Source organism: Panthera tigris, chromosome A1, assembly GCF_018350195.1.
Source record: "Panthera tigris isolate Pti1 chromosome A1, P.tigris_Pti1_mat1.1, whole genome shotgun sequence".
Classification (NCBI taxonomy): domain Eukaryota; kingdom Metazoa; phylum Chordata; class Mammalia; order Carnivora; family Felidae; genus Panthera; species Panthera tigris.
The window spans coordinates 59,287,380-59,359,468 of record NC_056660.1 but is presented as its reverse complement, the minus strand read 5'-3'; the positions used below and the strand labels follow the sequence as shown (position 1 = coordinate 59,359,468).

Here is a 72,089-nt window from a genome sequence, read left to right as displayed (position 1 = left end):
TTAGGGCTATGGTCATGTGTCTTTCTTAAGCAGGCTTTCTTAAGCTGTACTAATTCACATGGTATGTCTGGAGCCTTCCAAAGAAAAACAAAAAAGACAAGTTCTCATGTGAATATATTTCTCAAGCATCAGCCTGGACCACATTTATAAATGCCCCATTGGCAAAAGCAAGTATCATGTCCAAGAAGATATTGAAGGGATGGAGAAATTAATAAATGCATGCATCAGTTTCATTTATTCATGAATGCATTCATTAGTTTTGCTACCTAGAGAGAAGTGTCAGCATGTCTGAGAGTCAGATGATCATATATCCTAGGGATTTAGATATGAAGGGTACAGTATGCATGGATCAAAGAACAGAGAACATCGAGTATCCAGACACCTCAGCAGGTGCCACCTGGAGGCATATCTATCTTTGGCAGAACAATGCACAGATAAGTCAATGTCAGCATATCCTGGTGCCAATAACAAAATGTGAGCATACAGTCTTCCCGGGAACTTAGATGCTGCCCTGCAGAAATGACTTTTTATTTTGATAATGAGTTCTGGCTAAATTTGTGCAAAACATTACAGTTAATTCACACCAGGTACATTTGCATATATACATACACACACATGTGTACACACACAAAACAACTACTCTTGACTATAGTTGTTAACAAAAAAACTGTTAAGTAAATGTTGGATTCATTCTCATAGGAGATGTTCTTGTTCTTCTTCCCAGATTTTTTTTTCAGATCAGAAGTGGATATGACCAACTCCTCTTATATACAACTCAGGTTTGCATGAAAGCCTCCAAGTGCCTGAGATACACATTTATACTCCTGTTTCTAAAGAGATAGAATGTCATGTAAATAAGATTGACACAACTCAGTGCACATTTATTTAAGAGAAATTCACCTACTAAAGTGTCTTCTATATCAGGCATATGAACAATAGCCAGAATTAGCACTGTAATTTATTTTATCTTCTGTCTTAAAAAAAAATTGGGAGGGTGGGGCACCTGGGTGACTCAGTCAGTTAAGCGTCTAACTTCGGCTCAGGTCATGAACTCACAGTTCGTGAGTTTGAGCCCCGTGTTGGGCTCTGTGCTGACAACTCAGAGCCTGGAGCCTGCTTCAGATCCTGTTTCCCTCTCTGTCTCTGCCCCTCCCCCGCTCATAGTCTGTCTGTCTCTCTTTCAAAAAATAAATAAATATTAAAAAATTAAAAAAAATTAGACACATAGTCTCTAAAAATGATTATCAAGTGTTTCGTTTTTGTGCACCTAGAAACTATACTATTAACAGTACTTTAAAAGACTCATCCACGCTTTATTATTCTAATTTCAAATAAAATAAAAATTAGGGACTGTTTTACCAATACATAAATCATTAAAATAGTGCGTTTCTTTGTCCTTAATTACTGGCAAAGCTTTTATTCAAAAATAAGCTATTAATTCAATACTTTTGTAGTGTCTATACAGTGAAAATATACACAATCTCATAAATATGTTCATGCATTGATATAGCATCTTGATTTATGGAATAATGCAATGGCATTATTCAATTTTTTGTGATGTTTCTTTTTTACTTTTTAAAATGTTTGTTTATTTTTGAGAGAAAGAGAGTGCAAGTAGGGGAGGGGCAGAGAGAGACAGAGGCACAGAATCCCAAGCAGGCTCCAGGCTCTGAACTTTCAGCACAGAGTCCCATGTGGGGCTCCACCTCCCAGGGCCTGAGATCATGACCTGAGCTGAAGTCAGACATTCCAGTGCCCCTAACATTTCTTTATTCAGTTGTACTATTACAGAAAGCTCTTTAATGCAACTTCGTGTGTGTATATGTGTGTGTATACAAAAATATATATATTCCGAAAAGTATATGTATGTGTTAAGATATATGTAAAACCATTTATGAGTCTTTAATCTGCAATCTACTTCTAAAGTAATATTGGTTTTTTTTCCTGTTTTTCAAAATAATGCATGTCCCGATAGTGGTCTCCACCCCAGATTTTTTTCTACTATACAGTATGGTAGATTATCCATCTTCAAGAGAAACTTTGTGATGCCACAAATATATCTAGGGTCTATGAAGGCTGGGAGAATCTCACTTGGATTAGAAGTTATCGGATAGCATCCATTAATGTGCTCTTCATATTTGACATTTATTTGTCTTAAGTCAAGCTTGAATGTCACATATAATATATGGATATTCTGACGGATAAATTTGACACTTCAGTTCAATTCTATTTTAGTTTAGTGTTATAAATGCTATTAAAAAATAATTCCTCCAATTTCACCCAGATTATGGGCAAATTTCTTTGCCATTGTGGGACTGAAGGCACCATTTTCCTACTTACTGTGTGCTGAGATCACACTCAACTTCTAAAGGGCATCCCTCTCAATGGGCAGTTCACAGCAAGGATGTTTGCTTTCTTCCAGGCCAGCTGGAGTTTGTCTATCTGATGTCCATTTTTTCCTTTAACCAGAGAAAACACTCTGCTTTTAAAGGACTTATGTGACTTGATGAGGCCCGCATGGATAATCTTCCTATCTTCAGACCAACTGTGCCCTATAACATAACCTAATCATGGAGTGAAATTCATCATCTTCACAGCTCTGAGGAGTAGGCAGGACATAGACACCAGGAGGAGGGGAATCTTCAGGGACGTCTCAGTCTGCTACCAAGCGTTAATGACGGAATGTCAATGTAGGTATGAGACGTGTGCTTGTAAAAGTTTTATCTCTAAAATTTGCAACATTTTTGAAGAAGTTTGAAAGGACGTGGCTAACTGTACAACTGAAAATTGAAAATGTGAGTGCTAATAGGAATATGAAATGTGAGGATCTTAATACCTGCCCTCAGTGTTTGACTCAGTGGTGGCTTTGAAATACCTTAGTCAATGTCAGATATTTTATCAAAGCATTGACGATACCTATTTTTAATAAAGGGTTTTCATTTGTGATGTAAACTGTTACTGTATTACACAGGCCTTTCAGATTAAATCAATATTTGTCCCTTAAAGGCTTTCTCAATTTTGTCTTTTGCTAAATGCAATTAGCATTTGTAACTCTACAAGGCACACACTCTCGAATATATTTCATGTCTTCTTACAGACTAGTCAGTTCTTTCATGACCCCTTTGCTGTCCTGTAACATCTTGCCAAGTATATCCGATAACAACCCCAACAAACTATTAACCTTACTTTTTAGCCACAATCTTCCCCTATAGTTAAAAGTTCATTGGGATTTTGATTAGCATGTCAAGGTAATTAGAAGCAAGGTGACCAAATATTTTCTACTCAACCTCTTATATCAGTTTTTCACCATCCACAAGCCAATTACTAAGTCACTATCACACATATCAGATTTTTGCTTTTGTCACAACCACTACATGAAGTGACTTCCATATGCACTCTACAGGCTCATTGTGGGTGGTGTCCTCTTCCCTACACAGGGCCTTAGGCTTCTGGAGGTCCAGAACATGTGTTCGTCAAGGACATCATAGAAGAAAGAGCAAGCAGTGAGGTACAGTGCCATAGTAAGGCCCTAATCTGATTAAAACTATCTAGAACAAGAAATAAACCTCACATGGCCATTAAATGTCTCTGCCACAGCCCTCCACTAAACAAATTGCAAAGGAACTAAACTGATGAAAGCAGAAGAAAGTAAAGACTTTAGATAAAATCATAATCAGAGATGAGCCTTTGAGGTGTTTGTTCTTTGATTTAGCCAATGACACACACCAAGTTGAAGGGTTATTTGTTTTTGTTGTTGTTTGTTTGTTTGTTTTAGATTTATTTACTTTGAGAGGGGGGCAGAGAGGGAGAGAGAGGGAGAGAGAGAATCCCAAGCAGTCTCTGCGTTGTCAGCGTAGAGCCCGATGCAGGGCTCAACTCACAAACCATAAAATCATGACCTGAGCCGAAATCCAGAGTGAGCCACCCAAACACCCCAGGGTCATTTCTGAAAGAATAACAGTGAGGTTCTAGATTCCTATATTTCTGGGTGAATCCATAAATTTCTTTTTTTCCATTGTACAATCTCTTCTTGACCAAAGAGACTCACTAAATTATGAAAATAGCTCCATAGTAATAACCTAAATTTTATAGTGTTGGGAAAAATTGAGAGATTACACCTATATTAAAATATCTATATTTCATATTCTAGCCTTCTGATTTAGGACACTGATGTCAAAACTTTTTAGTTCAGTGTTTTTGCACATGTGTTCCTCAAATCATCTTCATCACAACCCGATGAATTTTGTATTAAAAGTCCAGTTTATTTGATACTTCTTGAAAAAATTGAATTGAATTTGTTGGTAGATTCCTGGGACACAGAATTTTAAAAGTATTGATTAATTACACACATGAATTAATTCACACACGTACTTTATTTTTTATTTACTTTTTTAACATTTATTCATTTTTGAGAGGCAGAGAGAGACAGAGCATGAGCAGGGAAGCGGCAGAAAGAGAGAGAGAGAGAGGGAGACACAGAATCAGAAGCAGGCTCCAGTCTCTGAGCTGTCAGCACAGAGCCCGATGCAGGGCTCCAACTCATGGACTGTGAGATCATGACCTGAGCTGAAGTTAGATATTCAACCAACTGAGCCACCCAGGCACCCCTCACACGCACACTTTAGAACAACTGTTCTGATTCACTGCATCAAGTGTACGTAAACTATGACTAGGGGTAGTGAGAGTGTACATTTTTACAAGCACTTTGTAAATTGGTTCAGAATTCTTTATTAAAACGTCATATACATAAAGTTATGACATGGGTGGGTATTCCTCTCCTAGGCATATTCTCAACAGAAATATATACATGTATTTAATGAAAGGAAAGCACAACATTTTCTTTTATTTATACTTGTGTAGGTTTAAATAACATAATTTTCAATCAGCAGATGAATAAATTAATTGTATTATATTCTGTAATTGAATACTCTGCAGGAGCGAAAATTAATAAAGTATAGGTATAAGCAACAGCAGGGCTACATTTTACATTTTATTTATTTTTGAGAGAGAGAGACAGAGACAGAGCACAAGTGGGGGAGGGGCAGAGAGAGAGGGAGACACAGAATCTGAAGCAGGCTCCAGGCTCTGAGCTGTCACCATAGAGCCCAGAACCGGGCTCAAACTCACAAACCATGATATCATGACCTGGGCCAAAGTCAGACGCCCAACTGACTGAGACACTCAGGCACCCCTACATTTTAGAATTATAACCCGAGAGGGGTGCCTGGGTGGTTCAATTGGTTTAAGAGTCCGACTTCGGCTCAGGTCATGATCTCACTGCTCATGGGTTCAGTCCCTGCGTCAGGCTCTGTGCTGATAGTTCAGAGCCTGAAGCCTGCTTCGGATTCTGTATCTCCCTCTCTCTCTCCCTCTGCCCCTCCCCTCTTGCACTCTGTCTCTCAAACATAAATAAATGGTAAAAATTTTTAAATTATAACATGAGAAAAAGTGCTCATAAATGAATCAAGATTGTATCTTTCTCACTTATATAATGTTCAAGAGAAGAGTGATCTGACCTATGGCTCTATAAATCCAGATAGTGGTTACCTCTGGGGAGAGGTGTTTGGTTGATAAAAGAAGACACCAGGATGGCTGAGTCTAAGTAGTTCTACATTTTTTTTAACATTTATTTATTTTTGAGAGAAGGGGGATGGGCAGAGGGAGAGGGAGACAGAACCCAAAGCAGGATACAGGCTGAGCTGTCAGCACAGAGCCTAACGCGGAGCTCAAACGCGTGGAACAAACCGTGAGATCATGACCAGAGCTGAAGTCAGATGCTTGACCGACTGAGCCACCCAGGAGCCCCTAAGTGGTTCTACTTAATATTGCTGTGGTTCATGTCCTGAAAGATCATTGAGCTTTTATGCTTTTATTTATGCAACACTTTTTCAGTATGCATTTTGTGTTTCAATATAATTGTAATGAAAGAATATAAAACAAAGTGAAGACTTGAAACTAGAAAATTTTCATAAAATTATTGATTTTCCCAGTCTGAGATTAAAACTTATTCTAAATCCACTTTTATTATGAAATTTAAGCAAGCTGTTTAGGTACCATGCCTCAGTCTCTCACCTTTAAAATATGATTTATAATCCTTACCTTGCAGATACAGTAAAATAAAAATTAAATTACATAATCTATGAGGCAGTGTTTTGCATATTCATTATATGCTTTTAGAGGATTCCACAAATTTTCACTGTCCTAGCCTCACCCCAATGTCACTCCCAACACGAAGAAGTACTACTACAGTAGATAACATTCAAGGCATTAATTGGATCAATATGAATTGGGGTTTGAACTTTAGGTGTGATATTTTAGGAGTCCTTATTGAAGTGTTAGTCCCTTTTACTTGTTCCCAAATGGATACACTATTAAAAAGGATCATGACTAGTACTTCTTGGAAGCGATCTTTATTTCAGAAACGCTTACCATGGAGAGATTAGGTCAACCATGAGTTGAAAGTGAATTTCCAATTCCTCTTTTGATTTCCTTTAGAGATGTCATCGGGCACATGTGCGTTTGTACCTAATGTGCAGTTAGTGTCACGTTGATCTGGTGCCACTAGCAAAGGGAGAGTAAACTGCTAATATTGGCCTTGATCCTAAGCAAAAGAAACCTTGAGCTCAGCCCAGTCTCACATACCAGGGATGAAGGATATTGCTCCCATGTTCGCAGTCTGTGATTGTGTATGTTTTTTGGAGAACTGTACTCACAGGATAACTTTGGTAGGACAAAATTTTGGGTTACTATCATAACCCTGGCCAAATAAAAGGACTTAAGATACTATACTGTTATCTAGGTTTTGATAGGCATACATTTTTATGCATTTTATAATACAATAAAACAGAGAATCATAACACATATTTACAACTCTATTTAATTATATTTTAAAGTATTAGTTTTCAAATTGTTCTCAAATCCTAAATTACTAAACAATATCCTCCAAATGAGTATACGAAAAAATGAGAATACAAAAATAATGTAAAGTATTCTTTTAAAATAACAATTTTCTAAATAGCACTTTGATATAATTTAATATATTTTTGGTGCGTTTTGACTACAGCCAGGAAATGATTGCAATATATGTAATTCCAAATAGAGGTTTCTTGATTGATATTTTATGTAAGTAACATACCAGATACTTTCAATCTAATACTCTACATAATGATTCGTTAGAGTGTTCTTCATAATTTAACAAGAAGAAAAAAAATGCTGGGGTTGAAGGTATGTTTAGAGAGGTTGATGTCTCATTAAGCTGAAGTAGAAGACTCTAGGCTTGTTTATTGTAAAAAAGATTATAATTACCATTTAAAATTTTATGAAGACATTCAAGTCAAGAAAACAAAGGCAATCTTTGATCTACTAGATTACTACATCTGTCACTAAAAACAAAATTTATTGACTCCCTGTCCTTGATGATAGTGTTCCTTTCCCTAGAATGCTATCGTTCTTTTCATGTTCATACCTTAGGCAGCAAGTCCTTCCTTAAAATCCACCACTTTCTTTATTTGTTTTTTAAATCTTTTTAATGGTTATTTATTTTTGAGAAAGAGAAAGAGAGAGTATAAGGGAGGTGGGAGGTGCAGAGACAGAAAAGGGAGACACAGAATCCAAAGCAGGTGCCAGTCTCTGAGCTGTCAGCACAGAGTCCGACGTGGGGTTCGAACTCATGGACCACCAGAACATGACCTGAGCCAAAGCCGGACACTTAACCAACTGAGCCACCCAGGCGCCCCCAAATCCTTCACTTCCTAAGCATCATATTTAAACAGGGTCCATTTCATATGTACCATTAAATCAGATGCCTATCTCTTACAATGATTTTGTCAGTCCTGTATAATAATAATGGTTTTCTGTCATTTTTCCATGCTAGAAGATGAGCTTTTCCAGGAGAGGACCTTATATTTTATTATAAAACATCCAAAATGAAGTAGATAGTTATTTTAAGTATCAGTATAACTAAGCAACAGAAAATACCTGCCACTTTAATAAATCAGGGAAGATCCTGGGAAGATGGTGGTGTAGGAGGATCGCTGGGCTCACCGCGCGTCCTGCTGATCACTTAGATTCCACCTACACCTGCCTAAATAATGCAGAAAACCACCAGAAGACTAGCAGAACGGAGTCTCTGGAGCCAAGTGCAGACGAGAGGCCCACAGAAGAGGGTAGGAAGGGCAGCGAGGCAGTGCACGCTCCACGGACTGGCGGGAGGGAGCCGGGGCGGAGGGGCGGCCCCCAGGCCAAGCAGAACCCCCGAGTCTGGCTTGCAAAAGCAAAGGGGCTGGACGGAGTATATTTCCACAGCAAGTGGGACTTGACAACTGGAAGGTTATAAGCTAACAGCTCTGCTGGGAGAGCTGAAGGGCTGGAGGACAATGGGAGGGAGAGTTGTTGAGCCCTGGACGACAGAGCTCAGCTTGGCAGGGAACAAAGGCGCTCACCAGCGCCATCTCCCTCGCCCATCCCCCAGCCAAAATCCCAAAGGGAACCGGTTCCTGCCAGGGAACTTGCTTGCACAGCGCAAACACCCAATGCTGTGCTTCTGTGGATCCATCCGTCAGGCAGGGGGTCTAACTCCCTCCCAGTGCCACAAGGCCCCTCTGGAGGCAGATCTGGGAAGGAAAAGCGAGCTGAGCTTGCCCCTCCTGACCCCATGCACCTTGCCAATCCACCCCAGCTAATACGCCAGATCCCCAGCACCACAAGCCTGGCAGTGTACAAGTAGCCCAGGCGGGCCACGCCACCCCACAGTGAATCCCACCCCTAGGAGAGGGGAAGAGAAGGCACACACCAGTCTGACTGTGGCCCCAGCGGTGGGCTGGGGGCAGACATCAGGTCTGACTGCGGCCCTGCCCACCAACGCAAGTTACTCCAGACAGCACAGAGGAAGAGCCCTGCAGTTCCATGCCACTCCAGGGACTATCAGAATGACGAAATGGAAGAACTCTCCTCAAAAGAAACTCCAGGAAGTAGCAACAGCTAACGAACTGATCAAAAACAATTTAAGCGATGTAACAGAAAATTAATTTAAAATAATAGTCATAAAATTAATCGCTGGGCTTGAAAAAAGTATAGAGGACAGGAGAGAATCTATTACTACAGAGATCAAGGGACTAAGAAACAGTCAGGAGGAGCTAAAAAATGCTATAAATGAGCTGCAAAATAAAATGGAGGCGACCACAGCTCGGATTGAAGAGACAGAGGAGAGAATAGGTAAATTAGAAGATAAAATTATGGAAAAAGAGGAAGCTGGGAAAAAGAGAGATTAAAAAATCCAGGAGTATGAGGGGAGAATTAGAGAACTAAGTGACACAATTAAATGTAATGACATATACATAATTGGGATTCCAGAGGAGGAAGAGAGAGGGAAAGGTACTGAAGGTGTACTTGAAGAAATCATGGCTGAGAACTTCCCTGATCTGAGGAAGGAAAAAGGCATTGAAATCCAAGAGGCACAGAGAACTCCCTTCAGACGTAACTTGAATCCACCTTCTGCAGGACATATCATAGTCAAACTGGCAAAATACAAGGATAAAGAGAAAATTCTGAAAGCAGCTGGGGATAAACATGCTCTAACATATAAAGGGAGACCGATAAGACTAGTGATGGATTTATCCATCTGAAACTTGGCAGGCCAGAAAGGAATGGCAGGAGATCTTCAATGTGATGAACAGAAAAAATATGCAACCAAGAATCCTTTATCCAGCAAGTCTGTCATTTAGAAAAGAAAGAGAGATAAAGGTCTTCCAAAACAAACAAAAACTACAGGAATTCGTCAAATCAGCCCTACAAGAGATCCTAAGGGGATCCTGTGAGACAAGGTACCAGAGACATCACTATAAGCATGAAACCTACAGACATCACAATGACTCTAAACCCATATCTTTCTATAATAACACTCAATGTAAATGGACTAAATGCTCCAACCAAAAGACATAGGGTATCAGAATGGATAAAAAAACCAAGACCCATCTACTTGCTGTCTACAAAAGACTCATTTTAGACCTGAGGACACCTTCAGATTGAAAGTGAAGGGAGGGAGAACTATTTATCATGCTACTGGAAGTCAAAAGAAAGCAGGAGTAGCCATATTTATATCAGACAAACTAGACTTTAAATTAAAGGCTGTAAAAAGAGATGAAGAAGGGCATTATACAATAAGTACAGGGTCTATCCATCAGGAAGAGCTAACAGTTATAAATGTCTATGTGCCAAATACAGGAGCCCCCAAATATATAAAAAAACTAATCACAAACATAAGCAACCTTATTGATAAGAATGTGGTAATTGCAGGGGACTTTAATACTCCACTTACATTAATGGATAGATCATTTAGACACAGGATCAATAAAGAAACAAGGGACCTGAATGATACATTGGATCAGATGGACTTGACAGATATATTTAGAACTCTGCATCCCAAAGCAACAGAATATACTTTCTTCTCGAGTGCACATGGAACATTCTCCAAAATAGATCACATACTGGGTCACAAAACACCCCTTCATAAGTACAAAAGTACTGAGATCATACCATGCACACTTTCAGACCACAATGCTATGAAGCTTGAAATCAACCACAGGAAAAAGTCTGGAAAATTTCCAAAAGCATGGAGGTTAAAGAACACCCTACTAAAGAATGAATGGGTCAACCAGGCAATTAGAGAAGAAATTAAGAAATATATGGAAACAAATGAACATGAGAATGCAACAATCTAAATGCTTTGGGATGCAGTGAAGGCAGTCCTGAGAGGAAAATACATTGCAATCCAGGCCTATCTCAAGAAACAAGAAAAATCCCAAATACAAAATCTAACAGCTCACCTAAAGGAAATAGAAGCAGAACAGCAAAGACACCCAAACCCAGAAGATGAAGAGAAATAATAAAGATCAGAGCAGAAATAAACAATATAGAATCTAAAAAAACTGTAGAGCAGATCAATGAAACCAAGAGCTGGTTTTTTAAGAAAATAAACAAAATTGATAAACCTCTAGCCAGGCTTCTCAAAAAGAAAAGGGAGATGACCCAAATAGATAAAATCATGAATGAAAATGGAATTATTGCAACCAATCCCTCAGAAATACAAGCAATTATCAGGGAATACTATGAAATATTAAATGCCAACAAACTGTACAACCTGAAGAAATAGACAAATTCCTAAACACCCACACACTCCAAAAACTCAAACAGGAAGAAATAGAAAGCTTGAACAGACCCATAACCGGCAAAGAAATTGAACCAGTTATCAAAAATCTCCCAACAAATAAGTGTCCAGGACCAGCTGGCTTCCCAGGGGAGTTCTACCAGACACTTAAAGCAGAGATAATACCTATCCTTCTCAAGCTATTTCAAAAAATAGAAAGGGAAGGAAAACTTCCAGACTCATTCTATAAAGCCAGCATTACTTTCATTCCTAAACCAGACAAAGACCCAGCAAAAAAAAAAAAGAACTACAGGCCAATATCCCTGATGAATATGGATGCAAAAATGCTCAATAAGATACTAACAAATCTAATTCAGCAGCATATAAAAAGAATTATTCACCATGATCAAGTGGAATTCATTCCTGGGCTGCAGGGCTGGTTCAGTATTCACAAATCAATCAATCTGATACATCACATTAATAAAAGAAAAGATAAGAACCATATGATCCTGTCAAAAGCATTTGACAAAATTCAGCACACTTTCTTAATAAAAACCCTCAAGAAAGTCAGGATAGAAGGAACATACTTAAACATCATAAAAGCCATTTATGAAAAGCCCACAGCTAACACCATCCTCAATGGGGAAAAACTGAGAGCTTTCCCCCTGAGATCAGGAAAACGACAGTGATCTTCACTCTCACCTCTCTTGTTTAACATAGTGTTGGAAGTTCTAGCATCAGCAATCAGACAACAAAAGGAAATCAAAGGCATCAAAATTGGCAAAGATGAAGTCAAGCTTTCACTGTTTGCAGATGACATGATACTATACATGGAAAACCCAATGGACTCCACCAAAAGTCTGCTGGAATTGATAAATGAATTCAGCAAAGTTGCAGGATACAAAATCAATGTACAGAAATCAGTTTCATTCTTATACACTAATAATGAAGCAATGGAAAGACAAATAAAGAAACTGATCCCATTCACAATTGCACCAAGAAGCATAAAATACCTAGGAATAAACCTAACCAAAGATGTAAAAGATCTGTATGCTGAAAACTATAGAAAGCTTATGAAGGAAATTGAAGAAGATATAAAGAAATGGAAAAACATTCCGTGCTCATGGGTTGGAAGAATAAATATTGTTAAAATGTAAATACTACCCAAAGCTATCTACACATTCAATGCAATCCCAATCAAAATTGCACCAGCATTCTTCTCGAAGCTAGAACACCTAATCCTAAAATTTGTATGGATCCACAAAAGACCCGAATAGCCAAAGTAATTTTGAAGAAGACCAAAGCAGGAAGCATCACAATCCCAGACTTTAGCCTCTACTACAAAGCTGTCATCATCAAGACAGCATGGTATTGGCACAAAAACAGACACATAGACCAATGGAATAGAATAGAAACCCCAGAACTAGACCCACAAAAGTATGGCCAACTAATCTTTGACAAAGCAGGAAAGAACATCCAATGGAAAAAAGAGTCTCTTTAACAAATGGTGATGGGAGAACTGGACAGCAACATGCAGAAGGACGAAGCTAGACTACTTTCTCACACCATTCACAAAAATAAACTCAAAATGGATAAAGGACCTGAATGTGAGACAGGAAACCATCAAAACCCTAGAGGAGAAAGTAGGAAAAGACCTCTCTGACCTCAGCTGCAGCAATTTCTTACTTGACACATCCCCAAGGGCAAGGGAATTAAAAGCAAAAATGAATTATTGGGACCTCATGAAGATAAAAAGCTTCTGCACTGCAAAGGAAACAATCAACAAAACTAAAAGGCAACCAATGGTATGGGAAAAGATATTTGCAAATGACATATCAGAAAAAAGGCTAGTATCCAAAATCTATAGAGCTCACCAAACTCTACACCTGAAAAACAAATAATCCAGTGAAGAAATGGGCAGAAAACATGATTAGACACTTCTCTAAAGAAGACATCCAGATGGCCAACAGGCACATGAAAAGATGCTCAACATTGCTCCTCATCAGGGAAATAGAAATCAAAACCACACTCAGATATCACCTCACGCCAGTCAGAGTGGCTAAAAGGAACAAATCAGGAGACTATAGATGTTGGAGAGCATGTGGAGAAACGGGAACCCTCTTGCACTGTTGGTGGGAATGCAAACTGGTGCAGCCACTCTGGAAAACAGTGTGGAGGTTCTTCAAAAAATTAAAAATAGACCTACCCTATGACCCAGCAGTAGCACTGCTAGGAATTTACCCAAGGGACACAGGAGTGCTGATTCATAGGGGCACTTGTACCCCAATGTTTATAGCAGCACTTTCAACAATAGCCAAATTATGGAAAGAGCCTAAATGTCCATCAACTGATGAATGGATAAAGAAATTGTGGTTTATATACACAATGGAATACTACTTGGCAATGAGACAGAATGAAATATGGCCCTTTGTAGCAACGTGGATGGAACTGGAGAGTGTTATGTTAAGTGAAATAAGTCATACAAAGAAAGACAGATACCATATGTTTTCACTCATATGTGGATCCTGAGAAACTTAACAGAAACCCATGGGGGAGGGGAAGGAAAAAAAAAGAGGTTAGAGTGGGAGAGAGCCAAAGCATAAGAGACTCTTAAAAACTGAGAATAAACTGAGGGTTGATGGTGGTGGGAGGGAGGGAAAAGTGGTTGATGGGCATTGAGGATGGCACCTGTTGGGATGAGCACTGGGTGTTGTATGGAAACCAATTTGACAATAAATTTCATGTTAAAAAAATTTAAAATAAAAGATGTAGTAACTTACTGGAATATCTTGACCTGATAGTGTAGTATCTCAATATTAAACAGTTTCAACACATTAGGAACATATTCTTACCTATGGTGGAGAGGAACTCAATATTAAATTTTACTCTAATTATGAAAGCATGAATCTCACTTTTTCCCAAATTAATTTGTAGGCTTTATTAGTTTATTCAGCAAATATGTATTGAAGCCCTACAAGTTTCAGAGACTGGGATAGAATAGCAAGCAAATGGAGACATCACTGTGAAGGAAGAACCAGGCAGCATGAGGTCTAATAAACATACAAACAATAGCATAATAATGATTGCTAAATTTCTTGATCTTTATAAGTGCAAGAAATGCCTGAGGTAAGGTTATATATACTAAGAGCCTTAAAATTTAGTGCTTAGTCTAAGAGACCAGGTGATACTTTCCTCTTTGTTATTTTATATTATTTACATCCAGGATTAATTTTCTTATTGCATTTATATATGAAAAAAGGTAGAGCTAGGGTGAATATAAGTTAACCTATTACTTACAAGGAGTAGGTGACTCAAGGTAACAGAATACACACCAGAGGGAAAAAATTGCATGTCGAAAAATACATACTTGCAAGCACACACACATAGTCATATGTCAGTCAAGTGTTTATTGATGGAGGCATACATATAGGCAAATACATATAGGCAAATATAATAATATATATCACATATATATTTTTTAATTTATGACACTTCCTCCTATGTATTCTTATGTATAATATATTGGTATACTTCTTAATATGCTCTAAATTTATAAAATCAGATTATTCTTTTACTTGTAACTGACTACTTATTTATGCAGATGTCATAATGTTGTATGTATATTAGTAAAAATTCAGAAACAATGCAAATGTCTACCAGATGTGAAATATTTAAATCAATGTGTTGTGGTATCAGATTAGTAACTAATTTAATAAGATTTAACAATTAAAATTGTATCTTTAAAATTATGTAATAAAATACGCAGTATTTTATACCATATTTACCATATGAACTACATTTTATTTATGGAGATTGAGACAGAATGTTATGAATAAAACCATATGAAACTACATTTTATTTATGGAGATTGAGACAGAATGTTATGAATAAAATGGTTACTCAAAATTAGAAAAATTTAAAAAATGCATATTTATGGGAAAACTGATTTTTCTTCTAATCGTTGCCATGCTATTTTCTTTTTATTTATGTATGTATTTTATTTATTACTTTTTAAATGTTTATTTAGTTTTGAGAGAAAAAGAGAGACAGTGTGTGTATGTGTGAGCAGGAGAAGGGGCAGATGGAGAGAGGGAGACACAGAATCCAAAGTAGGCGCCAGGTTCTGAACTGTCAGCAAAGAACCCGACGCAGGGATTAAACCCATGAACTGCAAGATCATGACCTGAGACTACGTTGGATGCTTAACCAACTGAGCCACTCAGGCGCCCTGCCATGCTATTTTCTAGTAGCTCTAGAGTATATATATTTATTTTATAATCAGAAGACGTATTAAATGATAGAAACGTGTATATATAATTAACATACAAAACATTTATGGAGTGATAATTGTGTTTCTAGAATCATATTAAACATTGACTTGGTAAGGTCTGATTCTAAAAAGTTACATAAATAGGCCACTTCAATATATGTTGAAAGTACTACATTAAGTCAAATATGAAAAGACAATTGGGTACCTAATCTTGATTGGAATTCGAATGACATGCATTTAAGGAAGTGAAATTTGAACGCAATTTGCAGAAGAATAGGGGTTTTCTAGGCATGAACTTTCTAAGTAAATAACTTGCATCAAGTAAATAACACAAATTATATAACACATGAAAGCATACAAGAGTGATCTGGGGTTATGATGGATAGGAAGTCCATAAAATTATTGTTCAAGCACAAACAGCAGTAAGAGCAGAATGGGATCTGCCAGTCTAACAATTAATCTCTCTCTATAATAAGACAATAAGTTTGAACTTTTTCCTATAGGTTACAGAGTGCCATTTAAGTTTGTTCCATAAGGAATGACACAGAAGGAACTATTTTTATTTTGCAAAGATGACTAAGGGGGCAAAAATTAATGTAAAGAGGAAGAGATTCAAAAAGGGAGAGTGAGTTGGAAGCTATTGTGGTTTGTCTAAACGAGGAGATGATCATAGTCAAAACCAGAACAGAAATGGAACAGAGATAGCATACACTTGCAGCCATAGTAAACTAAAGGTATGGGTAAGGAGGTCAATTAAACATAAGGATATATTGATTAGTTTTGAGGTTCATGACAGTATGTTTGTTAGAAAAGAAGTGTGGAAAATTTGAAGAGGCAGTGGTAAAAGATGCATTTACCTTTAATTCATCAATCTATGAAAATATTTATTAAGCATTATCAAATAAGAAATGAATCCACATCTATGTAAGGAAAGATTTAATTCAGAGGGATGATTGCAGTAGAGAGAATATTCTGACCAAGAGTAAAGGGGCTTTTATTTTATAGGGAGGAGTGAACAGCCAGGGAGAAGCAAAAGTACTGAATGGCAAGATAGGGTAGAGAGGAAGCGAGTCTTTTCTCTTAGGTAGCCTATTCCAGGAAAGGCTATCAAGGAGGAGTTGTGTGCTGCTGAAGGTGGGTCAAATTTCACAAGCTTTGGGAAGAGAGCAACTTTAGCAAAGTTTTGTTGAGGGGCATTTTGTTCTGATTGATCAGTGAGCACAAGAGATTCAGCTAATTTTTACGAGCGAGAGATGGGAATTTGGAGGGCTGGCATAGAGAAGCAAAAGGGAAGGGCATCATTAAGTTTTATCTAAATCTTGTGGTGAAGAATGGTTGTTCCCAGTAAGCTGTTTCCAGAACACAGAAAGGTGAGGGGCTTTCTCTAACTGTAGCTCTCTTCCAGAATCACAGGATTCCGATAAAGTTCAAAAATGTCAGGAGCTACAAAGATATAGACCCAAGTGTCAAAATAAAGAAAGCAAAGCTACCATTGGAAACAATCAGGCTACCAGAGAAGAGAGATGTGTTAGTAACTCACATAATTAAATAAATGTTTTAACAGAGGTATAGAAAAGGTAAAATGTGAGTGTGTAAAAGGTTATGCATAGTTTTCAACTGCAATGTTTAAGAATTTTAAAGAGTTGATAACAGAGTGACGCCACTAAAACTGTGTAGCTCAGGGGGCACCTAGGTGGCTCAGTTGGTTGAAGGTCTGACTCCTGATTTCAGTTCAGATCATGATCTCACAGTTTGTGAGTTCAAGCCCTGCACTGGGCTCTGTGCTGATAGTGTGGAGCCTGCTTGGGATTCCCTGTCTCTCTCTCTGTACCTCCCACACTCATACTCTCTCTCTTTCAAAAATAAATAAACATTTAAAAAATGTGTAGCTCAGGCTTCCAGGAGACACAAGTGTAGAAGCGAGGGCTGAACCTCAAGCAAGTTGGGCTTCTGAAACTGGCAGGCAAATATGGGGGTGGCACATAGCAAAGAAAACCCCAACACTAGACTGGCGAATCACCAAAGCATCTGGCTGGCCCACATCATCGTGGTGGGACTACTGCACATGGCTCTATTCAGCATTTCTGTTGTCCTGATCCTGACCCTGACCAACATCATCCACTACTTGGCTATGTAGGTCTTCTTGTATATGGTGAAAGGGACACCCTTGGAGACCCTTGACAAAGGAATGGCTCTGCTACTGACACACTGGGAAGAGATGGACTATGGATTCCAAATTACCTTTTCCCGCAATTCTTCAGCATCTCTTCAATTGTACTCTGCCTCTTGGCCAGCTTCTAAACCAAGTTGATGCTGCTCACTTCCTCGTCAATATGCCTCATTGCTCAGCCTACTGCTACTTACATTGTCCCAACTTCATAGGGTCTGTCCCTTTGGCATCAACAAATACTGAGGGATGGGGCTGGGGTTGAAGCTGAAATAAGATGCTGTAACATCCTTGCCTTCTCCGTGCTGCCTTCTATATGTTGAAAGCCTGAGAACTATACAACCTTTTCCAAACTCCCTGGAAGACAGTATGTTGCAAAGTGGGGCTCCCTAGGCCCAGCCCTGGTAGGAGCAGTGTTCTTTGAATCAGGAAATGCAGATGGGATAAGGGACAAAACACTCTCCTCCATAGCAGGAAACCATATTTGGGCAGCATGTTTAGTGACATCTTTTTTCCAGATCTTCCCCCCACCCCACCACCCACCTCCTTCTCTGTCTTGCTTTGTATTTTCTTTATGATAAAGATATTTTTTTTCTGAAAAAAATGTGTAGCTCTGAGACAGGCAAATAGAAAGAACCTTCTAGGCAACGGATGCAGCATGTGCTCAGGAGATGGACAGGGCTAACTTCAGTATACTAAGATGATAAGGTGCTTATCAAGAGAACTGGGAGACATAGTTAAGAGAAATAAGCAGAGGCCAGATCAGAAGTCTTGACAAATTATTCCTACAGGCTATACAGAACCATTGAGTGTGTCCATTCCGCTCAAATTCCCTCAGCTGAGCCACTTCGCCACTTGTAAACTTAGCTGGAATTTTTGCTTCTCCTCTCGTTTTGCCCCATCGTCTGAGAAATGGAGGGACTTTTTTGCTGTTCAATATATAATAACTGAAATGTAACTTGGTAAAACACGTTTGCAGGAGGTCTGGGTAACATTAGCTAACTATGATATTTTTACCTTGATTTCACTTGACCCTAGATTTCTGGAGGAATATTTTAGTGTTTCAAGTAAATTTCCATAAATGGAGGAATAAGGTTATAGCCACTAGAGTAAGCTCATAATTTGTCCTTTTATATTCTTCATAGATAGGTGAGGTGACTTCACTTCTAAGGAGGAAAACTGGTCAGGTTTCAAGAAACTAAATTAGTCTGAATGCTAGTAAAAAATCTCATGCCAAAATTAAAAAATGTGTGTGTCTCTAGGTTTTGCCCATAGGTAAGATAACATTTCATCAATATTTGACTATGACTTTTGGGCATTTTATCTCACCAACAAAGATTTAAGATCGCCTTCCTTGCCAATTCTTCTCACCCACCCTATAACTATTTCTTTCCTACCATTTGTTCAAACACCCTTCCAATTGCTCTCTCCTAACCCCTTTACCCCATTTCAGTTTTTCCATGCTATAACATTCCATGTTGGAAGAGCTTATTTTCCTTTTAAGTAATGCTGTTTATGAGCTATAACAATGGTTCTTAAGCTTTAATGGAAGAATCTGTTAGAGAACTAACTTAAATGCAAATTGTTATACTTATCAACAAAGATTCTGAATCAATAAGTTAGTAGTCTTAGGCCACAGGCTAAAGAATGTCTGTGGTTAATAGTCATTGCAGATAACTGGAATACAGTGACTTCCACAGCATATTTAGAAAATCATTGTATGATGAGCCAGAAATTGGTTGAAAATTAGCCTAATTAGCTCTAGATATTTTATTACCAAAATCTGAGTTTGAGAACTTAGCAGGTAATAGAGTTTCATATTGCTTATATTTTATTTTATTTTTAAAATTTTTTTAACGTTTATTTATTTTTGAGACAGAGGGAGACAGAGCATGAATGGGGGAGGGTCAGAAAGAGGGAGACACAGAATCTGAACAGGCTCCAGGCTCTGAGCTGTCAGCACAGAGCCCGATGCGGGGCTCGAACTCATGAACTGCGAGATCATGACCTGAGCCGAAGTCGGCCGCTTAACCGACTGAGCCACCCAGGCGCCCCATTTATATTTTAAATATATATATAGTTTGCACATGGTATCTATGTAGGGTGTTATGTTTTAGGGAAAAATTTGACTAATCTTATTTTTCTGCTAAATACCGTCATAATGTTATCAGATCATTATTATCTCTAAGGTGGGATTGCTACTGTTGTGATCATTCCTTTTTTAAGGAACAATGAGTAAATCATTTCTTGGGTAAACCCAAGAAATTGACAGTGAAGCATTAAATGGCCCATATGGAATAAAAGAGAACCCTACATGGGACACTTCCATTGTAGAAATGACATTGAATATTTCATGTTTAACAATTTGGTAACACATCTATTTTTCAGAGCCAATAATGATAAACTTAAGACTTAACATAGTAGTAAGTTGTGTATTTTTCTTATTTATCTACATTTTTTTACCACCAGGAGTAACCACAGCAACTATCACTGTGTAAGTGTTCTATAAATATTTGCAAATGAACAATGAAATAGATGAGTAAAAGTCACAATATCATAATTCCAAATACTCCGTTGAATGAGATTATCTCTCTAGAGTTGACATTAAAAATATTTTGTTTATGATTGTATTGGATTCAATATTTTCCCCTGAAAATTCATGTCCCCTAGATCCTGTGAACAAGATGATTTTTGGAATTAGGGTCTATGCAGTTAAGATGAGGTCATACTGGATCAGAGTATGCCCTAAATCCAGTATGACTGGTACCTTTTAAAAAGAGAGAAATTTAGAAGCATGCACACACACACACAAACACATACAGAAGATGGCCATGTAAAGATGGAAATAGAAATTGGAATAACAAAAATACAAACCTAGGAATTCCAAATATTGTTGGTAGCCACCAGAATCTAGGAGAGAAGCAGGAAAAATAATATCATTAAATAGGAGAGTATGACCTTTGCTTCTACCTTGATTTTGGATTCTAGCCTCCACAACTGTGGTAGCATAAATTTCTGTTGTAATAAGCCACCCACTTTGCAGTACTTTGTACAGAAGACCTAGGAAACTAATCCAAAGATCAACAACTTTAGAAAAATATACAGAAAACAATGATTACATTCTGATCTCAATTATCTTTTTATTTGTTTTTAAGTAAACAGATATGCATTTAAAATCTATCTCCTTTCTGTATACTATTCTCTCCATCTTTGCTTCTGCTTTTTAAAATCTTTGTTGCATATAATATTGCCACATATTATGTTATGTTTATGCTCATATACTTTCACAGAAATATTATTTTAGCTTTATATGTATGATATTTTTTATTAATGGAAAAATGATATTTGTAATGTGTGCACAGACTAAGTTCTACTCTTGGCACATTTAATCTGAAAAAAAAAATTGCTCCAATGATAAAGAAGGACCACCTATTGTATGAAGAGAGGAAAAATTGAACAACCTTATGTTTCATTAAAAAATGTCAGGCCACCTCCATTAAGAAATTAGTATGGGAGACAGATTATTGACAAGCTGAACATTTTTTTTAATCTTTTTTAGACTAACATGCCATTTCTTTAAAATTTTAATTTTAAGAATGCTAGAATTGCTCACTAGAAAATCAAGCCACAGTTTTTAGAGTTGAAAAGAGAAAAGTCCATGATTTACAGTTGGTGTGAGATTAGGCTAAGTATTTGTCTAAAATGGTTCATGCAGCTCACACTGGGTTCCAAAGGCAGTACATTTTGTATTAATTTTAACTATATGTTTGAAGCCAGTTATTTTGAACCTCTTGATGATAGTGCCCCTTTGTGGGATTTGAAATACTGTGGAATAACTCATGCTGCATTGTACCCACATGGCTTCCTACTTAAGAATTAATTGCTAACATTTTGCCTTGTCCTTATGTGCATTATGCTCTAAGCATAAGGACTTTTTATAATTAAGGGAAATTGCCAGTACCCTGGCCAGCAGAGTAAATGCAAACTTGTATTAACAATACTATAAGCCCCTGTGTTTGTACAGGAAATTACAATAATATCCTAAACTCAGTGTCAAGTTTTATTCCTACGTTAATGATTCTTTGGAGCTAATGCTTATTTAAGGAGAGCAAAACTGTGTGAATGTAATGAGTATTGAGATTACACCTTTATCATTTCCAGGAATCATTTTGTATATGGGATAAAGAATATTATTTAATTACTCTTGAAATAAACTAGATAATTTTCAAAGTTTCTGTGTATTTCAATATGCTTTCTAAATCATCTAATATTTCAGGTATTGGCAGGGTTGCGGTTGGGGGTAGGAGATAAAGCAAGAATGAGAATATCTAAGTCATATGTTTTAAATAGTTATTTCTGGGGCACCTAAGTTAAGCATCTAACACTTGATTTCGGCTCAGGTCGTGATCTCACAGTTTGTGAGTTCGAGTCCCAAGTCAGGGCTCTGCGATGAGCGTGTGGAGCCTGCTTGGGATCCTCTCTCTGCCTCTCTCCTCCTCCTTCCCTCTCTCTCTCAAAACAAATACATAAACTTAAAAAATTTAAACATAGTTATTTCTTATTAAAATGATTTATTTTTATTGAAGTATTATTTGTATGCAGTGTCACACACAGATCTTTAGTATGGCAATCTGCATATGGGTTTACAAATGCTTACATCCATGTAGCCTATGCACCTATCAAGACATAGAATATGTCTGTCACTCACACACCTCCTTTGCGCACGTTTCCAGTAAATCATCATCCCCTCTGACCCTACTCTCTTTCTCAACATTGTTCTGATCGTTTTCACTACTGCCTGGATTTGCCTTTTCTGGAAGGTCATATAAATAAGTCATCGGGTGCACTCTTTTGTGTCTGTTTTCTTTTACTCAACATATTCTTTTTTGAAGTTAATCCATATTGCTACACATATCCCTAGATCATTCATGTTTTGTTTTAAGAATCTTAAAGTTTTATTTTTCTATCTCCCATCTTTTGTGATAGTGTTATCATACATTTATTTAAAAACATTATATTGAGTTATGATTGACATACAAAAAGATGCATATATTTAATGCACACAACTTGATGAGCTTGGACGCTTGGAGAGAAGTATGTACCTATGAAACTGTCACCATAATCTATGCCTAAACATATCCATCACCTCCGAAAGTTTCTCCCAATCTCTTTACTTATTATTGTTATTTTTGTATCGTATTTTATACTTTAAAACACACATTTTACTTTTATATATATTTTAAACTGAAATATTCTGTCATAATGTTTGATTTACATATTGGATTATCTTCAGAGAAGATAATGAAAGAATGAAGAAACTGGACATAATATTTATGTATTTTTCGTATATTTACAATTTCTGATGTTTTCCATTTCCTTATATAGGTCCAAATTTTGTGTGAAATCCTAAAGAACTTTCTATAACAGTTTTATTGCCCTAGTCTGCTAACAATATATACTCTCAGTTTTTATTTGTTTGAAAATTTACATAGTTTGCTTTCAATTTAAGGATTTTCTTACTTGAACAGATTTCTAGGTTGACAAGGTTTGTTCTGTTTTGTTTGTTCTGCTTTGTTTTGTTTTCCATCAGTCACTTAAGATTTTATCTCTGTGTCTACTGGCTTACACAGTTTCACTTAAGTCTTTTCTTGTCACTTTTAACTTGTCCATGATCCGTATTTTCATTTCTCTGCTTTTAAGATGTGATCCTTATTACCAATTGTCAGCCTTTTGATTATGATTTTCCCATGAGTCATTTTATGTTTATCTTACTTGAGACTTGTTGATTTTCTTGACTATGCAAGTTTATGCTTCTCAAACAACTGGAACATTTTCAGTAATTTTTAAAATCTTTGTTCTGCCCACCTACATTCCACGCCTAAAATTCCATGCATGTACCTAAAATTTCATATAAAATTGTATTTTTTCCCACAAATCAATGAGGCTCTGTTCATTCAGTTCCACAATTTTTACACACTGTACTTCCTTTGATATAATCTCTATTTCTCTGGCATCACGTTCTCTCTTTCCTTTTACACTGTCTAATATGCTAGTAACCCTGCCTAGTGACTTTTTCCCCTTCAGATTTCATATTTTAATTTAAATTTTTCCATTTGATTACTTTTTAAAGGTTCCATTTACCACTAAATTCCTTGTTTCACATCCTGTTCATCTTTTCTTTAATAGGTTTTATTATTTTATAACCACTGCTTTAATGTCCTTGCTTGCTATTTCAATCTTTTCAGCGATTTCTGGATAGCGCTATTGATCAAGAAAAAATTTCATCTTTATGAATCACACAGCCTTGCTTCTTTGCATATAATTTTGGATGTACACCAATCATTATGGATAGTATACCACTGGACTGGAGTGGGAGTTTTATCATGGCAGGAAATCAATTTACTTGGCAATTATCTTGACCTTTTTGAAGACTATTTTAGATTGTGTTAGGTATGTAGTATTCACTTGTATGTAGAGTTTGCTTCTAGTCTAGTTTAGTCCCAACACTATGGGAAGGGGTCTCTGTGGTCTCTACTGAATTCAGGGTCCCCTGCTGATCGCTGAATGCTCAGTGTGCCCTTCCATTATGATTGTTTTCAACACAATTGTCTTCTAGGAGTTCCAGGGATACTCATCTCACAGTCCTTGGATACTTGTTCTTATGCCAGTAGTTGTTTTGTCCCCAATAGTTGTTCTTTTTCTGGACTCATGCAAAGAGTAGGCATGCATGAGATCTAGCCCAAAACTCAAGGGAAGGCTCTTATATACAGATCTTTTTCCCTGCCTAGTTGCCTTATCACCAGCATTTCATTCTAAAATATTTAGGTATCTGTGTAATTTCTCACTCTGATCTCATCCTAACAAGGCAGCATGTTCTATATGTTGCAACTGTCCTCACATACATACTGTGGTTTAGAAAATGTCTCAAGGCAGAAAGTTGGCATAATCGTGAAGCTTATCTTATTTAGCATCCTTACTCATAGATCATGGTCCTGAACTGTATGCTGTCCAACATCTAAAAACATTTATTTTGTGCTTTTTCCTTCAGTTATTTGTCTAGTTTGAAATGTCTAGTCTGATTGTTATTACAGTCTCATGACTAGAAGTGTAAATTAGTTATAGAGTTTTAATTATGAAATAATGAAAAAAACTATTTCTAAATTTAAAATGTATCCATTTTATTATTTTTTAAAAAAATTTTTTAACGTTTATTTATTTTTGAGACAGAGAGAGACAGAGCATGAACGGGGGAGGGTCAGAGAGAGGGAGACACAGAATCTGAAACAGGCTCCGGGCTCTGAGCTGTCAGCACAGCTTTAATTCACTAACTGAGAGATCATGACCTGAGCCGAAGTCGACCACTTAACCGACTGAGCCACCCAGGCGCCCCTCCATTTTATTATTTTATTTAAATAAACATATATGTTTGTTTTAAACACCAAGTATAAGTAAATATCATTGTAAACCCCTTCCTCTTTTAACCTCCAAGTGTTAATAAAGTCATATAACTACATAGTTTGAGATCCATATATGAATACAGACAATGTGACTCACATGAATGCACTCAATTATTTTGTTGCTTCTCTCTTCTATGATACTGTGATCAATGATTTTATGTATCTGTTTGACTGGGCCACAGTGTGCCAGACATTTAGCTTAGTATTATTTCTGGGTATATCTGTGATGGTGACTCTAGATGAGAATTGGTAGACTGAGTAAAGAAGATTGTCTTTCCCAATGGTGTTGGGCCACATCCAATCCACTAAAGACCTGAACTGAATAAAAGGCTGAGTAAGAAAGACTTCTCTTTCTCTTCCTGGCTATCTTCAACCTGGAACATCAGTCTGCATCTACCACACTTGGACTCAGACTGGACTCACATCATCAGCTCTCATGGTTCTCAGGCCTTGGACTAAGACTGGAATTTACACCATCTGTTCTCAGGCTTTTGGACTCAGATTAGAACTACACTGTTCATTCTTCTAGGTCTGCAGCTTGCCAACTGCACATCTTGGAGAAGCCAATTCCTTACTTTAAATATCTCTCCCATTCTCTCTCTCTCATTCTCAATCTCTGTCTCTTATGTAAGCAGAAGCTTCATAATTAACATGTCAAAATACCTTAAATTTCCAAATTTTAGGAAATTTGTAAGTCATTTGTAAATTTTAGGAAAGTTTTAGTCATTTGTAAATTATGTTACAACCTACTTTATGCCGTATCTTACTGTGCTGCATGTAGTTGACATCTAGTACTAACCAAAGATGTATGTCTCAGTCATAATTTATTCAGTGTGACTCGCATTTCCTTTGTAAATAATCTTGTTTATTTATTCCAAGTATTTTAATTAAGGATTATTATCTGTTCATTTTAAAATTTAGAGTGTTTGAAAGGAGCGGAGTCTGGGGAAAAGATATTGCCTGGATCTGTTCACTTAATATCTCAAAGTGTACAAATACATAAGGTCCATGGAGACAGAAATATTTGTGTTTTTCAAAGGTGTATTTCCAGGGATCTGGAATATTGTGTGTCCAACTAATGCTCATTGAATGACTGAAGTTCACAAAATGTATTCCACATATTCTTCATAGTATTGGATTTTAAAACTAATATTGGATTCTTTAAAAAAAGAGATTAAGTATTAACCTACTTTGTATAATAATATTTGAAATAAAATGTGGTTAAACATTTTAAGAAAGGGCAGAAGAATAAACAGTTTTATAGAGTCATAACCTAATTCTATCTCCAGTTAGGCTGATGTTGTCATCTACGTTCATTAGGAAAGAAGGGAAAAAGATTAACCTAACTAGAAAGAGACAATATTTTAAGATAAACATTTGAAGGTAAATATTGGATAACATATATAAAAGTGGTGTTATGGCTTAAAATTCTACATGATCAATGTTCTCACTTCTATATATTGGATAATTTCTTCAGACTTTTCAAACAGTATACCATTTCACTTTTCCATACCATATACTTTTCAAAAAATATACCATTTCACTCCTGTCATTGTCCTTGTGAGCTTGTTCCTGTCACTGCCCTAAATTAATAGCACACTATTTTTATATTGATACTATATCAAACTATTTTTTTTCTTATTATGCAGGATTTTATATTATTTCATCTCTTTTTAAAGCAATATTTAGATATAAAAATAAGAATGAATAATGTTTGTATATGCTAAAACGTGCACATCCACAATATAAGACATTCTGCTGGAACTATATCTCCTTCTTTATTTATATATATTCCAGAACAATAGACTTAAATCATTTAAAAATTACAACAACAATAAAAACATAGTGAGACTTTTAACTTTAGGAAGGAGATATTGGAGGCAACATTACAGATGTTAGACACCTGACATTGATAATAAACAGATGTATTGGGCATGTAATTACTTCCAGGTGTCTATCATCTCGTTTCATCCTCATAATTGCTGAGGTAGTTATTATTATTGCCTGTGCTTTTCAAACGAGGTAATTGAGGACTAGAAAAGTTAAAATCTTTCTAATAATCACACAATTAGTAAGTGACACAGCCAGGACTGAAACCCAATTTGCCATGACTCCAAACTGTAGTCACTGCCATCATGGGAAATGTTAGCATAAGTAGTTTTAGCTCATACATTTTCAGACAAGGAGTAGACATTGTCTTACATGTATATTTCATATAGGTCCTAAGATAAGGTACAAATAAAAAAATGTTTAAAAAATGACAAAATATTTTCTACCAACACAAAGGTAAATGCTGGATATCCCTGGGGCACCTGAATTCAAACAGTATCCTACACACACAAAGCGGGGTTAATGCTCTAACTGGAATTCTAACCCGAATGTCACCTCCACTTTGTAATTCCCAACACTCTTATGTCACAACACTTAACTCTGGTTTCTGTCTTTTTCAAGTTACCTTTGAAAGATAGGTTCTGGGAGTCCTCAAGCAAGATAATGTGCCCCACTGATACAGACACACTTTTCTTCTTGTTTAAGCCATAACTTCTGTCTGATAAATGACTAACATCTCAGATTTGCTTCATTTAAACTCGTAGTGTTTTTTTCTCAGTGTATAGCACAAAAGTTTTAATTCATTAGCTTTTGTTTTCCTTTCAATGCAGACTCTAAACTTTCCAAGCCTGTGAGATACAGTTTGAATTATTTTCTATGTATATATTTGAAAAGGTTTTCAAAAAATTAACTGAATCTTAATAAAAAATTAATCATTATTTTTATTTATGTGTGGGGCATGTCAAAATATTCCTTTTAAGGTGAAGGATAAATTGTTGCATCTGGTTCCTCCTACAACCAAGAAAGAGACACAAGTGAGTTAGTCAATTTACAGAGTTAGAGACAGTTGCAGATCCGTAAGAAAGTCAAAATGTGAGACACTTGAAACTTGTGCGGTGATTTAGGCTAAATTTCTAAGTGATGTAACATTTCTATTAGTCAAAGTTTTTCAGAGAAACAGATCAATATTTTTATGAGGAATTGACTCACATAATGAGGCCATTGAGAATTTCCATGATCTCCTGTCTTCAGGCTGGAGACCCAGGAAAGCCCTTGGGATCATTACAGTCCAGGTTTGAAGGCCTGAGTCCCAGGGATGCCAAGAGTGTAAATCAAAGTGTAAGGGCTGGAGAAGACCTGTGTAGCATCAAGTAGGTAGGCAGGAAGTAAGAGGAAGCAAATTCCTCCTTCCTCCACCTTTTGCTCTATTCAGGCACTCCGTGGATTGCCTAATACCCACTCACATTGGAGAAGACTTGTACTTTACTAATTCCACTTATTCAAATGCTAATCTCATTCAGAAACACCCTAAAGCATACATCCAGAAATAATGTGTAACTTGGGCACCCTTTGAACTATTCAAGTTGACACATAAAATTAACCATCACAACATTTAGAAAGAATTAAATAATGATATATATATTAGCCAGCTGGAATGATGTGGGGGAGCATCTTCTGGAAAACAGAGACTAAGCAAAAGCCCAGTGAAGCTGGGCAGTATAGGGGCTAATGAGTATTTTCTGACACAAAATATAAATGACTAATGTTGCACAAAAGAACCTGGTTTATCGGGAAACTATAGAAAATCTAGTGTGCTGGTTCATAAAGTATATAGGGTAGGGGAAGATAGGATCCTCAGGTAGGGGAGGATAAAAGATGAGTTTTGTAATATGAGTAGGGCCTAAATCATGAAGGGTTTCAATGTCTTCTTACAGGAGTTTTATCTTTCTCCTATAGTTGATGGAGAATTGTTTAAGGGAACAAGAAAGCATCCCACATATCTTTAATGTGACAAGACTGGAGTAAGATGAAACAGAGTGCAAGACATGCCTGGGGTCTGAAAGCATGTAAGATATTGCAGGAAGAGGAAAGAAGCAAAATAATTAATTGACAAATTTCTACTTTGTAATGCCATTACCAGAACAGAGAACTCTGTAGTAGCCCCTTTGATTGGAACAATAATCACAATATTTCAGATAGACATGGCAGCATGAAGTTGGATGTATAAGAGACTTAAGTCCGGACTGATCATATAAATGTGTATAAATGTGAGATCCTGAAGCATTCGTGTGGATATTACATTGGCTAGGTGTAGAATTTAAGGTGGAACACTAATGAAACCATTTGAGGAAACAGAGCTCTAAGTTAGGGGACAATGGAGGATTGTTTTGTTCAGTGGTCAAATATTACAGGCATGTCAGATAATTTTGGAAGTGAATAACCTTCATTTTATCATTAATCAACTTGTCTATTTTCAGGGAGCCTGTGGCTAAAACTAACACCAAGACCTGGTACAGGATGAGAACTGTGTTACCGTGTGTGTGAAGTCAAGGCAGAGAAAATGCCTCTGTGTAAATTTTTACTGGGAACATCCAATATAATTTTGGGAAACTGATTGTTAAGCCCTTAATTACAACAAGGGATGCCTAGAGATTATAACAATTGCGTTAAATAAAACTGAATGTGCACAAATCTTAAAACCACATTAGGATGGATGAAGACAGAACAAATATAAACAATTGATTTTTTTAGTAGATCTTTACATCATTTCCTTAAAAAAAGAAATGTAGATCCAAACACACCCTTTCCACGGCCAGGGAAAGTAGAAGGATGTGATTGTAAGAAAAGGGGATCACACAGAAACAACCTAATTTAAATCTTTCAATTACCCATATTTGACTACGTTCTGTTCTGCATACCAAATGTCTCTTGGCTTAAGTGTAAAAGCTAGACGAAAGGAAAGCTTTGGCAGCCCTTCATTGTCTTAGTGTAATCAGGCACTTAGCAACCCTGACATCGGATGCTGGCATTCTCTGTTTGGAAACAGCACTGGATTCCACAATGAAGTAGTTGATTGCTAATTTAGTGCACTAATGTAGAGAAGCAGGGGGCTCCCATTCTGCACCTGAATCCAGATGTCAGTTCGCTACCAAGATAATATGTTAAAGACTATTTTCACCCATTTACTGGTACTATAGAGATTGCATAGTGTGCATTTTCTCAGACCCTTTGGCTCTCATCTTTCTCAATTGTGATAATGAATGGTCATTTTTGCTTCTCTACATCTTCCTTGTTATACAAATATTAGAAAAAATGAGCATATTACTTATTAATAGTAATTAGTTGAGTAAATGTAAGTGGTTAAACTATCAATATTCAGACAATGAGCTTAAAAGGGGCATATATTCTAAAAAGTTTAACATTTAAAAATATCAGATATTTATTTTTGATTAACATTCTGTAATTTCTCCAAGTCTATTATACTTATTCAACAGAATTTCATACATTAAGAAATATTTTCATAACTGTAATATTAAACTGAAATGTTAATGTTATATATTTCAATAATATTTTTTACAGATCAGTGAAAATTAAATGTTATCTCAACTAAATCTTTCTAGAGGAAGAAAAGGAGAAAGATACAGGAATCAAATATATCATTTATAGTTTTAAGTAAGTCATACTAGTAGCATCATAACTTGACTGGCTTAAAATTAAATGGTTTTACCCTTAGGGTGCCTAGGTGGCTCAGTCGGTTAAGCATCCGACTTTGGCTCAGATCATGATCTCACAGCTTGTGAGTTCGAGCCCCACGTCGGGTTCGGTGCTGACAGCTCAGAGCCTGGAGCCTGTTTCAGATTCTGTGTCTCCCTCTCACTGCCCCTCCCCCACTCATGCTCTGTCTCTCTCTGTCTCTCAAATATGAATAAACGTTAAAAAAAAAAGAAAAGGAAAAAAAAATTAGAAAAAAATGGTTTTACCCTTAAGACACAAAAAGGAGCCACATCCCACGTATATAATCAAAATAAAATAGAATACTACTAAAAGATCCAAAATACCCTTTTTAAAAATAAAATCTGCATAAAACAAAATACATAAAAACACCATAAAACAAAACTATAGGTTTACATTACATAATGAACAAGTGCAAGGTTGTTAAACAAAAGAGTCTTTTAATTTTATATCCACTGACCTGATTTGTTAAGTCTACATATTCGGCAATAGATTAACAAAATATCATCAAAATCCTTTAGGAGAGAAGAATCTGCAAGAGTGCATTGTGTAAATTTGATGCATATTTAATTGAAATAAGATACAACATTTCAGTTTGATTCAAGTTCTATTAAGCTAAATATGGAGAAAATCCACGTATTTCTTTAATAAAATATATAAAGTTATAAAATTTGTCTGTGCAATGCAGGCATTCAAAAACAATAGAATTTATGTTATTTTTAAGTAGTGTAATGGAGTAATCTAAACAGAAAAGTGATACGAAGAATTTGGGGTTCCAATTTACAAAATGCTGTCAAATGGAATTTCAAAATCATTTCCTCCTTGTGTTTTAACTGAGAAATCATTATCTTTTGGGAAACGTTTCAGTGGAAAGAAGCAAAATGAATGATTGCCAGTATTTCTCCGCTGACAGATTTCAGAATCTTGGTGTGTTGGTTAGGGTTAATGTGTCCCAAAGAGGAGCAAACTCTGTCTGCTAATTAAAAGGTGGTTCCCATAAGCCTCTTTGCAAGTCTTACAGAATCTGTGAAGAGTTACTATCTTGGCATGCTCTACTTTGAGCAGAACTGACATATCTATAAATATGTTGAGTGACTGAAGGATCAGTTCTACTTGTAAATTTCCTCAGATGGCCTCGACTGTTTGGAGGGACAAAATTCACACACCTTGGTATCTGGGTGCAGAAGAGCAATTTGTAACCTTGGTACCAAATTAATGTCATCACTAGAAGATCAGAGAAAATTAGGCGGAATGTAAGACACTTCACTCTTGCACAACTGACTTTTCAGTATGTCATGCATATTTCTGTATCTTCTGTCTTATGCAAGAAGAAATAAGCAGTGCTTGATGTTTCATGGGTTCCCTGGAACATCCATATGACAAATAGCAGCATTTTCCTTAACTCAGCTTTTTGTCCCCACAAGTCATATGAAGTATAATAAAATTTCCTGTCTTAAGGGAAGGCTTACTACCTGAATCCTAACATGAACTGTGTGCATATATGTGTGTGACCACATGCAATCTGAATAAATACATTTATTATTTAGGGAGACTATGTAACCGGAGTGTAAATGTGTATTAAAAGAAATAAACAGGGTGCCTGGGTGGCTCAGTTGGTTAAGTGGTCGACTTCAGCTTCAGATCAAGATTTCATAGTCCGTGAGTTGGAGCCCCACATTAGGCTCTGTGCCAACAGCTCAGAGCCTGGAGCCTGCTTCAGGTTCTGTGTGTCCCTTTCTCTCTGCCCCTCCCCTACACTCTGTTTCTCTCTCAAAAATAAAATAAAAACATAAAAAACACTAAAAAATAAATTTTAAAAAAACTACAAAAAACTCCCCTCAACAAAGTCATTGAATAATAAACTATTAGAATTATATAAGCATATGTCTAAAATATACCTTTCTTAAATGTTTTTTTCTTTATGTCCCAAAGTATTTTCATTACATTCCTGTTTTATAATATTTGATGCATGTGTTTATGTTTCCCACTTTTGAAAATATGAGTGTTTTTTGTTCAACCCTGAAGATATATTTCACATTGTAAGTGCCCATGAAATATTTTTGAATTTGTAGAGATACACAATTTTTATGTCCATCTGTTTTCAGTTTTTCTTTACTGTTCTTATTTCTTGGAACTTTCCTTTTGTGTTCCTTTGCTCATCAAAATCTGTTTCATTGAATGCAATAGCCCTTACTTCAAACCACAACATAATTTATAATTTATGCATTCAGTTCAGCTGAGCTCTGTCATTTTGCAGATCTTTATTTTTGATTTCTTGGGGCAACTTTCATAAATTTACATGCATTTTAATATAAACCTAAACTAGATGGAAGCCTGATAAGATGTTTATTCCTTTTCTTTGATCACATCTCTAATATTGATTAAATCCCAAAATTTTGTTTAAATGTATATTAATACTAATGTATTTCATTAACTTATTGGTTCTTCAGTTAACATCAAAGCAGAAAAATCTTTGTGTAAAAGGACATATTAATACTATGTTTGCTAACCTCAGCATTAATTATATCACTTATAAATGGTACTGTTTAAATCAAAGCCTCTGATCAGTTATATATAGCGATTTTGAAATTGAAAGCAATATAAATAACCATCTTGGAAAAGCTAATTACTTTACATAATTAGTAAACTGGTTCACCAAAAGTGAGAGAATTTTTTAAAGCCAAATTAATATAATGTGATATAGACTCTGTGATGGCTAATGTTATGTGTCAACCTGGAGGGAATTTGGGGTTGAGTTTAACATTTAAGTCAGTGAACTTCAAGTAGAAATTGTTTCCATGATGTGAGTTGGCCTCATCCAATCAGTTGAAGGCCTGAATAGAACAAAAAGCCTGCTGAGCAAGAAGGAATTTTCTAGAAAGCTACCTTCAGACTTTATCTTGCACCATCCACTCTCCTGGATCTCAAACCTGCTGGCTCACACTACAGATTTGTACTTGCTTGCTTCCATAATCATGTAAGGCAATTTCTTAATATGAATCATATATATGATGCCCTATTGGTACTATTTATAGAACTAATTGGTTCTGTTTCTCTGGAGAACACTGACAAATACAGGCTCCTTTATTTTCCTACTCAGTCTAAATTAACATTGAAATTCTCCGTAAATTTACTAAATTTCTTTGCAGTCATTTATGCAGGCATGGGTAAAATTTGTCTCTGACCTGCATGTAAAAGTTCAATATACTTACAATGAGTAAGTGCATTGGCAAAAGCTTTCATTCATAAGGACTGCCAAATTCAAGTTCCTGGATCTCAGCCAAATCCTAAGCAATGAGGCGATGCCCGGTGTCACACAGCACTACTGGGGAAGACATCCACAGAAGACAGATGACAGCGGGATGACAGCTGCGATCTGGTGAGGTGAGGAGGGAAAATCACCGGTGCACACATGCGGGAGAAATGCTGCGGGCACTCACTGCGACACAACTTCACACAGCAGGACACAGCAGTGGAATGTGGAGAAACAGCAGTGGACCAACTGTCTTAGGCAACAGTAATCGTAATGGGTATCTCCTGTGGAGTAAAGGCATCAGTTACCCCATGGGGCGAATGGAAGTGACACTGCATAAAAACATCACCTCTCCTAGCAAAGGAAGGTTTGACATTTATGGGGTGTGTAAAGGGAATCAGTGGTCCTTGAAGCACATTTATATAAATGAACTGCATTGGTACTTAATGCAAAGATCAACGTAGCCCAAAGAGTGTCTGTTAACAGTGTAGTACAAGCACATTACTACCAGTTTTTATAAACACAATTGGAAAGGGATGCATTTTACAAATATAAGGATGGGAAAAGTTGAATGCTTCAAGAAAACCTAATTTAATAGCATGATCTGCACAACAAAATAAAATACTGTGTCCTTTACATTCTTAAGTACATTTATGTGATTTTTCTTTTACTTTTACCCTGATTTTCTATTTGACTTTGAATGCTAGGGGTTAGATTTACTAAATTGTGTCTTTTGTATCTTTTGAAAATCATCAAACACCAACGTCCACCAATATGCTTTCTGGAACTATATGTTTCTAATTAGAGAAACTCATGTAAAGGAGGATATGATAAATGTTGGTACAAATTAATGTATGCCTATTGATTATTCTTTCAGTCTCCTCCTGACATGAGAATTGTTGGATGTTTCACATCCAAAATACCCTAAAAGCATATTATTTTTGGTTAATTTATTTCAGCAGAATAAAGGATTCAAGATACTCTTGGGTCCCTAAAAGTATTTTCACAGGCACTTTGTCAATATAAATGTTTTAGGCCAATTTCTGGCAATTTTAGTTCAGAAAATATCAACATTTAATATAAATTTATTTTTTGAAAAAAAAGTTAAAAAAGAAATTTATTTTCTGTCTTTTCTAGAAGGGGTTGAGGCTCTGAAGTTTAGTGCCTTTCCCATATTCTTTAACTTGTCAAAGATTACACTCAAAAATGCCATCGCTTTTTATGACCTCTGACTCCTATATTATTTTCAATATAAAATCACCTCTTTCCCTACATTTTAAACACGGATATATATATATATATATATATATATATATATATATATATATATATAACTTATATATAATTTTTCAGGACATGTTTGTGTGCTTAGAATAATTAAATACAGGGATGGAGGGCTAAAAGGGAGGTGGAAATTATGGATTTAATCCTCATGGGATTTGTGACATGGGAAGGGAATAAATATAAATGACTTTAATAAAATATAGGGACATGTGGTGATACAAAGTTTTGTTGGAGTTAAAAAGTTAGAAAACAGCATTTCTAACTGAAATTTTCAAGGTCTGCTTCATAAAGAAGGCAAAAATTGCCTCAAGACATAAGAATGGGTAGGATCTTGACAAGAAGTAATTGTAATAGATATTTATCTTCTATCCATCCCATATTTAATGTAAAAACCATTAGTATGTGGAGATCTAGCATGAGAATTGTTATTATATTTTGAGAAAATGCTTTAGAAAGCATTCAGAGTAGAGAGCATGAAATAGAAAATAAAGTTGTGAGACTATAGAGCCAGTAGGATCCATAGTAATTCACTATGATGATAGAAGACAACAATTTGGGGGTTAAGCTTGAAAAAAGAGTGGATGTGAGAAGTCAGGAATATGACATAGGATGGAGTACATTTTTATAACATTTTTGAAAAACATCACTTTGCTTTAATATAAACCCTTCCTCATAAATGTTCCAAATTTTCAATAAATTAATTTTTACATTTTGTTTGTCATTAATTTTTGTATGGACACTGAGTTGACATATTTCATAAAAAATAAAAGTATGTACACAATTAGCATCCAATCCTCAGAGGAAACTCTTAAGACATTTTCCAGTGAATTTGAAGACATTTGAAGACAGCTTGGGCTTGTATAGTTCAAAAAGTACAGGTTTCAGTAGCTATTATGAAAATAAATATCTAGGTACTGAGAGATGCTGGCTGTAATTTGAATATATTTGTATGAAAAAGTTTCTATTTTATCGTTAACATTTTAAAAAATAAGATGGCACATTGTTAACAACAGTAAACTCTTTATTTGTAAGATAGTTCATGTAGTGTCAAAATCTATAGTCTTCATGTGATAAAAAGTATCTGTAGAAATGTAAGTGTTCACAGATATGAGGAAAGAATTTCACAATTATTTTAATACTGACACAAAAATAATGCAACTTCCAATTCTAGGAGGTACCATGAGTTGATATTCTAAACTAGCTCTCTCAGTTCCAACCACATTATGACAGGTTAAATATTTGTAAATATTATGTCATAACATTCTTTCTTTTAAAAAATGTTTATTTACTTATTTTGAGAGAGAGAGGGAGCATAAGTGGAGGAGAGACAGGGAGAGAGAGAGAGAGAGAGAGAGAGAGAGAGAGAGAGAGAGAGATTTCTAAGCAGATTCATGCTGTCAGCATAGAGACCAGAGACTGACACAGGGTTCAATCTCACCCACTGTGAGATCATGACCTGAGCTGGAATCGAGAGGTAGATAACTTAACTGACTGGGCATCCCAATGTCATAACACTCTTAAACTCATGATAAACTTCTGGTCAAGAAACAGAGCAAAGTCCCTTCAATTTGTAAGAAACGCTGAAGATATAAGTCTGTTGCTCTTAATTTTGAGAAATGGAGAGTGGCAGCTGAGTTTAAGGTCATCTATGTTGTGTTATAATTAAAACCTGGGTCTCACAAACTGGGTTGGGCCATGCTTTCCCATCAGGCATTTGGAAAAAACAATGAGTTTGCGTTCTAACCCTATGGGTTATACAAATCTAACAGGTGAAATAACGGTTCAGAGAAATCCCTAATACCAAGCAATCTTTACTGCTTACTGGTTCTGTAACTGGATTTGTGATATCCTCTTCATCACTTACAGGCAGGATCCTTCAGGGCAAGTACATTATCCATGGTTTTACAGGATCTCTTTAACTTTCAAGGAACCTAAAAGAGAGTGGGCATTCACTTTGCTCTCCTAGAACTGCAGTATGTTATCACAATCTTGTTATGGCCATTATCAGAGTCTCGGTATTAAGTATATTATATATTTTAATATATGCTATATTAATTGCTAAACATATGTATTATAGGTATATATTGTACATTAATATACAGATAAACATACATATGTATTACCTGCATATACTTCAGTAGCAGTATAGATTAACACTCCATTGACATTAATGCTTCACCTATGTTTCACCTAAATGCTTTGCCTAACATTTCTGTTTATTTGGGCCAAAATATCCTTCATTCCTTTCAATACAGCTCTATCTAAATACTTACTTTGTCAACTGTTTATTTGCATGATACCGTTTTGAATTTAATTTATTTATAATTTTTTATTCCCTGCCTTGATATCTTTTCTTCCCCTACCTATTTCTAATGTGGAATATAATTTAATTAATGGAATTCTCCTACTTTAAAATATCAAGATTCTTCATCTTCCAAAATTTTTATACAGAACAAAAGAGATATAAATATAGATAGACCTTTGCCTTGAATTGACTAAGCAAATACAATATTGCATAGTGCCAGTCAAATATGGCTTACTAAAAAACTTAAAATAAAATTAAAAAAAAACATTTAATGGGGCACCTGAGTGGCTCAGTTAAGCATCTAACTTCGGCTCAGGTCATGATATTCAGGTTCATGAGTTCGAGCCTCATGTCAGGCTCTGTGCTGACAGCTCAGAGCTCTGGATCCTGATTAGGATTCCCTCTTTGTCTGCCCCTCCACTGCTCATGCTCTGTCTCTCTCTCTCTCAAAAATAAATAAACATTAAAAATACTTTTAAATTAACATTTAAAACATATATGGTAGACAAATAAAAATTAATATTCTATACAAATTGAAAATAAAATGAGAAAAGATCCATGGCAATACTGTCACAAATTTTAACTTCTAACAACTTTTTAGGAGGCAGGAAATAATTTAATAGAATATTATATGGAAATCAATACACATTGCGCTGAAAGATGATAGTTATGGTATGCTTGTAACATAGGAAAAAACAAATTGGACTAATTTTCAACCTTTAACATTACATTTATCTCAATGCTTTGCTTGTTTTATACAGTCTCTATTCAAATACATACTGTTTCAAATTAATTGAATGTGAACTTCTATGTACCCAATGAAGTATTTTTGAGGTATATACTTGATTTAAAATTTTTCTTGTATATTATCTCAACAATTTTTAAAGTATAAATATAAAGAAATCTTTCCATTCAATCAAAGAGAAGGAATCCTAGAATGAGAGAACAGACACCTCAAGTTTCAGCTTGAGCCATGATAACTCTGAAACATTAATGAGTGTGGCCAACAATTACCCCACAGGCTGCCATTTTCTCCATGATCACACTTTTAAATATCCTACCTTTTAATTCATACTCTTAGATGAAGAGGAAGGTCAAAATGCACACCACAATCAGATATATATTATAGTCCAACTGAATAATAGGGAATAACTTCTAGTTGATTTTTTTCCTATTTATAAAAATAATAGGCTAGGACTATACACAAGTAAGGCATTATCAAAATGTTAGCATTAAAGTCAAAAGTGAGAGGGAATAGCCTTATTTAATTGTTGGACAGAAAGTACATAATTTATGGGATGCCTGGCTGGCTCAGTCAGTAGAGTCTGCAACTCTTGATCTCAAGGTTGTGAGTTCAAGCCCCACTTTGGGTAGGGAGCCTACCTAAAATAAATAATTTTCTTGTAAAAGTATCTAACTTGTTAAAAAAAAAAAACAACTTGCAGATTCAGCTTTCAGGTCTTTATTCCTAGGTACTTGACACATAGTTTGTCACCACAAATTTTTAAAAAGTTTTCATTTCTTATTTAAAATTCTTAAAAAATTGTAAGCATATGTGTGAACAGTAGAAATTCCTGCCTGACATTAATTACACAGGATTATGTGGGGAAATTTAATTGACTAGTCATATAGTTGATGATCATTCAGTAATACATAAGTATAATTAAAATTGGTTTGAAATATATAGCAAATAAGTCATAGAATAAAAACTTGACTACATTAGTCTGACTGATCCAAATACAACTAATTATTTTTTCTATATTGCCATTGTATACCAACAACTTGAGCTGCTAATGTAGTCACAATTTGAGTATAGCAAAATTGTTAAAATTGTTCACTAAAAGCAAATTTACATGCAAATATTGAAAGTAAATTTTATCTTGGATTTAAAAGGTTATGCATTTATCACAATGATATATTTAATATGTCTGAAAATGGCAATTCATTTTTGTACTTTTATTCAAATACCACACAATAGTTTATGGGCATTGCTTACTCACTTTCACTGTGCCCCACTAAGGAAAATTACAGCTATTACCTGAAATTTTACATAATTTCAGGTTTGCAGAGGTTATTTTAATACTTCGAAGGTATAACCTATTGAAATTCAATGATGATATCAAGATGTAGGGCAAAAGTTGAACAAAATAATTGATTGCCCTGAACTTTCTCAAAAGGGTAAATTTTATAAGTGATTTTTTTCCCAGGATATACAGAAACTGGAAAGGTGTGTAGGAAAAATATGGGCAAGCTGTAATCATTAAAATAATGGCAGTTTGGTAAGAATTAAATTTTATTGTTTTTATCAAAGAAAAAAGACTTCTTTGTGAAAAAAATAAAACATTATTCCAAAAGTTAAACTTAAGAAATTCTATAAAGCATGTTTCTAGGAACAGTAATAGAATGGATGGGCATTAAAATTCTAATACTACAAGAGAATAGACCATAGAGATTATTTCTCTAAATAAAATAATTATGTCTCTATCTTTTTTACCATATCAATATATCCGGATGAATAAATAGATAAGATTCTCAGATAAAAGTCTAAAAAGGAAAAGTAATAAGACATTAAGTCATTGGAAAGACCTACAATTCTTACAGTGCTTTATTAGCAAAAGAAGAGAAAAAGAAATCATTGAGGAAATAGTCCAGAAATAGAAACTTCTTTCTCCAAACAACTGCTATCTGAAAAATGGATGATCATAAATCAACGATAGTGAACTATTTTTCACTGGTTAGTTTATGAATATAATAATTAAATTTAGTTCCTTAAAATGTAAAACAAAATATGTTCCTGACTTTAATAAATAAATATTTAAAACTCAAATCATATAAAATATAGGAAAACTGATATGAATATTTATGAAACAATGAATGCCAGTTGCCTATCCTTTCTATGGTAAGAGTCAAATATGTTTAAACAAAAATACCGATGTATAACTACAAAAAGATAAAATTTTCTTAATATAAGGTAAATTAATGTGTCATTAAACCAATACCTATTTTTAAATTTTACTCAGCTTAAGATATTTTTTATTCATAGATAACCTGATTTGGATAAGAAATTTTATCATAATCTAAATAAGTGTCAAATTTCAAATAAAATATATCAATTATAGCAAATTCAGTGTCAAAGAAAATATATTTTAAAAGATAGATAATATAAGGGACAAATAAAGAAGCTATCTATTAGTAAGGGAAGCAGCACATCAAGAAGATAAAGCAATAATCAATATAGGTGCCCCACAATGAATTCTTATCTGACGAAAGTATAGAGCGTAATAAATAAATCAACCATTATCAGTGGAGATTTTAATATACTTCTCTCAGAAAATAACAAAGCAAGCTGCCAAAAGATGAGCAATGATATAGAAGATAAGTTATATGATGCTTTTACAACCAAACAAACCAAGAATATATTTCAATAAAAATCAAGGAAACATTTGAGAAAATCAACAAATAGATTTTAAAATGTATATGGAAGACAACATATTAGGTACAAGTCAAATCAAGCTGAGAAAGAAACGATAGCCAACCACATACGAAAGCATACTATAATGGAAAATGTTAAGTGTGGTACTGGTACAGAAACAAACAAAAATCGAATGTGATCAAATACAAAGCTCAGAAACAGACCCATTTAGACATAGAAATTTAGGAAGGAAAAGTTGGCATTGCAAATAAATCAAGCAAGAATACTTCAGTAGACAAGATTGAGAAGATGCAATTAATTTGTGGAGAAAAAATTAAGTTGAATTCCTATCTTATTTTGAAATATTAAGTCTATATTCAGTAAAGGACTGAATGTATTTTCTTTTTTCTTTTTCTTTTTCTTTTTCTTTTTTTTTTTGAGAGAACGAGTGAGAGAGAGAGAGCACGAGCAAGGAAGGGGCAGAGATAGAGAATCTCCAGCAGGCTTCATGCACAGCATAACCCTACATGGGGCCTGATATCACAACCACGAGATCATGACCTGGACTGAAACTGAGAATCAGACACTTAACCGAGTTACCCAGGTGCCCCAAAAGACTGAATGTAAAAGGCAAAACAAACCTGATGCATGAAAATGTGCATGAATATCTTTGTGGCCAGGAGATGTGGAAGAACATCTCAACTAATACCTCAAAACACAATTTGTAAACTAAATTTGATACATATGATTAATAAATTAATCTTTTAATAATCTTTTAAAAATAATCTTTTGATAAATTAAAAGATTTATTTTCAGTAAAGGAGGTTTTAGGTAAAATTATCAGATAGATAACAATATAGAAGAACATATTTGTGATGTCTAAAACTGAAAAGAAATCCTTGAGTGTAAACAAATTTTAAAATGGAAAAATAGGGGCGTCTGGGTGGCTCAGTCAGTTAAGTGGCCGACTTCAGCTCAGGTCATAATCTCGCGGTCCGTGAGTTCGAGCCCCTCGTCGGGCTCTCTGCTGACAGCTCAGAGCCTGGAGCCTGTTTCAGATTCTGTGTCTCCCTCTCTCTGACCCTCCCCCATTCATGCTCTGTCTCTCTCTGTCTCAAAAATAAATAAACGTTAAAAAAAATAATTTAAAAAAAATAAAATAAAATTTAAAAAAATGGAAAAATAAGAAAATGAATAAAAGTTAAGAATAGTCAATAGACTAAGCAAATGTCTAGATTCCTAACAAGAGTAAGAAGACTCCAAAGTCACTATAATTAGCAAAATGTCAATGAGGCACCATTTTGGCAGAATTTAGAATGTTGGGTAATAGCAGGTATTAGTGAGCACTGGGGAAACAGGAAAATGATCACCCTGACTATTATTGCTAACACAATGATGACGTTTCCAACTGTGAGACCAATCAGTCAGAAAAGGAGGAGGATCCTCTTCACATGGACTCCAAACTCACACCCTTCAGAAAGAACAATTAAGAATGGATCAAATTATCAGAAAAATTACTGCCTATGTTCTCCTCTAGGATTTTTATGGTTTCAGGCCTCACATTTAGGTCCTTAATCCATTTGAGTTTTTTATATATATTGTGTAAGAAAGTAGTCCAGTCTCATACTTTTGCATATTGTTCTCCAGTTTTCTTTTGTGTTGTTAAAGAGCCTTTTTCCCACTGTATATTCTTGCCTCCTTTGCTGAAGATTAATTGACCATGCAATCATGGGTTTATTTCTGGGCTCTCTATTCTATTCCATGTGTCTAGTTTTATGCCAGTGCCATTTTGTTTTGATGACTACAGCTTTGTAATATGACTTAGAATCTGGAATTATGATACCTCCAGTTTTGTTTCTCTTTTTCAAGATTGCTATGAATTGAAACCACAATGAGACATCACCTCACACCTGTCAGAATGCCTAAAATCAAAAATACACAAAAAAGTGTTGGTGAGGAAGTGGAGAAAAAGGAGCCCTTGTTCACTGTTAATGGGAATGAAAACTTGTGCAGCCACTGTGGAAGACAGTATGGAGATTCTTCAAAAATTGAAAATAGAACTACAATATCATCCTGTAATTGCACTACTGGGTATTTATCTAAAGAATTCAGTAACAATAATTCAAAAGGATATATGCACCTCTATGTTTATTGCAACATAATTTATAATAGCAAAATCATAAAATCAGTCCATGCAGGGCACCTGGGTAGCTTATTCAGTTAAGCGTCCAACTTTTAATTTTGGATCAGGTTATGATCTCATGGTTCATGGGTTCAAGCCCCATGTCAGGCTCTGCACTGACAGCATGGAGTCTGCTTGGGATGCTCACTCTCTCCCTCTTTCTCTGCCCCTCTCCTACTTTCTCTCCAAAACAAAGGAACATTTAAAAAATAATAAATAAAAGCATCCCAAGTGTCCATTGATAGATGAATGAGTAAGGAAGATGTGGGATGGATAGATAGATAGATAGATAGATAGATAGATAGATAGATATAACACACACATATACACAATGGAATATTATTTGGCTGTAAAAAAGAATGAAATCCTACCGTTTGCAACAACATAGATGGATCTAAAGAGTATAATGCTAAGCGAAATAAGTCATTCAGAGAAAACAAATACCATATGATTTTAGTCATGTGGAATTTAAAAGACCAAAGGGGAAAAAGAAACAAACTAAAAAACAGACTCTTAACTATAGAGAACAAAGAGATAGTTACCAGAGGAGAGGGGAATGGGGGGAAGGAGTGAATAGGTGAAGGGGATTAAGAGTACACCTATCTTCAGGAGCACTGAGTAATATATGGAATTGTTGAATCACTTTATTGTACACCTGAACTTAACATATGTTAACTACACTGGCATTAAAACCAAAAAAGAAAAGGAAAGAATAGGTCAATATATTCAGGTCCCCACTGGGACCAATGGCCCCATAACCCTGTCAAGGTGAAAGAAAACAAGAAGACAATTCAAACTTTCCTGAGACTCTTGGATACTGGTGCCCAAGTGACAATAACCCCAGTCCCTTGCAGGAGTAGGGGTAAACTGATGGCATTGGACATTTGGGGGAGGAGCCTGGTGAGTCGTGTCAGACAGGTTTGCATGTATTTAGGATGGGCTCTGTGAGTCATTTCAGTTGCCAGTAATCATGGGTCTCACCGCTGAGAGCACTGTAGCTGAAATTTTGGCTGCTTGTAATATGGAACATTACCACTACCTCAAGGAATATGCTTTCTGAAAACCAAGAATTTGTGCCATAACAAGTGGGTGCATCCACTCTGTTCCACTACCTAAGTTACTCAAGCCCTGACTAGTTATTTTAATAAATGCAAAACTGCATGTCAGACAGAAAAAAGGACATGACTCAGCAAGATACAGGACCTGTTGCAGGTAGGCATGGTACCTGCTATGCTGTCACAGCTTAATAGTCCAAGCTTGCCTGTAAGATGGTCCTTGGGAGCCTGGAGGCTAACAGCTTGAGGTAGCCTGAGGAGGCTACCTCAGATTAAAGAGTGGGCTACCTTGGCCTTTTCTGTGTCCAACATTTTTGCTGTCACCAAGGTGATGGCAGCCAACATGGAAGTCTGGTACACTGCTGTTGATGTGGTTAATACCTTCTCCTCGATCCCTTTGCAGGATGAAGATCAGGACCAATTTTAATTCACATGGAATAGCCTGCAACATACCCTCACTGTACTTCCTCAGGGAAACTTTAATTTCCCTGCAATATGCCATCAGTGGTAGGGTTAGATCCATAACCAGCCAAATTACCCCCCAGAATACTTGCCATCCTCTATATTAATGCCATCTTCAAACTGGTCCGACTAAGAAGCAAGCTGACCAGGCCCCACATAGGGTCACAGACACTGTGGGTGCATGCAGGCTGGTCACTCAGCCCTGATAAGACCCAAAGACCTGCTCAACAATTTCAGCTCCTGGAAACCACTTTGACCAGTAGTCATAGGAGTATCCCTGATTAATTAAAACAAATATTGCTGTCTGGGCAGCTCCCACCAACAAAGGAGATCAATACCTGTACATATGAAGATCTCCATATCATCTATGCAACTTAAATGTGGGTATTGGACTAAACAATGTCAATTTGCTAAACCAGAAAAGGTCCCCATTCTAATGTTCATTGTAAAAAAATCAATACTGAAATGTACATATTTTCATTTAATATACTAAACAAAATCATGAAATTTTAGGATTTGGAGATATTTTGGAAAATCAATCTTTTGTATATATTTAATAACCTGTAAAACAAAAATTAAGAATCATTTTTTAAATTATTTTATTTATCTTTACTTTTTATTTTTTTGAGAGGAGAGAGAGAGAGTACACAAGTCGGGGTGAAGGGCAGAGAGGGAAAGAGAGAGAAGAAGAGAGAGAGAGAACCTTAAGCAAAATCCATGCTGCCCATCATGGATCCCAATGCAGGGCTCAATCTCATGAACCTCGGATCATGACTTGAACCAAAATCAAGAGTTGGAATCAACCAACTGAGTCACCCAGGCACCCCAAGAACCATTCCTAATTCTTATTCATAATTCTTTTCTTACATGAGCATATATGATATTTTCTATATTTATTTGTTCTTTTTATTTAGTACCTAAATCAGTTGGCTATTTTTAATGAAATAAGGTAATATAGCTTTCAACAACAAATTTTCTAATTGTCTAACCACAATAGTAATCTATTGTTTTGTCAATGTTTTTAAATCTTTTTTCCTCTAGTAAGCCTCTCTATTTATTTATTTATTTATTTATTTATTTATTTATTTATTTATGAAGTTTATGAAGTTTATTTATTTATTTTGAGAGAGGGAGCACGCAAGCAGGGAAGAGGGGCAGAAGGAGAGAGAGAGAGAGAGAGAGAGAGAGAGAGAGAGAATCTCAAGTAGCCTGCATTGTCAGCATAGAGCCTGACATGGAGCTCCAACTGAACCATGAAGTCACGACTGAGCCAAAATCAAGAGTTGGATGCTTAACCGACTGAGCCACCCAGGCATCCTTAAGCCTCCCTTTTATGACAAGTTAATTTTAGATTATTTTGTGTCAATGTCCTATTTGTCTATCATTTTTGTTAGTTTGACACTAAAATATATTATTTTCTTTTATAGCTCATTTTAATATATTGTCAGGTAACTTCTATCCCATTAGGTGCCATCAATTTATCTTCAAAATTTTGTGGTACACTTGCATGCTTTTTCAGATGAACATAAAAACCAACTTAAAGATTTCAAGAGTAACCAAATGAAACTCATTAAAATAGAACTTTCACTAAAATAATTAATCAAATAATAGGCTAGAAAATAGAAAAATATTATTTTCTCAATATTGCCTTATATTATTGTCTCAGCCAGAAAGCAGGCAAAAAGACATTGCTGAGCAATAAATATTTTTTTAAGGTCACATTAACTCATTAGATGTAAGATACAAAGGGACAGATCTCATGCCTATTTTAGTTAAGCAACATAAGGTTAATTGAATGTATTGCTGCTTGCTTGGAGTTACTCAGTGAAACTTAGTAAACCAGTAACAAGGGGATGCCTGGGTGACTCAGCCAGATGAGCCTCCAACTCCTGATTTCATCTCAGGCCAGATATCACTGTGCAGTTTGTGAGTTCTAGTCCCGTGTTGGGCTCTGAGATGACAGTGCAGAGCTTGCTTGCGATTCTCTCTCTTTCTCTCTCTTTCTATCAAAATAAATAAACTTAGAAAAAAACAAACAACGGTAGCAAAAAGTAGTGGTTTACATGTTGGTGTATGTAAGGTTCTTGTGTGTTTTATCTACCAGAAATACATAAAATTATTCATTATTCATATCACAAAGTTTGAATATTCTGTTATACTTTTATTTGGCCATTTAAACTGATAATGACATGTTCCATAAGGTAATTTTTGTTGTAATTTTAGATATGGGTCTAAATTCTCTAACCCAGGCCCATTTGTGGTTGTCCATGTAATTCCTTTATTATTATTATTATTACTAATACTATTATTGAAATATATTTGGCATAAAACATGTAAATTTAAGTTGTGCAGCATGTTCATTTGATGTATACATATACTGTAATATGATTACCACTGTAGCAATAGTTAGCACTTCTAAGCACATCACAGAATTACCACTCTTTTTTGTGATTGTAATAAGCAAGATACAGTCTCTTAGCAAGTTTGATGATTATAATATTCTTGTCTAACTACTTTTGTGTTGGTTTACTACTTGGAATTCTCTATGTTTCATAAGATCTGTGTATATACTTACATTTGCCAAATGTTTCCTTGTGCATCAATCTTGCAAAGAATAAAAGAAAATGTTCATGATGCCCACAGGCTCTGATGTTTCTAAAACCACTTTCCGAGCTTGTTCTCCAAATAGCATGTAGTGTTTGGTATTCAGTCTCTTGCCCACTAATACCTTCACTTTAACTTTTATATAACTAGCTACCTAATGTAAGTAAATGACTTTTAGATATTACCTCTTTCAGAATTCTAAAATCCAAAAAATTTTGGAAACCATAAAAAAAGTCATTTAGTGGCAAACCTGAGAGGAATTGGTGTCAGGCTATTTATATTCTTTATACATCTCACTTAGTGTGATCATTTTTAGCTGCAGAAATGTTAATGTGTTGCTATAGGGATAATGCCAGAGATCCTATGCAGGTTGCAAATATTGAATGGCTATGAATTCTCTTGCTTTTCTAAAAGCCAAATATTCTAAATGCGAGTGTTTCATATGAGGATTGGGGATAGGAAGCAGACAATAGATTCATGATTATTAACCATCAAAAAGTTTGCTGTTGCATAATATCCCTCCACGGTTACCATTTAGACTCTCACATTGAGCTTCCCAACACAAAATAATGCCAGATATTTGGAATTCAGGGTAATAAATCTAATTCAAAAGACATTTAAGGTCAGAATAAGGTTCCCAGAACATCCTAAAATGTTGTAATAAAGTGCCTAATTTGAATTGTGCAAAGTCAACCATCATTTTTTTTTCTTTTTATAAAGTTATGGTAAGAAGTCCAAGGATGACTAAGGAACGTAACTCTGGACACTTCGTACTTATGATATTATTTTTCATTGTGATTAATGACGAGTAAAAATGGATCCCTTATGTATTCCTCTATTTTTCTTTCATACTACTTTCTGCTGTTACTGATTTAGATTTTATTTATGAAAAATTTTGTTTCCCTTTGCATGCATCTACCTGTCTAGTGATTGCCAGATTGACTGGCTGGTAAGAATAATGAGACAATTTCTCCCCATCCACTGTCTCCTTGAGCTTACTGTGTTTTTTCTATTAATTACTTAGTTTGCATCAGTGTCAGTTTCACTGATGCTAAAAAGATATCATAGCTCGATATTGTCTCCAAACCAAATTAGTAGAGTAGCATGCTTTACTTCCCATGTCTAATTACATGTAAAGGATTTAGTTTGCTTTTCATTTCAGCTCATTAAAGATAGTGAATCATATCTACTGGTTGTTTTATCTTTGTTTACAAAATGCAGTTATTGTTTTCATCTTTCCTCTTTGCATAGCAATTAACTATAACTCCTTTTGATATAATAATAGGTAAAATGTATATGGCACTTATGTGTGAAACATTTAGAAAAATTTAATGAGTAAAGTATATATTTTCAGCCCATTTAAGTCAGAAGGAAACTTCACTTTAAAGCAACAAATATAAGTCTGGGACTACAAAACTAACAGAATAGCTAAGTGAGGATCTGATCCAGGCTGACTAATTTCAAGCTGGAGATTTTAACCACTGTGCTCATGGCCTCTCAATATGACAAATATGATTTAGTGATTACTCAAGTAGAAGACATTTATGAAGAGGCTACTTTGATTATTTCTGACAACAGTATGCTACAGTTAATGACAAACAATTATTTTAAGTTTTCCAGGTAGCACAGTTTGTGGAAGACACGAAGTGATAAAATGATACAAATTTACATTGAATGAATTTCATATTAGTGCTTGGTGTTTCTCAAATTAGGTGGCAGTGATATCTAATGTTTTACATGTCATATTTACTTTTAAATGATAAATACTTCAAAACTTGAAGAAATGTAAGCAGGTGGCATGGTCACAGCCTGAGCAGGATAAAAGAAGCAAGTTGTAGTGGGTTAGAAACCCAGATTGCCTGCACTCAATCTGTGGTTCTGTATGGCTCCGTTTTCTAATTTGCAAAATGAGGAAAAAAATAGTATCTGCCTCACAGATTTCACATAGTATTAAATGAGCCAATACATGCAAAGTACTTAGAAATTCTCAGATGTATATATAAGAACTATGGAAGTCTTTTTATAATTTTATAAAGTATACAGATATTACAGTAATAGGAATGCTACTTCATATTGGTACTTTGATATTTACCCTCACTGAGAATGTATATCATCCATTCTAACATCCTTTAGAAAAATCTGGAAAATGGAGTTAAGATCTACTTTGCAGTATATGGAAAAGTAGCATATGATGAATGTGAGTCTTGAAATACTTGATGAAAGATCTAACTTTTAATAATATTTGGGAAATTATTTATGAGTGAAAAATTATCTTACAACTTAAAAGATTAATAAATATTAGTATATTAAAACAAAAAATGTGAGAAAAATCCGGTGAATATTTGCAAATTGTGTAATGGACAAACAACTTACGAAGAATTTCTAAAAAAGGGAAGAAGAAGACCAACAATCCAATAGAACAATAGTCTGAAGATATGGACAAAGGACACACACATACACACACACACACTCATAGAAATGTAAATGTTTCAGGGCGCCTGGGTGGCTCAGTCTGTTGAGCATCTGACTTCGGCTCAGGTCATGATCTCACAGCTTGTGAGTTCTAGCCCCAAGTCGGGCTCTGTACTGACAGCTCATAGCCTGGAGCCTGCTTCAGATTCTGTGTCTCCCTCTCTCTCTGCCCCTAACCCACTCACATTCTGTCTCTGTCTCTCTCAAAAATAAATACATAAAAAAAATTAAAAAACAAAAGAAATGTAAATGTTTGTAAGATATAAAATGATGAATCCGGTTCTAAATAAGGTATGTTTGTATGAAAATATTATACTATTAATCATCTATCAAATGAAAAAATACAATAATTTGATAACATTTTCTGTTGGAAACTTGTGGTCAATTAGGTAAATTCATACATTCCTACTGTGAATGAAAAATAACAGAAGCACTTTGTCCAGAGATTTGTCAACATCTTGCAAAAGGACATAGGTATTTATACTTTCACCCAGAAAGTTAAAAGGGTGATTCAATATTTGCAAAACAATCAATGTGATACACCACATTAGTAAAAGAAAGAATAGGGGGTGCCTTGGTGGGTCAGTGGGTTAAGCATGCGACTCTTTATTTTGGCTCAGGTTGTAGATTCACAGTTTATGACATTGAGCCTCCTGTCAGGAGTACTATAGACATACAGAGCCTACTTGGAAATCTCTCTTTCCCTCTCTCTCTGCCCACCCCATCCCCTCATCTCTAAAAATAAATAAATAAATGTTTTGAAAAAAATAAAAAAAATAAACAAAAGAATAAGAACCATATGAACCTCTCAGCAGATGCAGAAAAAGCATTGGACAAAATATAACATTCATTCCTGATAACAACCCTCAACAACCCAGGGCTAGAGGGAACATACCTTAACTACATAAAAGCCATATACGAAAGACCCACTCAATAGGGAAAAACTGAGAGCTTTTCCTTGAGTCAGGGAAAAGACAAAGATGTCCACTCTTATCATTGTTATTTAATATTGTACTGAGGTCCTAGCCTCAGCACTCAGACAACGAAAAGAAATAAAAGCCATCAAAATCAGCTAGGGAGAAGTCAAACTTTCACTATTTGCAGCAACATGATGCTCTATGTAGAAAACCTGAAAGACTCCACCAAAAAATTGCTAGAACTGATACACGAATTAGTAAAGTCACAGGATACAAAGTCAATATACAGAATTATGTTGCATTTCTATACACCAATAATAAAGCATCAGAAAGAGACATCAAGAAATTGATACCATTTACATTTCATCAAAAACCCATAAGAGGGGCGCCTGGGTGGCGCAGTCGGTTAAGCGTCCGACTTCAGCCAGGTCACGATCTCGCGGTCCGTGAGTTCGAGCCCCGCGTCAGGCTCTGGTCTGATGGCTCGGAGCCTGGAGCCTGTTTCCGATTCTGTGTCTCCCTCTCTCTCTGCCCCTCCCCCGTTCATGCTCTGTCTCTCTCTGTCCCAAAAAAATAAATAAAAAAAAAAAAAAAACGTTGAAAAAAAAAAAAAAAAACCCATAAGATACCTAGGAATAAACCCAGCCAAAGGGTAAAAGATCTGTACTCTGAAAACTGTAGCACAGTTATGAAAAAAATTGAAGATGACACAAAGAAGTGGAAAAATATCCCATGGTCATGGATTAGAAGAACAAATATTGTTAAAATGTCAATACCACCCAAAGAAATCTACAAATTTAATGCAATCCCTATTGGAATACTACCAGCACTTTTCACAGAGCTTTTGATGGAACCACAAAAGACCCCGAGAAGCCAAAACAATCTTGAAAAAGAAAAGCAAAGCTGGAGGCATCACAATCCTGGACTTCAAGCTATATTACAAAGCTGTAATCATCAAGACAGTATGGTACTGGCACAAAAACAGACACATAGATCAATGGAACAGTACAGAAAACCCAGAAATGGACCACAACTATATGACCAACTAGTCTTCGACAAAGCAGGAATGAATATCCAATAGAAAAAAGACAGTCTCTTCAACAAATAGTGTTGGGAAAATTGGACAGCAACATGCGAAAGAATTAAACTGGACCACTTTCCTACACGATACACAAAAAGAAATCCAAAATGGATGAAAGACCTAAATGTGAGTCAGGAAACTATCAAATTCCTAGAGAACACGGGAGCAATCTCTATGACCTCAGACTTAGCAACTTCTTATTAGACATATCTCTGGAAGCAAGGGAAACAAAAGAAAAAATGAACTATTGGGACCTCATCAAAATGAAAAGCTTCTGCATAGCAAAGGAAATAATCAACGAAACCAAAAGATACTTTTAGAAGATATTTGCAAATGATGTATCTGATAAAGGATTAGTATCCAAAATCTACATGGAAGGAGCCAAAATGTCCATTGACTGATGAATGCATAAAGAAAATATGGTATATATATATATATATGTATATATATATATATATATATATATATATATATATATATATATAGGCAAACCATAAAACAGACTCTTAACTATAGAGAAAACACTGAGGGTTGCTGAAGAGGAGATGCATGGGGGGAGATGGGCTAAATGGGTGACAGGCATTAAGGAAGGCACATGTTGGGATGAGCACTGGTTGTTACATGTAAGTGATGAATCACTCAATTGTACTACTGAAACTAATATTACACTATATGTTAACTAACTAGTATTCAAAACAAAACTTGAAACATGAACAATAAAATAAAATTAAATAAGTAAATATGCAAATTAATTAATTAATTAATTAAATCCAGAAAAACAACTTCTAGAAGAATATTCCTGATATATATCTACAATAATACGACTAGGCATATGTTGATACAGGTTATGATTTGTATATTTGTTTTAGCTAAAGACTGAAAACAGTCCTTTAATCCATGTACAACAGGAATCAGTTTGAAAACATTTTATGCACTCTTCCTAAAAGCTTGAGTTAATCAGTACTGAGTTAACCAGTACAAGTCAAGTAGCCTCATCTACCTCAGATTTCTTATTTGCAAAGTGAGGTAGATTAATGAAATCACCTGTTTGATAATTTTCATATGAAAATGAATTACTTAAAGCGTCTTCCCTTTTATTGGAACCGTAATTTTTTAAAGGTTTATTGTTATGTATTTTGAGAGACAGAGCATGAGCAGGGGAGGGGCAGAGAGAAGAAGAGAGAGAATCCCAATCAGACTCCATTTGGGTCTGGAACCCATAAACTCTGACATCATGACCTGAGCCCAAATCAAGAATGGAAGGTTTAATCAACTGAGCCACCCTGGCACCCTGGCACCATATTTTTTTAAATTTAATTTTGTAGTTTGTAATGGTTTGCCCATAAACTGCCTTATTAGAAAATATCTCCACTTGAAACCTGATAATTTTAGTTCTTTAAAAATAATTTTTGGCTGAATAGAATAATTTCCAATAGATAAGTAATATGCTATTTAAAGTACCAATTATTTTAGATATAGCCACACAGTATCTAAAAATTTACGTTTTTAAGTAGAAATACTTTTGTATATGGAAGAGACAGCATGCAGATAGGACACCAAATCCTATTACTAAAAATTAATTGAATGGGATTTGAAGCCGGTATTCGTAGTTGCTATCTGCTAGGATATAGCTGTATTAGTCTTTAGCTTTTTTCTAAATGCAGGCTCCTCACCTTATTTGGGAATAATAATAGTAGCTGATAAACCTGCAACATGCTTGCTGTTAGAATTAAATGAGATCATTTAGGTGAAGTGCTTATCAAATTGCCTGATACACAGTAAACATTCAATATATAGTAGTTCCTCCCCACCCCCACCTCCCTTATTGCTGTATCACTTTCTGTTACCTGAGGTCAGTGGTGGTCCAGGAGCAGATGATCCTCCTTGGACCAATCATCAGAAAGTCAGTAGTAGCTTAAAGCTATGTCACAGTGTCTGTGTCATTCACCTCACTTCCTCTCATCACATAGGCCTCTTATCTCACATTATGACAAGAAGAAGGGTAAGTAGAACACAGTCAGATTTTTTGATAGAGAGTGAAAGCACATTCTGATAACTTTTACTACAGTATATTGTTATCATTGTTCTATTTTATTATTAGTTATTGTTTTTCATCTCTTACTATGCGTAATTTATAAATTAAACTTTATCATATGTAGGTATGTACAGAAAAAGCCTAGTATATGTAAGGTTCAGTACTATTCACAGTTTCAGGCATCTACTAAAATTCTTGGAAGTGGGAGTTTTGGGTAAGGGGAGACCACTCTATATTAACTATTATTCTGTTTATTGACAGAATGTCTGATACTTGGGCAAAAATATCCCTCTGGTGAGACTGTAAAGAACTCACTCTCTCTAATTTTAGTTAGTTCTTAAAGTTTAACCTCAAGAAATGAAGTCCAGGGGTACCTGGCTGGCTCAGTTGGTTAAGTGTCACACTCTTGATTTCAGCTCAGGTAATGATCTCACAGTTCCTGAGCTCGAGCCCCACATCAGGTTCTGTGCATTGACAGTATGGAGGCTGCTTGGGATTCTCTCACTCTCTGCCTCTCTGTTTCTTTCTCTCAAAATAAATAAATAAACTTAAAAAATAGTGAAATCCAACTTCAAGGTTTATTTTTTTTAATAGATTGCTACAGAGTAAATGTTTACCTCCCCCCACTCATTTATATGTTGAAACTTTTTCCCCAGTGTGGTAGTATTTGGAGATGGGAACTTTGGAAAGTGATTTGGTAGAGGGTGAGCCTTCATGAATGGGATTAATGCCCTTATTAAAGGAATCCCCACAAGAAGACACCTTCTATGAGCCAGAAAGTGATTTAGTGCCAGATCTATTAGTGTCTTGAACCTGGACTTCCCAGCCTGAGAGCTGTGGGAAATGTAATTTATTGTTTATACGCCACCCGGTATACGGTATTTTTGTTATAACATCAAAAAAGACTAAGACAGATACTCTTTCTCTCTTGTTTCTTCCTAATTTTCCTTCAAAAGCACTTCTGATATCATGGAACAAATTCAATTCCTTATCAAAGGGCTTATAAAGAACGACTGTATATACACTGACTTTTCATCTTAAGCAAAAGGCAAAGATTGCTCAGCCTTGTTTCTAATGATTCAACCATTTTTCTCACTCAGCAGTGACTTACTTTTATCTCTGATGTCAATCTCCTATATTCATTTGATATAATTTGGCTCCAACCAGTGAACTCAGCAACTCCAACATAAAGGTTTGCAATCCTCCTTGTTATCAACAAGGGTTCTGGTGTTTGAAGGACTTCACAACCCACGTCATTGGCAGCCTGGAATTTTGGTCATCATGCCATCTTCTGTCTACCGTTGGGAGAATGCTGCTGTCACTACACCATACCATAACCTCCTACTCCACCTCTTTTTTGTTATGAAATATCTATCTCCTGGGCGGAAGCCAAATTCCTCCATGTAGCTTTAAATAGTTTTCCTCCAGATTGCATCAGGGAGTAGTTTTATTCCTGTTACAGTCTTCAGTAGCACCCTGGGTAACCCCCAACCCCACCTTCCCAATAAGGCCTAGGGGTAGAAGAATAATGAAGAGAAATCCCTGAAGTTACAGAATTTTCCTCTACTGATGAAGTTTAATCACATACTTTCCCAAAGGGTTGTCTGAAAACAGCAGCTCATTTGTCTCCCTAGAAGCATTAAACAGGAATTTTAACCATCTCTCACAATATGACCACAGAGAGAGAAGGAAACACAGTGGAAGGCAATCTGAAGCTGCAAAGAGCTTCCAATATGGGAGCACCTTCGGAATATTCTTGTCCCAAAAAGAAAATCTGCAGGAGATAAAATCTGTTCTTCCAGTCTTTTAAATCAGATCCAGGAACAATTTGTCAGATTTGGAATGATATGATTAGTTTATCATTTCTCCGGTACTTTTCAGAACAGAAGTTCTTGAATTCCTGTCCATAATCCAAATTTCCAGGTGCATCCGATTAATTAATCCAGAAAGTCTTGCTTATCAAAATGGTTTTTAAAAAACTTATTTATAAACTTGGTTTGTGATTTTATCAAAGAATGTTTAGCAGATATATCACTTATGTAAGCTCTGAGGGAGCAAAATATCTTTTTAATTTGACAAATCTTGTACAATAGTGTGATTGAAATTTACAAAGGATGACGATTTTAAAAAAAGAATTTTATATGCATTTGTAATCTAAATGTTAATTCCTCCTTTAAACTCCCCTTTACCACCGGGAATGTCTGAATTTTAAGCATGAACATCTTGGAATCTGACCTGAACCACAAATTTTGAATGTGATATCCAATGAATAATTTATAGATATGTTTATTCAGAAGTCATCATGCATACAAAAGTAAATAAAAAGAAATAAATAAGTTGCAAATGTACAACAAGCCACAATTTAAAGCCATAGGCTTAAAGCTGTAAGATCCATTTAACTAATATCCAGGCACACAGATATTATTTCTAGAGGCAGAAAATATTCATAAGTTCAATATGAATATATATGTACATATATATACACATTTGTAAATAATAGCTTGGAATTATCTGCTCAAGGAAATATTTTATATTCAAAATGACAAGCCTCTAAAGTAAAAATTATGTCATTGATAGGGTGAGGAAAATTTATTTAATGCCTCTATGCTTCAGTTGTATCACTTGTAAGTGAAAACAGTGATAATTTCTCCCTATCTTATAGGGATAGCATGAAGATGACATGATTTAAGGTATCATAAAGGACTTAAGAAATACAGAGCATCATAAAACTTAAAAATAGATGAAAAAAATGTTTGAATTAAATTTTGCAATTTACAAATGGGGAAACAGAAGCACTGGTAGCTTCATTTACTTTTTTTCTTTTTTTTTAATATGAAATTTATTGTCAAATTAGTTTCCATACAACACCCAGTGCTCATAATATAAGGTGGTGTATTGTTAAGGTTTAAATATATAGATACTTTTAAAATAAAATACAAATATAATAATAATATAAATATAAATTTAAAAACTTTGCCATTTCATCCCAAATGCAAATTGTATAATGTATTATTTCTTTAAGTACAAGCAACATATCAAGCTTATAGAAAAATACAAACATGAGAAATTATTTGACTCCAAATATTAATCAAAGATTTAAAAATTTTCCATTAAAATATTTTTATTAATTTATTTTCCTTTACTGTTTACTACAGATGAGCCCTGTACTAATTCTTTGTTATTGAAACTTTGTTTCTTATAAAAGGTATCTCAATTATTTGTTGTATTACCTACCTAAGCCTCTACCCAACACATTTCTATTTTTTTAATATAAAATCTATTATCAAATTGGTTTCCATACAACACCCAGTGCTCCTCCTAACAGGTGCCTTCCTCAATGCCCATCACCCACCCTCCCCTGCCTCCCACTCTCCATCAACCCTCAGTTTATTCCCAGTTTTTAAGAGTCTCTTATGTTTTGGCTCCCTCCCTCTCTAACCTTTTTTTTTTTCCTTCATTTACTTTTTTTTCAAAGTCACAATAGTAGTAAGTGCTACAGATGGGATAAATAAACCTCCTCAAAAGCCTCTAAATACCATTCTGTACACTAGCATGACTCATTGATTAATTTCAGAAAAGTGAATTAATCCAAATAGGTACCATACAAATAAAATATTCACTTCAATTGATACATAATATTTTAAAAATCTAAGTTCTCCAGGAAAATTGGGATTTTTCAAAATAGAAAATTAATGAAAAATGTTTCTTTTTTTTTGTTTTTACTTTTCAAGAAGAAGATATGTAACCTCAGTAAATTTGACAAATATTTCCTTTGAAATTGCTTGCAAATTCCTAATGTAGAAAATACTTTGGGCATTCATGTCTATAAAGAAAATATTTTGAACACGTTTACTCTAAAGTTCCCTGTCTTCATTCTATTTAGAATAGATGTTACAGGCATGGCCAACTGGGGTTTTGAATTGTAATTCTTCAGTTGCCAGACTGCTGTCTATAAACCTGATTGGGATAGATTTAGATTTGGATTCTGACTGACTATATTAAATTCAAGGAATGAATCTAAACGGAAAATTACGGCTCCATCTAGTTCATTCCAGTGGGAACTGGCACTGTTGCAGATATTCCTGTTCCTGCAAATATCAGGTTCAAGCTAAACCTTGTATTCACAACATTGGTCCAGATAAAAAAAAAAAAAAAAATCTCTGTAGTCTGAATACTTTCATGTCTCTAAGGAAACTGAAGATATAAAATATAAACTCACAAGAGTGGACAGAAACAAAGGGCCACCATCTAAAGGTTTCTTCAAGGTAGCAAGAAACCCATTCCCCCCCCCAAAAAAAAATAAGAAGAAGAAAGTAAGAACAATATGAAAATTGAGTGATAATTCCATCAATACTCATGTGGATCAATTTATTGCTTGCCCAAATGTTGTTTTAGTTACTGACAGAATCTTTACTGTACGTAAAATGCTAGTAAAGAAAAAGACAATATAATGGAATATGTCTAGTTGTGTATCATAAGGATTTTTATTTACTTGGAGATAAATTATATTTTACTTTAATATAAAATATATTAACATAAGTTAAAAAGCAAAATGACATAAAATATATATGTTCAGAGGTTTTGCCCCAACCTTATATAGACAGGTTCTGTTCTCTCAACATTCTTGTTCTAAAAATGAATTTAAAGTAATTTAGAAAATAACCTAATTAATCTAAATAGATAGATTTTCATTATGCTGTCCTTTTTCTCATATTTGTTAGTATGTGATACACAGTCTTCTGCAATAAGTTTTTTTTATCACTATGTATTGGGTTATTTTTATGTCAGTACACAAGAGCTCCTTGATTTTTTTTTAAGATGCAGAGTTTCCATTGTGTAAATACAATATTTTTTATTTAACAAATCTCCTCTTACTTCATCATGGATTTTTTTCCAGTCTTTTGATACTATAAATGATGTTGCAATAAAGATATCTGTGTATACATGATTATGTATGTGTGCAGTTATATTTTTAGGGTATATTACCAGAAATGGATTGGTGATTTAATGTATAAATGCAGGTGTATTTATAATATTGGTAGCTATTTATAACTGGTTTCCATATGGTTGTGTTATTAGCGCTCAAAATAGTAAAATATCCAAATAACTATTTCCTTAAAGCCTGGTGAGCAGAATCCATAATTGCTATTCTGATATTTATCATAATATTCACTTATTAAAAATATATATCTCTTATAAAATACGGCAACAGCTATCTTTGTGAGAATTTATATTTTTAATGATAGTTGCCAGGAATAAGTTTCAGGAGTATCCACCTTTGCTTGATTTGACTGTCTGTGCTAGGTGCTCGTCTCTAAGGGCCCTTTTCTTACGGCCTCTACCATAAAAGCTCTCTCCTTGCTTTCATCACCTACTCAAGAAAAATTCCCTAGGACACTGATCTGAAATTTAAGTATGCATAGCAATCCTTTGTGTATCTTGACATGTGTGGATTCCTAAGGTTTACATATCAATGAATCTAGTGAGAAAGTAGAAATCTTTTTTCTCTTTCTTTCTTTCTTTCTTTCTTTCTTTCTTTGTTTCTTTTAAGAGAGAGAGTGAGCAGGGGAGGGGGGAAGGGGGGGAGAGAGAGAGAGAGAGAGAGAGAGAGAGAGAGAGAGAGAGAGAGAGACTCTTGAGCAGGCTCTACACCCAGTGCGGAGCCCAAAGTGGGGCTCAATCTCACAACCAGGAGATCATAACTTAGGCTGAAATCGACAGTCTGATGCTTAACCAACCAAACCACTCAGGCATCCTGAAATCTTAATTTCCTATAAGCCGTACAGGTGATTCATTCGTAGTTTTTCTGTCTTATCTTTAGAAATGCTACATTTGGATCAATCATTACATTAGCTGTTCATTCTTTAATATTGCAGAACAGCATTTATTTTTAATGGTTCTTAAACTAAAGGTTTTGGGGCTGTTTCCCTGGACACAAAACTCCCTATAACAGTGTGACACAAATTGCATTGTTCTCAGAAAACTTGTTCCTAAATAAAGATTAAATAGGCATAACTTGTGTTGAAGTCGTAAGGGTCAAGTCATTCCACAACTACCTTTATTGCTGATATTTTATACTTTGTATTCATAGCAGATTTTTCCTTTTTTTTTCTTTTTAATAATTGCCTTCTAAGAATCAATCTACATTCTTAATTATGTCTTCAAGTCTGATTAATACTAATGATTAGGTGTTTAGCCTAAGAGATCAATATGACATGCTGGAATTTTAACTCATTTTGTCACAGCAGATTCCAGACTGTGGTGTATGGCCTTTCTGGTTAGTTCTGATGATGAGAAATTTCAGGGTAATATTATTAAGGAGTTACACATTTGGTCTTGCAGATTGCATGGTGTAGTCTGTGTGCAGAGCTGGTACTCCACCGAAGCAAGTTGTCTGAGTAACTGGAGTCTGTCAGAAGTGATCGGTTCAGTGATGTGGTCTTAAAGACCACAAGTGTACTTAGAAAAGATGGCTTTTACATTGTCTTGAACACAATACATCCCATATTCAAGAATGTATTATATGAGTGTTTGACCATAATTATTTTCTATTGGCATGCAATTGAACTTGATTTAAAGAAATAACATGTGAGCTGGTATGTTGAGCAATCATAGAAAGATCTTACCTTGCAATGAAGAAGAAAGAGAAAACTCATCATATATTGAGCACTTGTTATGTGTCAGGAACCTTGGTAGGTACTTCTGGCATAGTCATTAATTTCAAGAGAACTTGGGAGGCTATTACAATTAAGATTTTGAGGGGTGCCAGGGTGGCTCAGTGGATTAAGTGTCTGAGTCTTGGTTTTGGCTCAGGTCATGACCTCATTGTTTGTGAGTTCAAGCCCCACATTGGGCTCCGTGGGGACAGTGCGGAGCTTGCCTGGGATTCTCTCTCTCCCTCTCTCTCTGCCCGTCCCCCACTTGCTGTCTCTGTCTCTCTCTCAAAAATAAACAAATAAACTTAAAAATTTTTTTTAAATATTTAAGATTTTGATATGTGAATCAGAAAGCATACCTAACTTTGAAGTAGCATAGTTTGGATTTGAGTACAAGCCCAAAGCCCATGTTTTTAAACATTTTGAATGTTAATTCTTACTTCTTTTCAAGTCTGGAAAATGATTTTTGATTATTAATTGTTATCTCAAAATATTCTGAACGATATTTTAATTTCATATCAAGCTTTCAACACAACAATCACATCTCCAGCATGAATGTTCAAAGAATGAAACTATCTGTGTATCTTGTCCTTCTAAGGATGCTCGATTATAACCACAGTGTCTGCCAGATTTATAACGAGACATGCTATCTCAGTTAGACAAAACATTCTGTAAATTTCTTAGAACGTTTTTATTTCTAAGTAATTTACTTGGAATCTACTAAGAATTTATTAGATTGTGATATGAGCTTGAAATCATAGCAAAGATATTCATGAAGCATTTTTAAGCTAAAGTGGGTAAAACACCCTGTTGTTTGCTCATTCACTTTCTCTCTCACTATTAGAGGACTGGTCAGTCTTCAGGTGCTTCCTTACTGCTGTGGTTGAATTATCTCTCATGTCTTCTCATCATACATATAGGCATCATCAACTTATATAAAATTATGTAAAAATAAAAGCAAGGATATAATGGGCACAGAATTCAGAAGAAAGAGAACAATGTTTGAGGAATAAAAAAGGAGGAGTTGGGGAAAAAACACAAAAGTGTTTAAGTCCTGTTATTGTCATTGTTCCAATATTCAGATATATGTGACCTTTTTTTTACTATAGACAATAGAGATAGATAGATAGATAGATAGATAGATAATAGATGATAGATAGATAGATAGATAGATAGATAGATACGAGCTTGCATGAAATAAGGATGAATGTAAGTAGAATTAATCCAATTCTGTGAACTTAAAATCCACCAAAGTAAAAGGAAAAAAAGGAAAAATTAATTAATTAAATTTTAGTAGAATGGCTTTCCATGAGACTACTGCCAGAACATCATAACTGGAATTTAAGCCTTCCTGAATTACTTAGCATACAATAATACATAAACTCGTGGTTTTGTTGCAGATTGCTAATAATTTCCGTGGTGTCAGATTTGCCTAATTTTTAATGTTTAAAAAAATTTTTTTTTTTACAGGATTGCCCTGTGTGTCTCCAAGTTCTTGGGAAGCTGGTGCAATCTTAATATCACTATCACCAGCAGATACACTCTGATATCTGTCAGTTGAAAGGAGTGATCAATGATAAAAACAGAAAAAAAAAGAGTCAGAGAAGAAAATAATGCCAGTGTTATTCATGTAGTATAATGAGATGTATGATCTCTTTGGTCCTAGAGACAGGTATATTCTACTGAGGAGATACATGTATCAGACTATCAGAAGCTATTATTATCAAAACTCCCCCCTTATTCAGATTTCACCGACTACCAAGCAATTCTTGAAAAATATGTCAACTTCTAATGCAAGTCCATCTCAAGAAAGTATATTAATCAGACCAGCAGTAAGTAGTACTCCTCACTGAAAAATATAAATTGACCTTTGAACTTTTATATCAGCCTCTGAGAGCTCTGGTTAAGTCCACTTACCTCTAATAAACAGATCCAGTTCCAGTGTGCTGGCAAAAGCTGATTTCTGCCTCAAGTTTCCATACCAGGTTGAGGACATTTTGCCAGTGAAGCTGTCTGTCCTGTGTTGCCTCCTGGCCGACAGCCAACCTACTTCTGATGAGTCTGACTTCCCCTGCTCTTCCTATTCGCACTTCAACAGGTTTCACTTGATTGAAGTGCCCCCTCAAGCCAGCACAAGTGGAGATAAGTCTCTTAATTAGAGTTCTCAGTATGTGACTGAAAACCCTCTGTGAAGACACCAATCACAAACCTGAAAAGAAAAAGGAAATCGGAATAATGCCTGCTTTGCACTCTGGACTTCTCTCTGTCTGCTCTTTCCTTCTGTTTTCTTTCATCTTCTGTTTGGAGACTCTATAATTTCAAATTCAGATCTTGGCTCACCTTAAACTTGATGAAAGCAGTCATAGCAAACAAAGCACACGTGAAAGAGTAAGTATTGCACTTTTCAATTTCAGCCCCAACATTTGAGGCTGAATTAGGGGGGAATTTTTGTTAGTTAACTACTCATTTTGTTATTAGTTCCTCAAAAATGAAGTGTTTTGCAAATACGTGAAACAATATCCAACATTTTGAGTAAATTGGCAAAAACACTCATCTAGTTTGTAACAAATATCCTGACACACAAGGAAAAATAATACATTTTACTAACTGATTCAATGAGGCATTTTTAAAGAGTGAAACTATCCATAAACTGACATATTACTTCTTGTGTCCATATAAATTGGTTTACTGAAAAATATTACTAGTCCGTCATGTGAAGATGGCATAAACATTTACTTTCATACACATTTCTAATTTTACAAAGTAATTACTGTGTGTGTGTGCGCGCGCACATGCATGTGAACGCATGTGTAAATTTTGTATATATTCAGAGGAGAAACAAGGTAATTCTCTGCCTTCTTGTTTCAACTTTCGTACTTTACACAAATGTCCTTTTCATGGTGTATCTAATGCCACTTTTTCCACATTTTTTTATTTTTTGTTAGTGATTTTGCTGCTTAAAATGGCACCCACGCATAGTGCTGAAGTGTTTTCTAGCTTCTTTCTCTAAGCTCAAGAAAGCTGTGACGTGCATTATGGAGAAATGTGTGTTAGATAAACTTAACTTATGCAAGATTTTAGTGCTGCTGGCTATGAGTTCAAGGTTAATGAACCCAATGTGTGTGTGTGTGTGTGTGTGTGTGTGTGTGTGTGTGTGCATCCAAACAGAAACTCCTATAAAGCAAGTTTACTCATTGATTGGTTGACAAAGTTATTATGACCAGAGGTACCCAGGAAGTTAACACTGTATTTCACCCAGAGGCAATGGCTGAGTATTCACTAATTCAGTATTTGCAGAAATTTTATAGAACGTAACTATCGTGAATAATGAGAATCAATTCTACACACACATACACATGGCTCACACACATGAGTATAAACTCAAAAGTTTAATAATACTTATTATAACTGGAGAGATTTTATTCATATTAAAATGATTTGTTGTCATATTCCTAAGTACTTTATATTCTATGTTCTAAATAGATTTAATATTTATTTGAATGCATTACCCATTAACAACATCTTATTTCATTGGTACAAATTAGATAGGGTAAAAAATATAGCAATATAGTGCTGCAAATGTAAACAACTTGTAGAGATTGTCTTAAGGCCAAATTTACTGCCACTCTCCTCACTAACCTGTTTACCAAGAACCTGCCCCTTCTCAGCTTTGTAAATCTTCTCCCTCTGGCCAAACCTGATTCTAGGAAGAGAGGGCAGAAGAAACTGATACTTAGAATTTAACTAACTTATGCGGATTATGAAGCATAAAATTAAGTGTTTGAATTTGCTGGTGTCTCTAGAATTTACTTAAGTTTAGAACCATACAAGGTATGACCAAGCTTATTAGAGTCTTTCTTCTTGGGTTAATGATAAATTTCTTGTGATAATATAAATGTGATTTATATTAAATCACAACTTCAGTTATTCTAATGTACACAGAGTTATGTTCTTTTGAGCAAATGTCCCTGACTTAAATCATTACTCTATTCCATCAAGAAATTTGGCTTTGCACCAAATTTCTTTAAGTAAATAACAGCCTTAACAAAATCTGAGTCTTAGGTCATGTGGTATTTAAATTCTAATAAAGTTGATTTTGAATTTCTCATTTAAAACCTTGGTTTAGAAGAAATACAATATTTACTTTTTTATATTTCATGATTTAAAGAAATTTAAAATGAATATGTAATTATGAAAAAGGGACTTGAAACTTCCATTTTTCACACAGGGTAAATAAGGTAGACTATTTTAGCTACAGTTTCTCAAATATGAAATGGAAAGGGAAAGGTGTCCCCTAATTACACAAAAATATTAATGTTTGCAGTAAATTAAGCAGGAGAAATATGATATAATTATAGAATTTAATCATTACTTGGGATTGTCAGATGTTTCACCATGGGCAAAGTATGACAGTGTAATTGATGAAAATCTTTGGCTTGTTCATATATCCTTATTGCTCATTATAAAAAGGTAATTGGGTGTAATGGGAAAAAATAAATATGGATCGATGCTAATATTTAGATAAGGGTTTAATGCATGGCCATGTTACCTGTAGGGAAGTTATTTCAACATTGACTTTTATTTGTTGGTTGTGGTTAATAGAGCTAGATGTTTTACACTATGCACTAGTCTTTCATTCACTCAATAACCACCCCCCACTCCAATTTTCAATGACAATTGAAGAGCCAGAATAAATACATATTTTAAACCACTTGTTTTAAGAGGAGTCATCATATTAATAAGTTTAGCTAATAAGACACAAGTAGAGTATTGTATTGCAGCTTAAGCCCTAAAAGAGATCCAACACACACACTTCTTAAATTTTTTTTAAAAGCTTCTTTATTTATTTTGAGAGAGAGAGAGAGAACAGGAGAGGACCAGAGAGAGAGAGAGGGAGAGAGAGAATGCCAAGCAGTCTCTACACTGTCAGCACAGAGCCCAACATGGGGCTCAAACTCACAAACTGTGAGATCTGACCTGAGCTGAAATTATGAGTTGGACACTTAACCAACTGAGCCATTCAGGCTCCCCAACACACACACTTTTCTCCTTCAGGCCTTTCTCCTTATTCCTACCTGAAATTCAAAATTAGGTCTCTCATAGGTAACAATCTGTGTTGTTCATATTCCACTCTCTAGGAGTTTTTCTCCAGTCTTCTAAGAAAAGTCTTTAGGGGGTCAAGCTGTATATTCGCAGCACAATCAACGAAGTATATGTATATGAAGTTGTGATTCAATAAATTGATAACTAGCATCATAAAATTACATGAAATATGATGTCCTTAAAAATTAGAATGGAGCATGTTACTAAAATATCTCTCCACATACAAGACCTTTTTTTTTTTAATTTCAACATTGCCTTTGTCCAAACTTTCAATGATCACATAGATAATATTAAATAGGGAAATACTGTTGAATTAGTGGTTGACTATAACAAGAAAGATTGCTTGCTAAAACTTAGAACTCATTGTTTATATTTTGTAATATTATCATTTAACCCAAAGTCCATAAAGAAGAGTTGTTCTTAATAATAGAATACTGTTCTGTTATTCCCATAATAAGCTTGGCATGAAATTTATAGAATAAAATAAATAGAGTGCATTAAATTATAAAATATATATATATATATATATATATATATATGTATATATATATATACATTCAAGAAGACCAAAGAGTTATAAACATGTAAATGTATAACTGTCTCTCTCTCATACTCAATATGCCAATAAATATTGTTGTACATTAAGAAAATACTATTTCTCTATAGAATATGTTAATGAAACTAAAATTGATAACTTTGTTTCTGTTTATATGGCATTGAGATATTTACATTGAGGATTTTGATATTTATACTCTTTTTTAATGTTTGTTTATTATTTTTGAGAGACAGAGAGTGTGTGAGTGGGGAAATGGGAGGGTGGGAAAATGATCTGAAGCAGACTCTGTGCTGACTGCAGACAGCTTGATGCAAGGCTCAAACTCGCGAACCATGAGATCATAACCTGCACCCAAGTCAGACACTCAACTGACTGAGCAACCCAAGTGCCCCAATATGTACAGTCTTAAAAAGGAAGCACTGAAATTCTGTTACTATCATTAAGTAGGAGAAAATTGAGACATATTACTACTAATAAAAATCCATGTTTCTCATTATTTACATATTTTAAGTTATTCTGTGAGGCATTACAAAATGGATCTGGGTTAGTATTTGTCTTAAAGAGAAGTAGGACATGTGAATCAACAGCCTCACGTGGCTTCACAATTAATAAAATATTACATTGCTTGTTAGATTTGGGTCGCTATTGTATTTATAAAGGATTATGCTAAAAGATATACCATAAATTATGTACACATTCAAGTAAATTTATTAATGTTTTTTTTTCAAAATTATAAACCACCTGCTGATGCTCTTTAAGCATGGAGCTGAGAATTTGATAGCACTGTTGCGAACATAGCACACCCTTTGCAGAGCAATTCATTTTCTTCTCAGACGGATGTTGTTTTGTGTACCTCATTGGAGCTCGACTCGCAGAAAAGCCTGAGGAAATAAACTGGTTAGATTCGTTTCTGCTCTGCAGCAGAGTGAAGCAAGAAGAAGCAGGCTTCCATAACGCTCTGAAGCTTACTAGGAGACCACACATGTATGTCCACATGACCACATGCTCAGAAAGTTTGGAAGGGCCAACCCAAAATAAGACAAAAATAGCACAAATATTAAGCATTTGTTAAAATCACTCTTTAGTTGAATATTTTAAAGAGTTGAGACTTTATCACTTGAAATTAAGCTATTAATACCTTACCCCAGGCATTGTAGCAGCTGGCCTTATGTTTAAATTTCTTTCAATTTGTCCTACTTTTTGATAAAACAAACACCAAAAATTAGCAAAAAAATGGAGATTCCTTCAGGAAAATAATACTCTAGACAAGCAAACAATGCTTCTTTTAATGTAGTTGGAATGATGGTGCGCCTAGGTGGCTCAGTCGGTTGAGCGACCAACTTTGCTCAGGTCATGATCTTGGTTTGTGAGTTCAAGCCCCACGTCGGGCTCTGTACTGACAGCTTAGAGCCTGGGGCCTGCTTCAGATTCTGTGTCTCCCTCACTCTCTGCCCCTCCCCCACTCATGCTCTGTCTCTCTCTGTCTCAGAAATAAATAAACATTAAAAAAATACTTAATGTAGTTGGAATGAAAGTTTCTGCCATTTGCACATTATTTATGTGTAATAAAATTATAAATTATGTATTTTTAAAATTAAATATAAAGTGATATTTTAAGGTGATTATATACCTTCAGGTAGATGTTTATTTCATGCAAAAATAAATTGGATGAACAATAATATTTAATAAAGAAGTAACAATGTGTAACCCAGGTGGCTTTTAATCCAGAGCCTTTGCAGAATGCCTGAGATATAATGCAAGGGGAGAGGGACCAATTGTTGTGATGAGAAGGAATAGCTTTCTGATTTCTCCAGCCAAGAAAAGGAAGGTACTAAATGGAGATGCTGTTGTGATAATAATATCTTAATTTTTTTAGCATCAGGAAAAATATGTTTCGATCCAAAAGTGGGTCTCCACCTGATTGCCGCACAGAGACACTGAATGCAGCATTCACATTCAGGCTTTACTTACTACAGACTGAGGTCCCCAAATGATGAGACTTCACTTCAAATTGTTTCTAAAAGTAGAGAGAAGATAAATGCCCCAACCTACACTCAGTGAAAGCTCTCAGATCTGGGTGCCTGGGTGGTTCATTGAACATCTGACTTCAGCTCAGGTCATGAACTCACTCTTCATGAGTTCGAGTCCCAGTTTGGGTGAGCATGAAACTTGCTTTGGATGAGCTCGAGCCTTGCTTCAAGTGAGTTCGTGACCTGCATGGTGTGAGCCCTTCTTCTCTCTCTCTCTCTCTCTCTCTCTGCCCCTCGCTCACTTGAGTCCCCCCCTCCCTCAGAAGGAAAAAAAGAAAGCTCTCAGAATCAACATGGAAATAAAATGAAAACAAAAAAAATTCAGTTCTTCTGTATCATAATGAAACCCCTAAATAGTCCTAGTAATTCATTCCTTATTTGTCACAGTGAAATTCACTTTTGAAAAGCTAACCCTCCAGATGAAGGGCCTGGAACAAGGACAGGCAGAGAAACAATAAGACAGCACATTGACTGGTGTGCTTACACAACCAAATGCTAGAAAGAAGCCGCACAGAACATCCAAGCTGCCTTGATTTCCTATTGCTTTTATCTCTACTATACATGAAGTAATGAGCTCACCACCACCTAATAAAACAAAATTAGAGACAAATATATAATTTTTTAACCTCCTGAATGGCAGGTACAAGATGATGTGGACAATCCAGTTTCTGTAAATACTCTACTATGAAATAAATTCCCAGAAAACCACAGGATCTCTTTTTATTAATAAAATATAGAAGATTCTTTGTTTTATTAATATACATGATAGAGGTAATTATAAACAATTAATATAAATGTTCATGACTATAACAGAGCCACCTTAATCAAAAATAGAAAATTCTTGCAAAAAGTGCCCATTTTTTTAACATTTATTTATTTTTTAGAGAGAAAGACAACAAATGGGGGAGGGGCAGAGAGAGAGAGAGAGAGAGAGAGAGAGATCGAGAATCCTAAGCAAGCTTTGAGATGTCATACAGATCCATACTTGGGGCTCAAAGTCACAAACCGCAGGATCATGACCTGAGCCAAAACCAAGAGTCGGTTGTTTAACCAATTGAGCCACCTAGGGCCCCCCTCCAAAAAAAATTGCCCACTTTGTATTCCAAATAAGACCTAAGCAGATAACCCAAAGGGTACATATATCGAAAGAGTAAAACATAGCATTGAAAATAATAATTTTTTTAGTATAATTGACATATAACATTATACTAACTTCAGGCATCGATACATATTATGAGATGTTCACCACAATAAGTCTAGTTAACACTCATCACCACAGTTACAATTTTTTTCTCATGATGAGAACTTTTAAGATTTACTCTTTTCGTAATTTTCAAATGTACAATATAGTATTATTAACTCTAGTCACCATGATGTACATTACATTCCCATGACTTATGTATTTTATAACTGGAAGTTTGTATCTCTTTGCCTTCTTCACCTATTTTGCCAACTCTCTACCCTCACCCACTGCTGCCTCTGGATACCACTAACCTGTTCCCTGTATCTATAAGCTTGTTGTTGTTGTTATTGTTTGCCGATGCCACATGTAAGATATATGTCTTTCTCTGTCTAATTTCTTTCACTTAGCATAATGCACTCAAGGTTCATCTATGTTGTCACAAAAGGAAATATTTCATTCATTTTTATGGCTAAATAATATTTCAGTGTGTATCTATACCATATTTCCTTTATACATTCATCCATCAATGAACACATAGTCTCCTGCCATATTTTGGCTATTGTAGATAATGCTGCAATGAACATGAAGTTGTCTGTATCTTTCCAGGTTAGTGTTTTTGTTTCCTTTGGATAAATACCTAGAAGTGGAATAGCTGGACCATATGATAGCCCTCTTCTTAATGTTTTGAGGAAACTCCCTACTGTTTTTTGTGTTTTTGTTTTGTTTTGTTTTAATACTGGTTCCACTATTTTACATCCCCAGTGACAGTATTTTCAATCTCTCCACATTATGGCTAAAATTTATCTTTTTTTTCTTTGATAAGAGCCATCCTAACTGGTATGAGGTGATATCTCATTGTAGTTTTTTTTTTAATCGTTTTAATGTTTTATTTATTTTTGACAGAGAGACAGAGTGTGAGTGGGGGAGGGACAGAAAGAGAGGGAGATACAGATCCCAAGCAGGCTCCAGGCTCTAAGCTGTCAGCACAGAGCCCAACGTGGGGCTGGAACTCTTTTACCGCAAGATCATGACCTGAGCCAAAGTTGGACGCTTAACCAACTGAGCCACCCAGGCGCCCCGGTGTTGCAGCTTTGATTTGCATTTCCCTGGTGACTAATGATGTTAAGCATCTTCTTATATATGTTGGCCATATGTATGTCTTCTTTAAAGAAATGTCTATTCAAAGCCTTTGCCCATTTTTATTGGGTTATTTGAATTTTTTGCTATTGAGTTGTAGTTCCTTACATATTTTGGATAACAATCCTTTATTAGATCCATGGTTTGTACATATTTTTTCCATTCCATAGAGTGCTTTTTTTATTCTGATGACTATTTTCTTTGTTGTACAGAAGCTTTTTATTTTGTTATAGTCCCATTTTTATATTTTTGGTTTTTTTATATCTCTTGAAAGATGACTAGATAAAGAAAATGTGATATCTACAAACATGAATACCATTCAGTGTTTAAAAAGATCCTGCTACATGTGACAACATAGACAAACTTGGAGGATATTGTGCTAAGTTAAATAAGCCAGTCACAGAAGAACAAATACTATATGATTCCACTTATCTGACAAATCTGAAATAGTCAAAATCATAGAAGCAGAGAGGCAAATACAGTTGTCAGGAGCTGGGGGTAGGGATAAATGGGAGTTGCTACCCAACATGCATAAAGTTTAAGCTGTGCAAGATGAATAATAATCTAAAGATATTCTGTACCACATTGTGCCCATATTTAACATCACTCTATTGTGCATTAAGAGAAAAAAAATAAGTAGTGTAGCTCATGTTAAGTGTTTTCACCACAACTGAAAAAGAAAAATATACCAAAGAGGCAGGAGGAAGCTTTTGTAGGTGACGGATATGTTTATTACCTCCACTGTGTGGCTGGTTTCATGGGTGTGTGTATATATATATATATATATATATATATATACGTATATACATATATACGTATATATACATATGTATATATATACGTATATACATATATACGTGTATATATACATATGTATGTATATACGTCTATACATACATATGTATATATAGACGTATATATGTATATATATATGTCAAAACTTATGAAATTGTATACTTTAAATATTGCAATTTTTGTATCAATTACATTCAGTAAAGCTGTTAAAAATGAATTGTATTTGAATATGTGAATAAACACAGTGTTATTCTAGTGAAAGAATGTGTTCATCACTCTATGATACAATAATATATTTAGTAAAGGACATATATAAAAAATGTTTCTACAGTGCTAGAATATTGTTGTATGAGGTAGGTATGTTTCAGTGAATTAGTGTGTTTACCACACTGTGATGTGTGTAATACCTTAAGTGAAAACACATGTGCAAAACAAGTAATGACTGGAATCTGCCATATTAATGAGGTAAAGAACACAATCCCATCATCATATCAACTGATGTAGTACTTAACAAAATTTAGCACTCACTCATGTTAAAATTCCCAGAGAACTAAGAATAGAGGAGAAATTCCTCAACTTGAAAAAATTATCTACAAAAAAATCTATCTCTAGCATTATACTGTGCGGTGAATGACTAACTGCTTTTCTACTAAGATCAGGAACAAGGTAAGGATGTCCACTCTCACCCCTCCTATTCAACATAGTGCTGGAAATTTATCCAGTGCAGTAAATCAAGAAAAATTGATAAAAAATATTCAGACTGGAAAAAAAATAAAACTCTGATTTCACAGATGACATCATGTCTACACAGAAAAGTACAAGGAATCTCAAGACAAACATATCAAGCCAAACAAACAAGCGAAAGCTTTGAGATCCAACCTGTGAGTTCAGAAAGTGACAAAATGCAAGATAAACATACAGAAATAAATTTCTATATTAGTAGTGAACACGTGGATGCTGACTTTGGG

The 72,089-nt window shown here is 35.2% G+C and overlaps 1 long non-coding RNA gene and 1 pseudogene across 1 annotated transcript; one reads left to right on the top strand and one right to left on the bottom strand.

Moving 5' to 3' along the window:
• Positions 1 to 15,985: 15,985 nt before the first annotated feature.
• Positions 15,986 to 17,826, top strand: LOC102952345 (annotated as a pseudogene).
• Positions 17,827 to 27,818: 9,992 nt separating this feature from the next.
• Positions 27,819 to 62,341, bottom strand: LOC122231048. The gene is made up of 4 exons (XR_006208159.1): positions 62,235 to 62,341; positions 36,959 to 37,067; positions 33,812 to 34,136; positions 27,819 to 27,878 (listed from the first exon to the last, which is right to left on the bottom strand). It is a non-coding gene; the product is annotated as an uncharacterized LOC122231048 (long non-coding RNA).
• Positions 62,342 to 72,089: the final 9,748 nt, after the last annotated feature.